Genomic DNA, 72,089 nt, shown 5'->3' with positions numbered 1-72,089 from the left:
CGGGGGCTGAAGACGAATAAGAGGAGTTTTTTTTTTACCCTTTCTTAAAACCGGCTAACGTTCTCGGACCGGCGATAACGTTTTGGTCCAAAAAGTTCAGCCAGTTCATCGTTTAACATGAAGAACACAAGCTGACCCCGTTAGCCGGAGTATCGTTAGCCGGAGTATCCCAATTACTGTGGCGCGATGGCTGCTGCACACAACATGAGGGCATCCCTGTCATCCTGACCCCCCCTCCAATCCCCGTCCTGTTTAATTAACATTACAGCCCTCTGCAGTCAGAAAGCCCGGTTGAACTCGCTTCATAGCTGCAGATTAAACACAAAAAAAAGGTTATGAGTTAACAAGGCGCGTGGTCAGGCGTGCAAAGCAGCACAGGACGCCTGATCAAACACCGTGATTGGCCTCCATCCTCTGATCCATTAACCCCGAACAACGGCGAGATGTCGGCGCCCGCGCAGCTCCGTTTGAATGACGGCTTCGTGGGAAGACATGGGAAACGGCGGAAAAAAAAGCCGAGCGGACTGACAGCCAGAACATACTGAATAATGTACATTCACACCAACGTGAACCTCCAGAGGTGTCGTTTTCATCTGCAGGTGCTACAACATCCTTTTCCAGCGGATAAAAAACCTTTTATGCTTTGGAGAGAGAGACGTCGTCTCATTAATGACCTTCTTCTTTCCGGTACATGTTGTTTGGTTAATAAAAAGCCCTTTGAAGGCTGATGACAATGTATTGAGAGCGAGGCAGCAGGTAGTCAACATCCTTCAATCTGATCATGAATATAATAAAGAATCACAAAGAGCCGGCATTTACAGAAAGTAGTTTCATCCGAGGAGACAGAAAGGACACTGAGTCATGCCCTCATACCGCCGGATCACATGCAGTACATCTGCTGAGTGTGAGCTATTAATGTGTGAAATGTGCTGGGAAAACCAAAATGTAATAACAACACCAGTTACATGTGATTATGGGAAGTTAAATTAGACGAAATCTGTACTTTTATTCGCACATATGTTGAAAATTGGCCATTTTATGATTTTAATATGTTAATGTCGGGAAAACCGTATTTGAGAATAACTCAGTATGGAGTTAGAATATAATTAATATTGGATTTTTATTCATGCAATCACCACAGGGGGTGCAAATTACCCAGACACATCGATGCACGCAGTGTTTGTGTCGGTGTGCAACGCTGCCTTGTGATCTCGGGGTTTTCCCCCACTCAGCTGGAGATCTCTATTAATATATAGATGTGTGGTTTAAAGCACCATGAGCACAAGGTTCAACTCAATGAGTCTTCCAGTGCACTGAATTTGAGCGTGATTATCTCATAATGGTAATTCCAACGTCGGGCGCCGCCACCTGACACTCAGGCGCCGTCCTCCCTGCAGCTGGAGAATGCATCATCCTTAGACACACACAAGTCATAAAATATATCAATAACACATCAGTCTGAATTTGAGCTGCTTGATGTGGCAGAAATTCATCAAAGTCAGCAAACGGGAGAGGACACAGACTGTTTTTCAAATTGCCAAGGATCTGTTCAATGAGCCGTGCTCACACAGTGATTTATTCTCTCGTTTTCTTCGGCAACTTTACATTTCCTGACTCCTGCAACACACTTGGGCTGGAAAAGTCGATCCGACGTGAAGTAACGCCGTAAATAAAGAGGACGGCCAGATGATAATGTGAATTATCGTAGATGAACTACGACTACTACTATTATTAATGAACTAACCTGCAACAGGATGTTTCAACCAATTTTTACGACCGGACAAAAAACAAGACAATTGGCAAGTCAAATAAATGTCTTTGCAAGGACACACTGCATTCATAAAGATACGAGGACATAGTTCTGTCAGGATACTGGCAATGAAAAATCCATGCTCCCAGAGAATATTATGCATTACAAAATAAATATATCCATGTGCAGAAATGATGGTTCACTCAATTATGTGCGAGACACTTGAACACTTTGTTTTATATCCCTCGCATTTCACAAAAAGTGAGATCTGAAGGTTCAGAGATCAGTGGGCTCATGAACAGCTTGACATATATAAAACTGGAAAAGAAACATGCGGAACAATAAACAACTTGGGCTCTCGGATATGAAGGCCATTAAGAACACAAACCGGGCCTTGAATAAGAAGCTAAGTACGTCCCCTGACGGTCGGCTCCCTAATGGGTTTTTCTGCTTTGTGGATCTTTCTGAATTAAAATAAAGATGTCAGCGTTGCACAATGGAAACCTATGCTGTTCTTTGTACGAGTGTGTGTGTGTGTGTGTGTGTGTGTGTGTGTGTGCGCGCGTGTTCGGAGCAGTGCTTTTAATCAGTGTTATGGATAGTTTTAATTTGGCATTGCTTAATATTCCTGCTCCCATTGCACTCAGATAGTGTTTAAGCTGCAGAATTGAATTTTTTTTAAAAATGAATCACTGCGAGTGCACCAGCAACACGGATGATTCAAGTTGAAAAATAACAGGGTTTTCTACACCCCCCCCACCCCTTTTTGCCAAAGGAGGATGATAAGCTGCTGCTGAAAAGAGTTCACACATCACACAGACAACTGTGATTACTGAGAAATATCTCACGTACTATAAAAATAAGCACAATGCTTCATATAGGACATTAATGTTGCTTTTGAGAGTATCACAAAGCGAGCGCTTGTGTTCAGGCCGGCACATAAACACAACACCCACGTACCGGCGACCGAACCGCCCGAGTGCCTGGAATTAGTAACGGGGGCTGATGCAAAGTTAATTTGGTCCGAATGTCAGTTGAAGATCATTTCATTGTGGCGGGTGAAGCAGCGCGTCGGCACCTTTTATCCCTCGGTGGTAAATCAGTAGCATCACGTGTTGCTGTGCATGTTGTACCTGGGCCGTCTGATGTCGTACACGTGACTACGTACCATACTGCTGATGCTGTGTCATTAAGGGACAACGCCTGTAGTCCACATCAACGAGAACGAGTTCACTGAAACCTTTACGTCACATTTAGTTAGAACAAAACAATCCAACAAAACCGCGACACTAAACCACAAAGATAAAGTGCTCAGGCAACAAATAACGTTAGCGTGTTTAAGTGTATGTTTAAGTGACGTGTGTTTAAATAAATAAATGTGAGATGTGAAGGGATGTGCACGATCAGAAGGAACAATAACGACTGTAAAATTTGGGTTTTAGCAGCTTGTTTTTTTTGTTCCTCCATTTGGACCCGTTTAACTAATTTGGGGATTTTTCCGATTGTAAATTCAGCAGCAGTTGCAGAGACATACGGTACAAAATTCACGTGAAATATTGCCGAAGCCTCTTCACGAGCGATCTCGCTGTAAAACTGCGGCTCCCAGCGGGCGAAGATCTGCCGGCGCCCCGAAGAGAAAGCACCGCTGCCGCTTTGCAAAAGTCTCCACCTTGAAGCCGGAGCTCCAACCGGCCGGATTTTACTGCTGGAGTGTGAGCTGAAGGAGATTCTGGCAAAGATGTGAGCCGCGGATCGTTTCACAGGAAACGGAGCAAAAGGCCGGCGTTGAGAGAAGAAATGGAAACTATGAAGAGACATCCTTCTCTCTGGTGGTCTGGTTCACGTACGCAGGTCCTAACGAAGCATCGAGCGTCAGGCCGACGGCAACACGAACCTCACAAACTTTACTTTTCCATGGACTGATTGCTCATTCTGGAATGAGTCACGCAGTAGATGTGGTGGGAAAGAATGTGGAAGAAGCAATATAACACAAGTAATATCTTCATTATGTGCATTTTGAACCTTGCCTCTCTCCGTACTTTCACACCTACCTGTTCAGCGCTCGTGGGTGGCTGCAGCTCTCTGTGTGTGTGCGACACCGTGCACATCCAGTGTGACGCTTGTCATGTCACACATATAATGAACGTCACGTACACATCAGCGACGTCTTATTAAGGAGTTATAATGTTCGTGCCTCCGTGCTTTGGAAGTTGATTTAGCCCGTGAAAATCAACGGGCTCTGATGCAGCCGGCGAAGTGGAAACATCACATGTATGAAGAATGTTCTCAAACCTGGGACTGCACATGCTCGCTGTCACACGGACTAATTGGCCAATTAACTGTCTGCTAAATCAGCAGAAAACACATTTTGCTAACTGATTATTTTTTCTTTTTGCAAAGAAGTTTCTTATTCTTCTCGCTATTCCTTGTTTTAGTCCAGTAGTTTAGACAAAACATACACGACGCCCAGGGGCAACATTCTTTATTCTGCCAGCCACAAGTTTTAAAAGATTGGGTACCTTTTGTACATTTTAAGAGACGTGGTGCAAAAAAATGAAGCTATGTCGACGAGGCTCGTGAAGCTAAAGCAACGTTACAGGGTCGTGCGTTCAATGGCTCCACAAAACGTGGCAATTTTCACTTTTATAAAGCAAAAATAGCAGAAATCTATTAATTGGCATTTCCATTGTGAATGTTTCTGGAGTCATTTATGAAAGTAAACGACGTGTTTCAGGTTTTTTGGATCAAATAATCGGAAAATAATTGTAAAAATAATATGTATATATCCATCTATCCATATTTGTATATATATGGAGGGATGGATATGGATGGATATATATATATATATATATATATATATATATATATATATATATATATATATATATAGTGAGATAGAGAGATAGTTAGAGAGATAGATAGTTAGATAGTCAGAGGGATTGCTAGAGAGATAGACATGTTTAATAAAGGCTGGAGCGCCGCATTGTTTGATATTTCATATTTAATAAGAGTGGCAGCACTCGTCCCGTCCCGGCTGGATATGGATACAGTGAACTTAACGCTTTGAGAGCAGCCTGGTGCCGCATGTGTCGTGTCTCAGTAATTGAACAAATAATTGGAAGGAGTGGGTCTGCAGTGTGCTGACGCGTGGACGGAGGTAAACATCAGCGCCGGGACAACAGCAGCAGCCGGAGTGCTTTGACAAGGATCTGACAGCGGATGGATAAAACATCGCAGCGCTGCAGCCCTTCATTATTAAACCTGTCAGCTGATGCCTTCTCCGCCTGTTATGTATGTTGATAGCCGGCGCGTCCGCGTCCGCGCGCTCGCCTTCTGAAGGAAACGTGTGAAGCGTTCCTCTCTCGGGCGCTAGCTCGCCGCCGTTTAATTAGCGGAGACGCGGCGCCCGCTAACCCATGACTCTCCCCCCGTCCCGACCGGCCGCCGTTTGTAAGAAGAGCAACATGTTACTGTACCGAGCGCAGGACCGCAGCCGCGTGCATCTGCACAGAAACAATGCAGGCCGGCTGGCAAACAGCCAGCGAGCCTCCAGAGCACTTCAGGCAGGAAGCTATTACTCATCCCGCTAGCTAGCGGAGCGCTTTGTGTTATTATACTGTAGCAACACTACGCAGGTAGTCACTTATGCAGGTGTACTTAGAAGGAAAAGCATTTAACCTGTTCCACATGCATCTTTTATGAGCTCCAGTATCGCAGGATGAGAGGAATGTTTACTTATCATACATTTACTTCTACAGTTTTCAAAGCGCCCATCACGCGATCCCCCCCGGAGGACCGGCTGGCGGCATCACCGGTGCGGGTAAACCTCTCTAAACATCTCCGGGTTGATGTCTGGAATAGGTTTTTCATGACAATACCGCTCTCACTTTGGGGGGAGGCGAGTGAAAGGAGGAAGGTCAGGTGGCGGCGCTGCTCTGTTTCCTCCAATAATCTAAACCAGCCTCTGAAAGGCTAATGGATGGCATCTGATTTGCATGTAAATTATGGTGAAGTCTCCGGTGATTCTCGATTCTCCATCTGATTTAGTGGCGATGGAGGGGCAGGGGAGGAGCTGGATATACAGAGTGTGTGTGTGTGTGTGTGTGTGTGTGTGTGTGTGTGAGAAAGATGGAGAAGGGAGAAAACATCAACAAATGGAGATTTTTTTTTCCTCTTTTTTTTCCACTTTGGCGACTAGATAAGCGTTTTAATCGTGTATCAGATTTCTTGGCCTCTCTTCCTCCACTCAGCCTCCCATCCCATCAGGATTCTTTTCATTTTTCTTTCTTTGGCTCGGCAATCTCCCAACAACCAGAATACAATTCGGGTTAGACACAAAAAAAAGAAGATGACCTGCAGCGGCTTTGCAGGAGCGCGACTCAAACATGCACAGGTGTGCTTAGCTTTTAGCGGCGCACACACACACACACACACACACACACACACACACGGACAATGTCATATTTGTCGTGTGTGTCATTTTTGTGTGTCAGGCATCATATTTAACATAAAACAGTAATTATAGTTTTCTGATACATAAATAAAGCAGAGGTTTAATGCACAGCAGTTGAGTAAATGCACGGTTAGTTTTGGCCACTGCATTAGTTACTTCTGCATATAGATTGTTGCCATTTCTTGATATTGATTAATAAGATTGATTTGATACTGATACATTGTATTTTTTTTGGGAGATGTTTCTTCCTGGAGGTTTACTAGGATCCATATATTTTGGAAGATGGTGCAAATACCTGTTGCTGTTGTTGACCCACAAACAAATAATCATAACAATGCAATTTTTGAGATATTCAAAAAAACAACATTTTTTTCCGCTCGTTTCCGCGCAGCTCGTTCGTGGTGTGCATCCTGGTCGCTGTAATAAGAGGCATGATGGAGCCGGTCCGGGGAAAACGATGAGTAAGATTGCATGAATCACGGTGTGCAATTGGAAGCCAGACTGGTTGTAATCAACTGGGAGCTGTTCACTGCTCACTGGGAGCACGGGGAGAAGGAACTGGAAGCTCTTATGCAAATGATCCACTTCTGTTTCCGTGTCGAGGTCCAGTAATTGCAGAACGATTCCTGTTTGGGAAAACATGTTCTGAGTACCTGTGTTCATTTATGCAGCAGAGTATTCACATCCACTTTCACACATATTTCTGATGTGTTGAAGAAGTTTGACGCTGAAGACACCGTCAGCTCGTTCATAGCGATTCCTCATGCACAGACGCTCTGTGGATTTGAGTTTATATATGTCTTGGGCTTATATGTATATATATATTTATATGTATATATGTACTGTATTGTGAAAGGTAAGCATGAAAATAGAGATCGACTGCGTGAACTTTCTTGGTTCTTATTTTTCCGGAGCGTCGCTATTTTGGATCCGTCTGTGATTGGTCGATGCCTTTATGCTGCAAAATATCTGTCGTTTTCTCACAGCAAAATGTTCATGTTCTTTGTTGAAGTACTCATGAAAATATGTAAAAACATTGGCTTCTAAAGATTCATACACACACACACACACGTCCGTATATTTGCTGTAGCACGTTTTCCTTCATGAACGTGTCAGAGAATCAATTAAAGGCCACTTGCATCTCACACATTGTCTTTTCATTCATATATTTCACTGCTTTGGTAACCTAAGACCTTTGGTCAACCAATTTCTAGCGACCACATGAGTAAAGGTTTGTTTTCACAAGAGATATGAAGAATTTCCAAAATTGAGATTCAGCTTTAGGGTCATAATATCACTTGTTGTTCAGGGAAATTATCTAAAATCGAGTCAGCGACGACCTCCTGCAGGTCGTCGTCACATTTCAGCATCACGAATCATCCGTTCGTCCAAAGCGAGAAACAGGGATGAATCTACACGAGGGCGTTATGAAGTTATGAAAGTTTATCATAAATACATGTTACCTTTTGCCTCTTTGACAAATACACAAAAACCCTCAACAATACACTTTGTTCCGCACAGAAATGTAGAATCGAATGGTGAGATATTGAAAGCCTGGCAGCCCTAATGAACATCCGGCCTTGAGAGACGTGACGGAGGCATAAGCCTGAGAATAAAGAACAGAGCAGAGACAGATGGACGGATGGAGAGAAGGGATATTTCATACCGTTGGGGTGCCACAGCACGAGGACACGGGGATAACTTTATGAATGCGCATCGCGTTCTGAGCATAAACATCCATATGGTTAATGCTCTTTCACCGAAAAACCCCGAGTTCTCCTCGTGCAGTTCAGGCATTAAAGCGACGCCTTGCTATCCTTTAATGGTCGGCGGACCCGAGGCGACCTGACACACATCCAAACGATAATGAACAGAGAGGAACATCCATCTCCTGCAGGAGCAGCAGTTACATCTCCAAAAGTGCTGATCGGCTTGTTTTTTCAAATGATGCACGGTTAATGGACGCCACATAATGGCTTTCTTAGCGCGTCCATTCATTCCAGCAAGTAGTTTAATATTTCACCGCGTTCGCCTTCGATTTCCTGTGAGCAGAGCCTCATTTATGTTTATTTAAATATTGAGGATCTTTCACCCAGAGGGGAACGTAAGTGGAGGACGCCGAGAGCTCGCTGGCTTTCATTAACCGACGGGATCAATTATTTTCTATTTTAATCGTCCATGCTGACACGAGTCCGACCGCGACGGCAGAGTGAGTACAAACAATGTTTTCATGAAGAGGACGAAGTTAAATTTAAACACAAATTACAGCCAACAAGTGGTACGTAAACACACTGAACTCAAATGTTTACTATGGCTGATTTGTTGGTTAGCTGCCATTAGCTTGGTCACGTTAGCCGTGTATTAATCCTATAATTAATCGCCGTATTCCTCCACATGCGATGTGCTTTGTGTTAAACAAAAAGTTCCTCTGCTCCCTTGAGAGCCGCGTGAACTAATGTTTTATTTTTGTCCCGTGGACTCTTCAGACCATTGATTTATGCAATTTATTTTCTAATGAGTCAATTAAATTCAGATTACAAAAGGGCTATCTAGTTTAATTAATCTATAATGGATAGTTGTCCCGCGTCATTTGAAACTTTCCCCCTCCTGACTGTCTTGAACGGATTCAGACGTCACGGACGCCTTTCTGTAAATGTGTTTCACCGGGAACAAAAGATCAACGCTGAGGGGAACATTTAACCCAAAAAACATCCAAAGTAACTGAAGCATGTGCTCCACTACTCATTTGATGTCTCAATGGTGACACCAATTAACACGAGACCGAGGTGCCAGCGTAATATATTGTAATATATTTATCTTAAAGGGACAGTACCAGGTTTTTAATGGGAGGGGTTAATGTGAGGTACTTATCCATACTCAGTGGATTTGATAGAGTAGAGGCACACCGTCGGTTAAGGGTTGGGGATGAATAAAGTATCCACCCACCCACCTATCTATCTACACTACCTGAATAGTACATCATGTAACCTTTTCTTTAAGACAGGGCTTTGTGGTTTTGCCCTGCTTATCTAGGGGTCTACACAATAATACACAATACAGAAGACGGCAATCATTGTGAGAAAACGTGACAATAAGCAGCAGAAGCACCACTTGTCCTGATATGCAAAACGAAGGTTTGACAATTCAACACAACTGAACGCCCTCTTCAAGTAAATATTCCTGCAGCGTTGAATGGCTCCTCATTGTTTGCACGGTCAGGCTGCGTGCAGTAATATTCCAGCATGAACCGCAGCCTCACAAGGGGAAGAAGCTGCAGTTTAATTGGCAGAAAAGTCACAATGTTTCGCTTGCTTTTTCTTTTCTTTATCCTTGCTTTTTTCCTTTTCTTCTTGTAAAGTGTCGGCGGTTGTTAATGTGACTGCTAAAGAAAGGAAGTTACTCCATTTTGCTCCAGCTGAACAGTTCAAGGCCGCTTGCTCAGGAGTAAACACAGAAATAAACGTGTTCGCCAAGAAAAACATTGCGCGCATGAACCAAGTCTCGTTGAATAAAACACAAATAAAAGGCAGAGTGAAAACAAGTAGCATCGATTGTGTTCAAATCCATACTTTTTTTCGAGTTGTGTGTATTTGTGAACGTCTTACCTTTTGATTTTACAGTCTTTAACATAACATATTTGTTGGTTGGCAACCAGACACTAACTGCACAACATTTCACAATTAGCTGGGTTGACGTGACCCTGAGCGTCACTTAAAGATTCATAAATTCAACATAACCAGGAGAACCGTGCGCTTCCTGCCAGCTCTCCATTATCTCGCTTTCTAAAAATGGAAATAAGGAGCTGACTGTATTATTTTGGTTTTGACGGATGCCCTTTTAGTTTATTGAAGTATTCCATGACAGGAAACACACGGGGTGGTCAGCAATCACTTCCTCTTTCTTGGGTCAATTCCCTTCTGCATTCAATACTCTGACAGATTGTGGATACGCGCAAGAAATGAGACGAATGCTGTCGTCAATACTCGTGTTCTTTGTTCAGCACGAACTCTCAGCTAGTGCTGTTTTACTAGTACTTTGTACTGATGTATTTATTTATGTATAAATATATTGTTTGATCTGCCCTGCATATGATAAGAAGTGTTTAAGTTAACTGTTATGTGTTTTCATTGTTCAATGCACAAATAGGTGTAGCGCTTTTATTTTGACACCTGTAATGAAGCAGGAAGTGAGAAACAGGAAGTCGGAAGTTAAGAGCTGAAGACTGCAGGGAGCATGGTCATGGCTGTATACATAATATAATAAATAATACATTATATGTATACATAATAAACCTACAGGTTAGAGAAAAAACACATGCATTCTTTTTTTATGGTAAACTATGTAGCGCTTTTATTTTGACACCTGTAATGAAGCAGGAAGTGAGAAACCGGAAGTAGGAAGTTGGGAGCTGTGATCTGCAGGGCGCATGGTCATGGCTGCGTGGAACACCGTGTTCAATCCACAGTCATCCTTCGCCTGTATTCCTCAGAAAGCAATGACGGTAAGTGTGTTATCTTCTTCACGTGTTGTACAATTATTATGAATATATATGTTTGTATATATATGTATTATAAACTTAGAGGTTAGAGGAAAAACACATGAACTGTCTCCTAATATTCCTTCACCTGCTCATCTGATGTAGACGTCATTTTTAAGGCAGTTGCTAATAAGAAAAATTGATATTCCCTCCTGGTTACTGACTGCTTTGTTGGCAAATCAGTTGAGTGAAAGATAATAAAACATCTGAATGAACTCGCTTGTCACTGACAGCGACGCCATGCAGAGTCCCAGGATGTTGCTATCACATGGTGATATATATATATATATATATATATATATATATATATATATATATATATATATAAGATGAACCGAAACCCTCAGCAGACGCAGGATGATTGGCAAGGGCGACGGGAAGAGAAAACCTCCTCATGTAAAATGACCAATCATTCATTATGCATAAACCCTCGACAAGCTATTTTATTTTTAGACACTCCTGAAATCTCTGAAGTGCGACCATTTTACTGTACCGAGCAAACGGCGAGCGCCACGTGGTTTTTATGACGCTCTTAACTCACCAGGATGTGACAACGGAGCCAATAAACTCCTGTGCATTCATTTGTCAGCGGGTCGTTGTGTTGACTTAATGCGGCTGTAATTATATTCTAACTGCAGTGTATCACAGCTGTAAAATATGTCTTGTCAGATTAATACATGAATGGTTATGTATGTATGTTTTTTTTAATGCAATGACAATTTTTTATATATTTGAATGAAAGAAAAGGGAGTTTTCTTTTCCTTTTGCTATTGCAATGCTTCCTGGTTTGTTTTAAAATGTTAAAGCACATATATGTATTAATCGTTAATGACCATCTGTGGAGGTTTTCATGTGAGGAGACATTCTCCAACTGCCTTTTGAAATCATCCATCATCCAATCATTAAGCGGCATTGAACCTCCGTCTTCGCTGACCTCTCGCCGACGGTTATAAATCTGTGCTGCTGCTTGATGATGATGATGATGATGATGATGAGGGCCCACAAAAAGTCAAGGACCCGCAGATCAGAGACCGACAATTAAATCTGCAATAAAGTCAGACGCGCTAGTGCGTGGGCAGTTATTTATATATATGTGTATGTATGTATAACAAATATACACGCTAATATACTATTTCTTGTTTGGATATTCCCCTTCAATGTTGTCTGTATATATTAATGCAATATTATGTCCGATTTCTAACCTAAAAACTTTGGTAAACCAATTTTTATCACCAAAACTGCTCATCCACATGAGTAAAAATGTCCAAAAATCAAGCTTACGTTTCATCTTTAGGGCCATAGCAGCACTTTAATCTTGCGCCTTATGAGAATCGTGCCTTATTATACGGAGAGCTGAGATATTTCTGTCATTTTTGATGTAAAACACAAGTATGTATCTTATATGCAAGTGACTTTAAAAGGTGAATTTAAGAAAGTTATGTCAAATGTATAACATAATTAATATAATAGCTTCCACTTCTTTCAGGTTGTTCAGCAGCAGCTGCTGTGGATTATGTGTTTACATGTATTTATGTATTTATTCCACCAGTGTGCACGGTGCACATGCCAACGTGTTAATCAGACGTAAAACTTGCTTCAACTCCCTGACAAAGTTCTCCAGGATCGCAGCAGACCTTCCCGGCGCCTCTCGCGGGCTGAGATTGGACTCGGTCTGACCGCCCGTCTCCTCGGCCTCTGGAGGCCGGCGGCGGAGAATCCGGGGAGAAGAAGCGCTTTAGTTTCCATTAGTTTGAAATCCCCCTCTGATGATATCACCGGCAGGTAAGTTGAAGGAACGGCTCACAGCTCACCTCGCGCGACATCGACCAGGAAACAGAACCATTCTTTCGTGGAAATTAGTGACGACTGATACGTGGAGATTAAATATACAACACCTGACGGCTGACAATTAAAAAAAAAATAAGTCTAGTTTAGCGGATAATAGCGGAGGAAATAGAATAATCACCTATAAACACATTAGTGCCCCCGTATATTCTCTCACTAACGGGTCCAGGCAGCTTGGATGAGGATAGATACGCCAATCAACCCCGACTGATTCAAGGTGATTGATGACGGTCATTTTTCTTTCCTCGTGGGTAAATCTACCTGCGGGGTCTCGCCACGTCACCGCAGCTCCATCCTCCAGGAGACGAGTCCACAGCATTGCTTCTACTTTCATCATTTTTAGATATTTACTGTGAGATCTCACTAATACACACAGATAAAACACATTGTTGTTCTCCCTCCTCGAGAATGCCAAAGAAAAACATTTATTAAAATGTTCATTTTGTTTTTTCCTGACTAAATATACAAAAAACAAATAGGGCACACAAGGCTGAAGATGATTTATCAGAACTTTTATTTTTAGCCACAGGGTTTGCACAGCAAGCAATCATTAAAAGCTGAATTGTGTTTGCTTTTGTTTGCTAATCAGGGCTTCATATAAAACTTTAAAAATTTGGTAGCAGACATAAATGTGTCTGTAGCTGGAGTTCAGTCAGTTTGTACATCAGCACATTTCTATATTGTTTTCTCATCCAGTTGCCAGTGTTGTAAAAAGCTCTGGTGCAGCCTTAAAATGCATTTTTCATCCCTCGTTGGAGGAAATAAATCAAGGGAAGTATTTGTATTCTATCTTTTACTTTACGTATTGACAACGAGACATGAATCAATACTGTATTGACATTTCATACCTTTCTTGGAATGAGAAAAAACTAAATTATCACAAAGAATAACGACGTCTTCCGCCACCTGCTTTCACGAGGCTGTCCAGCTGAGGAAAACAGGTCGACATCGGCGTTGGATTAAGCCCCTCCCCTCTCCCCATGTCCCTCACCTCCAAAGTGCCATTTCCTGGAATGCATATTAATGAGGCCGAAAATCCATCAGTCAGCGGCGCGACCTGGATTCAATGCACTTGTGCGTGGAGGTTGATGGAGCAGCAGGTATAGTCGACCGCGAGCAGCCACTTCAGATACGTTACAGCTCAATGTCAGCAGAAAGGATGACATTTACAAACGATTTAAGAGGTTTTATTCTTTGTTGGGCAGTTTTCTCTCTGCATACGCGGTCAACGAATCACATCGCACTCAGATTTCATCATTCCGAGCAGATGGAGGAGGAGATGCATCAAACTTTAGCTGATCAAGGTCCATCGGTCTAGAAACAAAGGACGAGGTGGTCGTTGGTGCACACGTCTGTTTCAGAGAATGACACGGTTTTTTTTGGTTTTGGACACGGTCATCTGGACAACTAGGACATCCAAGGGATTTTCTCTTTTTTTCAGCCAAGGTCATGTGTGATAAGCCGTATATGATGGATCACACTAGTTAGAAGAACAACTCCTCTGCAATTCCCCTGCATCAGTAGGCCTGTTCAGAGTCTGCGCTGCGAGGCAGAGCTTATGGGATTACAGTCAGAGTTCAGTGGCAGCTAATCAGAAACAACCAACAGATACTCTTAATATCCCACTGTGCTCGTTAAAGCATTGTTGGGAACTGCCACCGCAAATGCGGATTAAGCCGTGAGTGGGTTCAAAGTTCGGAGACAATGCCTTCAAATAGTTTTTTTCCTTTTTTTCTTTGAATATTTTGACTGTGATCAAACTGACAGAAGGTCCACAATTCTAACATTTATGGAAACGAGCGGAGAGAGAAAAAAGAAGTAATAATAATACTTTTGTGTCACAGTCTTCAAATGAGACTTCCTGTGACCCTCCCTGACAACGACGGCACTGACAAGGAAATAAACCGTCATGCTGTTTGAAACAATGCGGCCCCGGTCCCTTCCTGCCCCCAAACAAAGCACTGATTTGTTTATTTTGCAGCAAACTATGAGCAAAAAAAACAGTGCTTATTGTGTGCAGTGCAGCTCGTGACAGACTGATAATTGCAGGTTGTTGGCCGATGGAGGACAAACATATTCTGATGAATGCATTGCAGAGCCAGGCATTCTTGGCAATTCAACAACCTCCAGTTGCTCCCAAACAGCAATTATTGGATATTTAAAGAAAGAGAAGGTAAAAAAAAAATAAGTGTGCAAAACACAAAAGCGTGTTGTTGCACGAGTCTTGACTCGGTATTACACAACGCAGGGGTTTGACATTGAACTAAACAATGTGCTGAATGCCGAACAAAGCTGTGGGTGTCAGTGGGATCAGCAGGGCGAGCAGCACTTTCACATTAGCGCTCAGAAATTGAGTTGTAGAGGAAGAGAAGTGGAGGGTTCTCCTGCAGTGTGTCGAAACTCTGACTAAACACAGTTAAACCGCAGTCAATAAAGACAGAGTTGTAGTGAGTTCCACCATTTACTGTCACTCCTTTCCCTTCAATCACGCTGATGGAAACTGCAAACGAAGACAGTCCACGTTCCTAAACGTTGCATTTCACAGAATATATTGCATATCTGTTCATTGCCTCTGAGATGCTTCCTGCTGGATGCGAGCGGATCGCTTTCTGGAGTTGAGGTCTTCTGTTGCAAATGTTACTGAACCAGAAGTACTGGAACCAGATTACAGAAATGTCAGAACACCAACAGGAAAATCATATTGCTAATAACTATGTCTTGAAATAAACGACCGTTCATTCAACAAAAATGAAATTGAAAACGCCGTGAAGGCAAAACAAGAACAATTATCTTTTACATTTCAACTTGTAAATCAAAATAGACCTCGCCAGGAGGAAGAAATCTCACGTTCTATTGTCTGAAATGTGCGTTTTAGGAAACAAAAACTAATAATGCGAAGTTTAGGAGTCTTGTCCCGAAAATCACATTATTACTTTCCTATTTTCTAAAGGAGATATGAATCAATTGTTTGAGAAACGACGAAGCGGGGTGTATATGAGTGTTAAAGGCACTTCTTTTGAACTGGACGTTGAAGGATAGAAAAGGAATAGAACCCGCTGCATGCAGCCAACGTGGGATTGAACTCACAACTCAACAATGGTCGCTCTGCTTTCCACCTGTGCTACGTCGCCCACTGAATTTCTTTTTTTTCATAATTATGGATTTTTGATGGTGTAGCAGATTATGTAACGTGACGATAGCGGTTCACTGCTAGCGTCTGAGTACATCACGCGGTCTGTGACTCTCAAAGGGGAGCATATTGTTGATTGATCAGTATATTCACATCTAAATATATCTTTTGAAATGGTTCTGCCCCCTTATTAATCAGCGCACCTAAATATGTTAAGAAGAAGAAAAAAACAAGGATGTGATTGCTTGCAGGTCACTCGACAGCCACATAAATTGTCTCTGCTCTCTTTCCCAAAAGGTCTACAAAAGGTCCACGCTGAATTATTGAAAAGAGCTCTGCGGTCTGCCGGTACTGAACGAAAAGAAATCATTAGTGCTCTCGAATTAGTAATTTGTCCCCTCGATTTAAAAGAAACGCGTGCCCTTGATTTAATAGCATATTGTGTTTGCTGCCGGACCGCCGCCATCGCGCCGCGCCGCTCGCTCCTCGCAGTCCAAACAAAGCCGCGACTCCAAACCCCGTAATGAAAAAATTATACATACAGTCGCCACAGCGTTAGCTACGCGGCGCGCGGGGGGAAAGCGCCCGAAAACGTCCACATTCAAGCTCCGAGACAAAAGCGCCGGCCGGCGAGGCTTCAGCACGCAGACCTCTTCAAACTGCAAAGCGTCATTTCTCGTAGCTTATAAATAAAACAGTTTTTTTTCTAGCGCTACTGAATGAGCGAGGGCCGGCGGATAATAACCCCGGGTTCAACGATATGTTACCTCGCACGATGCGGCCCGATGGCACAATGGATATCCGACTGTTCCGTCCAACACAGTTAGGGTCCGGGTTTGAATGCGCACTAAGAGACGATATTAAAAAACCTTTTGTCTCGACGCCGTGCGCGACCGGCTCGATGTCCAGCTGACGAGACGCGGTCTGATGTCCACTCGGGGATCAGGAACTTTTTGCAAAACTTTCTGAAATAATACAGATTTGTTGTGAAATGACAAATCCTGCCGGCCCCCAAGACCTCGTCCCCGATGAGCACCGACAGGAACCCGAACGATCAGAGCGCCGGCCGGCGGTTTCGCGGATCCCCGAGGGTCCTGGGATCGGCACCTTTTTGATCATCACCCACCTGTACAACAGCAGGCAGCGATGACTGCTGATCTATTGATCGTCTTTCTCCTTCATCCAAACTGATCATTACAAAACTTCAGCGAGAGCTTTCAGTTCAACGTAGGCGTGTTTACCCAGAAGCCTGCAGGCAACCTGAGATAGGAAATAAAAAAACACACACACAGTGGACCTAAGTGGGTCAATATTGTCTTGAAAACACAAGACAGTTCTCAAACTATTTGTCAGCCATTTGTTTCCTTTCTTTTTGCCTCCTTTCCTGGAATAACTTGAAATATGTCTTTCACAGATGTGTAGAAGTCTGATGTGTAGAATAGGACGATGACGGCCAGACTGATTAATCATTTGAACATGTTTTGAGATTCGGTAATGGAAAGTGAAAGAGGCTAAACACCAACATAGGAAATATTGAAATATATATGTATATTCATACAAGATCAAAAAGAGCACCAATTGTTCATTTCTTTGTTTCACAATGAAACATTCTTGGCTCTTTAGCATGAAGCTCAATAAATGATATTACAGAAATACTTTTATCAGGCAACTTGGAGCTTTTGATTAGTGGAAACAGACTTTTCCATGCATTATTATTATTATTATTCATGAACATTTTAATAATTCCCTTAATCAGCAGATGGATTAGTTTATCATTGAAGAAATAACCAGTAAAGCTTAAATGAATTCATAATGAAGGGAAATGAAGTCTCTTAAACATTATCATTTGTCTGAGGAATTGCAAAACGGTTAACAAGACATAAAAAGTAATGAATACAAGTTCCTGCACCTTGGGAGCTGCGTCAGGTGCATGGCCTCTGCGTCTTTGATGTGTTGTGTGTTGTGTGTTGTGTAGAACGTAATTGTTTCTGAGGAGCAGCAGCTATCACCAATGTTCTGCAGCACCGCTGAAACTGCGACAAGTTTTTTCTTTTTTTCTTTGGACCAGAATAACCTCTCATGTATAATGCAAAGTTGTCACTGCAAATGCAAAAGAAAGTTGTATAATTCATCAACTATGCTGAATTAAAATGTGAGTCCCATTTCAAAATCTAGCCAAGTAGTTATTCTCCAACACTGTGAAAACAAAAAAATAGTAATTATTTATCTGCAGAAGTTGTCAGACGTGATGTCGGTCGCTCGGACGCAGTGTGACACAAACTCTGCACAACAAGAGGTTTATATTATTTTTGGGAGATGGAGTTGAAACCTTCACCTTGATGTTTGTTCTGGGCGGTTTATTTTCTTCCAGAACAGTGAGGTGCAATATGCAGTCGGCTATATTGTTCTGTTCTTATGTACAGCAATAAACAGATGGGTTAGTCCAATATAATGCCGTGCATATGCTGCACAACGCAGACATTCTGACGCGAGTGAAGAGCAACGGTGATGAATGCACAAATATAAATGTAAATACCACAGAGGAGGTGAACACTGTGAAGCGTTCCATAAACAGTCTTTTCCACTTGGCTCTGTCATTGTGCAGTAAACATCTCTCAAACTAAAGAACTTGAACTGTGACTTGAGCTCGCCGTCGGTTCTACCAAAGTACTCCAAGCCACGTTGATTTCATAGTTGACTCGACTGCAAAAATGCAAAGAAAAGCCAGCGGCCATCAACGGCCTCAGCGAGTGTCATGTGACACAACGGACAAGTGGCTTGGAGTTTTGTATCACCATGTCCAGACGAATGAAGGTAGATTTCTGTCTACCTTTCAAATTTCTTGTTTGGAAGTAAATTATCTCCAAATCTTTGCTCTCCATCAAAAAACTGCTCTTAAAAAAAAACTTCCTTAAAAATTTTTTCTCTAAAAAAAAAATTGCTGTAAAAAAAAAAAACGCCCCAAAAAAAATGCTGTAAAAAAAAAGCTCTCAAAACTAAAATTTGCTCTAAAAAAAAAAACACTCCAAAAAAAAAACATTTGCTCTCGAAAAAAAAAAAAAATGCTCTCAAAACTAAAATTTACTATCAAAAAACAAATTGGCCCTCAAAAAAAAATTGCTCTCCCAAAAAATTCACCCTCAAAAAAAGAATTGCTCTTAAAACAACAACAAGGCTGTGGCCGTAGTGGGCGGGGCATGCGCTGCTGAATGAGTTCCTATTGGTGGGCTCTGGGCTCACTCACACACCAACAGGTTACTGAGGTAAGACGACGTCATATTGCTCTGTGACTAGAAACTGTTTGTTTTTGTGTTTTTGCCTTCCTGAAGGTAAAAGTATCTTGTTTCCTGATTTTTGATATGATGCTTTTATTTTGAAGGGGAATTGCATTGTGCGCAGATTGACTGTAAAAGGTCGGGATAATACGGTCGTTTGAATGCAAGTAGAGACAGAAAAAGGTTTTGGCACAGTTCATGTTGTAACAAATGTAATAATTATAACAACTATATATTTTAAACAAGAATAAAGCTAACGTGTGCCTTTAGTACACAACTCTTAAGTTGTTTTTGGAACATAGCAACACATGTACACTCACCACTCAAGTGCAGGACCATCTTTTGGAGCGATATGCTCATCAAGTAGCTCAGTGATGTAGAAATGGTCTGGTTGCACAGCCCAGGTGTGACATGGGATGTCCCTGATTGCACTCACTCAGTCTTCCAGTGAGTCATCAGCAGCATTAGATTACAACCCGGCCTGTGTCGTGGGCTTCTTGCTGGCTCACTCTGATTTCTGGCGCTTGCACACAGCAGACAATGGGATCACCACTCAAGCCAACACTCCACATTTGTATCAGCTATTGTGGGAAGTTCACAACATTTCAAAACGTATTTCATCAGCCGGCGCGCCGCATGTTCACACATAACTCAAAAGGTGTGGAGATGGCAATCGGACTTTCTTTTCTCCATCTGGTGCCGCGCTGAGTGAACAACCTGCACCGCGGCTCGGATGAATTCCATCTGCAAGTTCTGCACGTTTTTCTTCAACCAACCAATGCAGCAATTTCCCGCAGGTCGTGCCCCTGGTATGCACCTGCAGCTGCGCGCTCCTCAAGACACGAGTGTTTATTAAACCTCGTCAGCAGGTCCGGTGTAATGAGAGCTTCAAAGCATTAGCATACACTTTATTGTTTGGGGGGCTGAATGTTGTTCTTTTGATTTGAAAGAAAGATAAAATATGTTTTAACGTCCTTTGTTGAAGAATCCATCGTATGTGGTGTTCGGGTCAGAAACTTTAATTGGGTGGAAATGAACGCAGTTGTTTGGAATTGACTTAACGTTGCAAATAAGACGCACCTTTTTCTGAGTAAGTTGGCTGCTGTAGAAAAATAAGTTATTCATCTTCATGTGTATGCAACTGAAAATAGCTCTGCAAATGTTTTCACTTTATGTTGACTTAACTAAGATTTAGGTTTGTATAACTGAAATGACTCAGTGTCACTAAAACAATGAGTTGGTTGAACTTAAAATGTTAAGTTGGAGTGATGAAATGCTCAATCATCCTGATACATCAAGTAGAAGGAACTAAGACACACAACTAAGACACACAACTAAGATGCGTAACAACGTTGTGATGCTGTTGAACCAGCTGGTCGGTAAATGAGCTAAAGTCTGATTTTCACTTAGTGAGGAGGAAAAGTTTCTCCTGCCCAGGAAAGTTTGGTTCTAGTTGCGCAGCTGAATAGCCGCTAACAATTGAGCCACTTTTCTGCATAATTTAACTGTGTATTCATTTTAATCAGTCTTCTACCTGTTGCAGGGATGCATCCTTATTCCCAGCAATGACTTGACTTTCACGTGTGACGTTGGATCAATACAGATTTGTCTGTTTAAGTAAACACTTCTTTTTTTTTCCAACTCAAACATGGCAGTGAACTTTACAGTGTGAGATCATCATCAGCTGATTACTGCTCGTAATCAGAGCGCCGTGCGAGTGAATGTTCTCCTTTTATTACTCATCATTACGTGTGGAAGATATTGAAACGTTAACGTCCCACTTCTCATCTTAATTACGCTCCAGTGTTTCTGTGCATCGGCCGTCTAACGACGTGTTTGTTTTTATCAATTTCTGCTTGATTGTTGGCGGCGTCGCCGTCACTTTCACGCCGGATGGAAATGAACGTCGGTCCTCTGATGTCTGTCGCAGTTCTGCCTTTTGTAATCATCGCGTTCTCAGGGGTTTGTTTTTAACTCCGCGGTACGATGACACAAATACATTTTCGAAAATAACTTCTCCCAGACTGTGCATCATTACGGCGAACCCGCGCTCACGCAGCAGGCGCAATACCGCCAACAGATTTGCCCCCCGAGTATTGGCAGAATAAAAAATCGCAGTCGCGTAACACCGGCTTAAACCCGGCGCCTAAAGAGGATCCTCAGTCCCAATCCCCCTGAGCCAACCAAGCATCTGCTGGAGCGGCGACTTCCTTCCAGCCGGCGCCGTCAGAGCGGGTCCCCGAGGGCCAGAGGGAGCCGCTGATAGACGTCCACACCTTTAGAGCACCTGGATGCTTCTGTCGTTCATCACTAAGTCACCCACAAGTCCCAAACCGAATAACAACACAGTGAAGTAACACAACTGGACTCCAGCATTCTGTGATTTCAGTTGATTACGGTGTGAAACCACGGAGAGGAACAGTATTAATACCCGCGGAGAAAGTACACACTTGAAAAGAAGTACTTCATCTGAACCAATGAGTGGTACAAGAATGTGTTGAGTCACAGCTGTTATGGTTTTCTTTTTAGTTTCTTTTAGTGAAAAGTTTCAGTTCCTAATATCTTGATGACGTCACTAATACAGTACATGATATACTTCTTTAAATCAAACACATCTTTATTTTTAATGCAGTCTCTCCGCCTTGAATGTCCCTGAAAATACTGGAAGATCAGAACCAGACAGATGTCTCTTTTCTCTTTTGTCGGCGTTTGTTTTAAAACTTTATCAGCGGTGGCCATGAATCTAAAAGCAGTGTTGAGGTGTGAATATATTTTTACACACGAGCAGTCACTACAATGATCTTTTTTTCCTCTTCTTCTCTGCTAGATAACAGCCAGCTACCGCAGCAGGTAACAATACACCCAAACTTGTCTCCGGCGTTGTCAGAGCAGCCCACTATATGAGAACAGTGCTGTTCGATACGTCACCATGTGATTTCTCTGAGTATGGCAAGTTTCAAAAGAGAAACACTGAGACAGAAAAGAATGTTGGCAGCCTGCAGCAGAGAAATGTGAAACCTCCTCCTTAATGGGGGAGGAAAGATCGACAGTTACTGTGTCACCACTTGTCAGGAAGAGGAGTGGAGAGATACTGTGGAGCTTGAGTTGCTCTGAAAGTAGTTTTACATGGTACCTTCTGCTCGCTGTCGGAGGAAAGCTTGGGGGGGAAAGAGTGAGTTCAATAAAGGATGCAGACTGTCGGCCACGGCCGCTGATAAAGTGGAGAAATGGAGCTGCAGTGGGTGTCGGGCCAAATTAATTATTTCTCAGCGGGACTTCTTTTTTCTTTTCTTTTTTTCCAACGACAGTACAGATTATGGACCGGAGTCACAACTCCTCACCACCCGAAGGCGGTTGAGGTTTTTTAAGTGAGCGAAATGTAACGAGAGTATCAGGACAGTCAAAGTGACCAAGTCACTATTTGCTACAATGTACTGAAAAGTTGACTTTAAATGTAAAAAACATACAGTGAACAACGTAACAGTGCCGGACGACCCTGCAGAGAAGTACTATTGAAATTCAAATGTATTTGTTGTTATTAGGCCTTCTTTTGGCCCACATGCATATTTCAACCCTCCGTGCTCAGACTGATGTGTTTGCAGCTTGTTAAATAGCCAGAAGAGCAGTTATTGCAGGTTTAACATGCGTCATTATTACTGCCTCACAACGGAAATGCACAACTGGTTAATATCACCACCAGCATCGTTCATACATTTAGGCCACTCTGGATTTGATTGACACAGCAGCAGCTTTTCTCAACACACTTGACAGGAAACGCGACTCACTCACACACACACACACACAACAATCTACTGTGAATGTGGAGGAAAGAGAGGACGCGTGTACAAAGCCACAATAAAATGTCACAGCATGACAATCTGTTCACCGTTCGGTAGCTTTCCTTTAGCTTTGTGTTGAGAAGCAGCCTGACTGTACACATCCGACTGCCTGCAGGAACGAAGCTGTTGAACCTCTAAACGTCCACAAGATGATTGTTGTCGACCAGGAAGCTTCGCTCCTTTTAGCTTCTGAAAGTTTAATAGGTGCTAGTGTTGAGTGAATGCATTGTCCTGTTCATCAACAATACAGTACATTAATAATCCATGTTTAATGTGGGTTTGTATACATCTCCTTTGAGGGATCGGTGTCTTCTCAAAAGACTGTTTTCCACCATCGATGGTTCGCATTGGAAGACGTAACTGTTGGCGTTTGTTTAACGAGGAAACGCGGTGACACACACAGCCTTGTGTTTGGGACACTTGCATTGCTGTCGCACTGTCGTGGTTTATGAGCGATTGTGGTGACGATGGAGTCATCTGTGTGCTTCCTCTGGCAGAGGGCGAGGTTGTCGGGGAAGAAGAAGTGGATGTTTTAAAGAGGTTGGACTGAAGGTCATCGTCATTGAAACGTCTCGCTTTGTGTCCTTCTACAAAAAAGAATTCTTCACAACCCAAATGGTCATTTGTATATCAATGACTCACCCCTGTTACCTTGAAATTCTTAATATTAATACAAAAATTCCCCTCACATGCTTCCACTGTGAGCTCGGAATAAAATACACATTTGTATAAAAAATGCAGGCTCCTCGTCAGGGCAAGTACTTTCATGCAAAAGGGTTTAAATAGTAATAGTAATAGTGAGGTGTCCGTGTTGCTGCATATTTCTGGGATGTATTTAGCATGCGACTGGCTAAAAGAGAGCCTTGGCTTCCTCTGCATGGTGTGTAAATGGACGTCTTCATGCAGCCTCGCTGTTGTTAAAGCTCTTTTACTTCCATTCACTTTCTCCGTCTTTGAATTTCTCCGTTTCCCGTGGAGGCGTGCGTGAAAAAAAAAGAACTCTCCCAAGAATTCGAGGTAACACGAGGCGAGTAATTGATATTCAAATGATCATTTTGTGGGTGAAGTATTCCTTTAAGTAACGGTGGGTTATCAAGGTTTATTCAGTTGAAACGCTGGCGTCCTTCAGGCTCGTGGAGAATGACTTTATTTCGAAAATAATTACTTGTAAAATAGGACTGAGATTTGCACAGTGCAAATAGGTTTTTCCACCTATGAATGGTGTGATTTGTTAAGAGACAAAAACACATCTCCGCGTCAACATTTCAGAAGCAAATGAGTCTCTGCACATTGGCTCCTTTTCTTGGAAAGCCAGGTGGTAGAATAGGATACGCCGTTGCTTCTCTTAACCCGGCGCTTGTCTTTGTTTTCCACAAAATACCACAGGAACAGGCCGCAGAATCCATAATCATTTCATTTCATGTACTGTAACCTCTACAAATTGTGCCATGGCAACACTGTTTCCATGTAATCCTCAAGGGAAAACATGAGCAATGAAATACAGAATGAAAGCAGGTTGGATAGTATACAGTGTCAGACTGTTGCTGTAAAGCCTTTTGGGATGCAGAGGAGCTGAAAGCATCGCACCGCAGCGTGTGTGGTGATTGTGGAGGAATACAGAATTAATTAGAATATTATTAGAACCCGGTGAGGGAACAAAATGTCCGCCGCTCGTCCGTGTGAAGGTCTCTTCAATCCTGGAGTCTTTTTAGATAATTGTTGCTTGGTCAAAACAACAGGAATCGGCTCACAGAGATGCACACCGACTTCTAGAAAAAGAAATAATTGTTCGCTGGAAAAGAAAGCAAATAAGATGAATGGTTTTATTTATAATAGCCGCCCACCACACGCCGCATGCTGCCCGTCCATGTGAACACTTCTGCACAAAGAGAAGTTACGTAAACGCAAGAAATCCACGAGATGAATAATAACAAATCAAATGATATGTGGGTCACCCGATGCAGAGAGGGAAAGAAAGGGGAGAACGCCAGTGTCCTCCACATTATGTATTCATACGCGGACAGGCGCAATAATAGATACGAGCACGACTCCGTTCAGCAGCTCATTTAGGTCGGGTGAGGATATTAGCATCGCTAGTCAACCCTCCAGCTACAGAGACAGATGTCTTGTGTTGATTTATAGAGAAAAGAAGCAAACTAAACTTCGCAGCCTGTTGACGCCGCTGATCCATATTGTACATATGTTGACATTTAAGGTTCACCCTGGGCCTGGAGGAAAGCTGCAATGCGCTAACGCGTATATTTAGTAAGGAAACTCATGCCGAGCCGCCGACTGGGAGTCCAGAGCCAGAACATTTCCTTTGGGCGCTTTCCAAGAAAAGCAGAGTTTCATTCATTTGCATGGACAACGGAAGGTTTCTACAACCGGACGCAGCCGTTGAAGTCCTGGAGAGTTCCCACTCAGCTGCTTAAGTTTCCCTTTTCACATGAAATATTATTCAAGAAGAGGAACGCTTCTGCTCAACCTAACATCTTGAAGTATTTTACTTTGAAGTACTTTTCTAAAAACAAGGAAATGACCAAAGTAGAGATTGTTGTGAAAAAGCCGTGGTTATTAAAGTCAGGTCAGGGAAAGGCAATGAAAATATGCGTCATGGTGGAGTTAACATTAATATTATTCAAGAAATGGAAAGTCATTTTGTCTTCTGCAAAACGATTAAATATTTTGCATTTTTGCATTTTAACAATTACTTTTTCCAAAAACAAGAAAAAAGAGCAAAGATCGTGGTCAAAGGTCAAAGTTCTGTGAAAGCCACAAAACCAACAGTTCTGCTTGAGAGAGATGGTGCTCAAGTTTAATCACTCGTATAGTTGCAGGTTTGTGACGAGATATGATTCCTGTCGACTTTAATAAACTCACATTCGTTACCCGCCGACTGACCGTCTCGCTCCTGTTGCGCCGTCACACTTTGTATGGAGAAGGAAGTCGACTACCAACGTGAGTCAAGACGCGCAGAATCACCCAATATTCATTTAATTCAGCAATTATGTTTAAAACTACTGATGGTAGTGGCCCAACAACAACAACAACAACAACAACAACAACATGCTGTTGATCCGTTCAGTCCGTCCTCTTTCCAGAGCGAATCCAGGACCGAGGCCCTCCTCCTCCTCCTCCTCTTCCTCCTCCTCCTCCTCCTCCTCCTGGTTTACAGTAATGGCCGCCGTGTGAGCTCAGAGCGCTTCACCTCCTCTTCCTCCTCCTCTTCCTCCTCCTCCTCCTCCTCCTGGTTTACAGTAATGGCCGCCGTGTGAGCGCAGAGCGCTTCACCTCCTCTTCCTCCTCCTCTTCCTCCTCCTCCTCCTCCTGGTTTACAGTAATGGCCGCCGTGTGAGCGCAGAGCGCTTCACCTCCTCTTCCTCCTCCTCTTCCTCCTCCTCCTCCCCCTGGTTTACAGTAATGGCCGCCGTGTGAGCGCAGAGCGCTTCACCTCCTCTTCCTCCTCCTCTTCCTCCTCCTCCTCCTGGTTTACAGTAATGGCCGCCGTGTGAGCGCAGAGCGCTTCACCTCCTCTTCCTCCTCCTCTTCTTCCTCCTCCTCCTCCTGGTTTACAGTAATGGCCGCCGTGTGAGCTCAGAGCGCTTCACCTCCTCTTCCTCCTCCTCCTCCTCCTCCTGGTTTACAGTAATGGCCGCCGTGTGAGCGCAGAGCGCTTCACCTCCTCTTCCTCCTCCTCCTCCTCTTCCTCCTCCTCCTCTTCCTCCTGGTTTACAGTAATGGCCGCCGTGTGAGCGCAGAGCGCTTCACCTCCTCCTCCTCCTCTTCCTCCTCCTCCTCTTCCTCCTGGTTTACAGTAATGGCCGCCGTGTGAGCGCAGAGCGCTTCACCTCCTCTTCCTCCTCCTTCTCCTCCTCCTCTTCCTCCTCCTCTTCCTCCTCCTCCTTTTCCTCCTGGTTTACAGTAATGGCCGCCGTGTGAGCGCAGAGCGCTTCACCTCCTCTTCCTCCTCCTCCTCCTCCTCTTCTTCCTCCTCCTTCTCCTCCTCCTCTTCCTCCTCCTCCTCCTCCTCCTGGTTTACAGTAATGGCCGCCGTGTGAGCGCAGAGCGCTTCACCTCCTCTTCCTCCTCCTCCTCCTCCTCCTCTTCCTCCTCCTCCTCTTCCTCCTGGTTTACAGTAATGGCCGCCGTGTGAGCGCAGAGCGCTTCACCTCCTCTTCCCGTCAGACGCTCTGGGTTCGTCCCTGCAGAGAACAGACGCCTGAAAACCAGCTCGACCGATCTCTTCAAAGCGATAGCGATTATGAATTGATTCAGCTCGTTGCCTAAGTAGCTCTAATATTGATTTGTCACAGACTGAATACATGTTGCAGTGAAACTGAGCGTCGGGCTTCAGGCTGCATGGCGGCTTCATGTTGGTGTTGCAGAAACGCTGCACACGAGCTTTTCTCTGTTAGACGCACTTTGTAAAGCTGAAATATGCATGAACTCAAATTCTTTGAGTTTCAAGTGAAAAGAAAACGATTTTGATATTTGTAGAAAGAACCACACATCCCATAATAAAACAAAGATTTCATAACACCTAAAATGGTAATTACAGATTCCCCAAATGCAGATCTATTAGTAAGAAGTTAAACGCTCATAATTCAGCAAACAACTGTATTTATGCAAGTTTCTTGATTAAAAAATACATAATTGAATCAATAATTTGATCAATAATTTGATCCATAAGGGCATTCCTACGTTCTCCTTTGTGTAATTGGTTTTAAACCTTGATGAAGGTTGAAGCCGTGGTGAAAGTTAATTGTATGTAAAGCAGGTTTTTGCACGTATTTCATGGTGATTGTGTAACAGTTGTTTAAATGCAGCGTTTAAAGACGCTCCCATGAGCTCGCAGTGCAAGTCTTCCTATTTCACCACCAACCGATGAGTGGAATCTAAATAAAACTTCAGGGAGACCTGCGGCTCTGCGCTGGGAAAGTTCAGCGTGTCTTTGGTCGTCGGCCTTCAGGGCGACATCACCAGAGTTTAGTGAGTCTGTCTGTCTGGGAGCTGAAATCATCTGATGTGGGAAAAGAGCAGGAACACGTTGGTGTCGGGAGTTTGAGCATTTTCCAGTTGTCATGCGTCCTCACACACGGATTAAATCAACATGGATATTTACAATAAGCTCAGATTATTCTGCTTTATTCCACTTCCCACCTATGTGTCCTGGTTAGAGTTAATATGAAGTTTTATTCAAGAAACGGGAAGTTATTTTGTGTTCTGCAAAACCCGACATCATGTTGAACAAGTATTTTGTGTTTTAACAATTCCGTTTTGTAAAAACAGCTGAAGGTCACGGTTCTGTGAAGGCCACGAAACCAATAGTCCTGGTTGAGAACGATGTGTTCAAGGTTAATCACTCATATAATTGGAGGTTTGTGACGAGATACAATTTGAAAATTGGTCCAAACAAGAAGGAAACTCTTGACAGCAACATTTTCCTTGACCCTTTTCTTCCACTTTTCATTGACATTTTCGAACAAACATCTCAAACAGGTGAATATGAGATGATTTACCAATGAGAACCATTTGCTTTACTTTTCATTCCTCAGTTTTGTGGTTTTGTTTTTGCAAAAGAAACCTGTGTATGTTCAGGTTTCAGTGGCAACCATCAGCCGTTCAGAGCAACCTCATTATCTAAATTGAGTCAGCTTTCCTTCATCGTGGAGCCGAGGTCAAGAGGAGTGTTGGTGTAACAGAGATGGAAACACTGAGGAGGAATGCATCACTCGTGGGCAGTGAAGAGCTCATTACCGACCTCCGCCAGGTGAATCGCCTCTCTAAAAGCAGCAGTTAGAGCTCCGACAATGAGACTGGAGAAAGCAAAACAGCGTCCGTGGTGTAAAACCTCAAGAATGACCAATTTAGTTGAACACATTTCTTTCTTTCTTATTTTTCAACATGGCCGCCGAACCAGCAGATCAATACGACATGAAGCGGGTTGGATCCCAGCAAAGAACTGGAGACGGTGTGACATCTATAGCTGATACGACCGCCTCCGTGAGTCACAATAACTAAATGAAACTAAACCTGCAACCCCGTGATTAACCCTTCACACGCTGCAGGATCTGCTTCATCAGGGTTTGATCAGACTTTAAATAAGTCGCTGTGGGATGGACGCCACACCTTCAAGCTCTTGGACTGATGTATTTTAATTGGGAACTCTTGTCGAGAGCTTCACATGGTGGAACCACACAAACTACACACCAGGGCTGCTTTGATAATTGATTAATCCGACTATTAATAGACAATCAATTGGATGAAAAAAGAGCATAATATTAATTCCAGCAGTTTTATTCAGAAAACCAAACACATTCCTTATCTTTCTTGTACAATGTTCTTTAAGTACAATCAAACAATAATAAGATGCAGAAATGTGTAAAGACTCAAAGGGAACGTGTATATCTGATCAGATATTGCTGTTGCGAGGAAATTAAAGGCGAAGCCTTCAGTCTCTTTGAGATGAAGATGCTTTAAAGCAGCTTCATCAGGAACATTGATCCATCACCAAAAGGAGACACAAAGACAATATTTGGGTGATTATTTCAATACGTCATGTTGTTTTTCTGTACAATCTGAATCTGCATTAGTTCAGAGACGAGGAGGGAAAGTCATTTCCTGCCATTATTGGCGTGACGGAGACGAGGAGCTGCATCGGCGGCTCGCCGCCCCGCATGGCGCCGCTGCAGCGTGCGTCATGCATGATAACACACGCCACACTAAGCAAGGATGAAAGTCATTGGCAGCCATTTTTATAATTCATTTTAATGCCATTGACACAAGTGCAACCCAGTAACCCGCGACATTAAAACTGCAATGTTTCCAACATCGCTAATGATTCTCCTCCTTCACTTTGGTACAGTTCAGACAAATTATTATTATAGAAACACAAGAAATCATATATATATACAATTGATTATTTGTATGATTATTATATATACCATTTATTCTCTCTCTATATATATATATACAGTATTTTATATATGTGTGTTTTAAGAAAATACCCATTATTTGGTGCAAATAATCAAAACTGAAACGTAGCCCTCCATCAGTTCACTTTCTGTCGCTGCAGTACAGAAGAAATGTGTTTTCCAATATAAACTTTAAAGATGACCTTGGAAAAAAACCCTCAGATTTGTGACTTTGAAAGGAAGCCATTCATGACATAGTTGGCGTATAGAAAGGCATGTGACATAAGTGGGAGTTGTTAAGCGTGAGGGCGCTGCAGTGAACCAGTTTCTCACAGTTTCAATGACACGACACACAATACTGGACATATTTCTAGTAATAGCCACGTGAACGCTGTGAGTTCCTTACCAACTATGGGACAACTATGTATTGATTTCTGCTTACCTTTAAGAAAAAACCGAACGCATTAAAACAGAACCTACGCCAACTCAGCTTTATTTTTTCTCCTGGTTAAATAATGAATTATTTCCCTGTTGAGCTACAAAATCTGTAAAATGCGCACGAGGAGGGACCGGACTGTGACACGTTTGTTTATGATAGTGGATATTTAGTCAATAAAACCAGATGTGCCGCATGACGAGCACTTCCATGAGAACGTGTCCGCGGCCCGAGTGAAGTGTCACCACTTTGGGCCGGCGGGACCGGAGCCTCCTCGGGGCTTTGACTCGCGAACCCATCATCGCACCTTTCCTCCCACACGCAGCTCGCTCCACACCGATGTCGCTGTACATTAGTGCGGATTTGTGGCCGCCGGTGATGGAGGTTTGTTCCAAAGTAACGTGACAGATCAATTGTTAGTTTTCACGCCCTCAAATGCACACAGTAGTAGAGAAAAGGTAAAGATGTACTTGTGTGTGGTTTAAGCTAACCCTGGAGACAAAGAAATGTAATATATATAAATATAACCTGGCAAAGCAGCATGTAAATGGAAAATTAATAAATGAATGTGACGCTATTATTGGAAACTGGCACCCAAACAAATTGATATTGTTAAAAATACCCTTTTTTTTAAATAGCAGTGTCTGTGAAGTTGGAGAATACAACTGTTCGTAATGCTAAACCAAAGTTGATTTATTGCATTGGAGCAAAATGAATGTACCTTTTTTTAATTTATTTATCTATCTATCTATCTATCAGAGCCAAGGTGCATCGTGGGTAATGGACCTGTATATTGACTTTCTGGTCTTCAGGCCGCTCAAAGCGCTTTAACGTGACATGTCATCACTCACAGGCTCAGGTGCCACCTGCCCATCAGCAGTATCCAACATTCATACATTCATACACGGAGCCATTTGGGGTTAAGTGTCATGCCCAAGGACACGTGTAGCAGAGCCGGGGATCGAACCGCCTCTCCTCTGATTGAAGGACGAAGTCTTCAATTCAAGCCTCTAAATGATGTCGCCCTGTAACTCAATACTTAGCAGGAAAAACATATAAATGCAATATAAAAACAACAGCAATACTGTAAAAGTCGGGTTACAAGCCGCTCCCTGCTTTATGTGTGTGTGTCCCCACTGTAGGCAGCTAGTACTGCTGCTAGCTCCCTGCTGCTGCTAGCTCCCTGCTGCTGCTGCTAGCTCCCTGCTGCTGCTGCTAGCTCCCTGCTGCTGCTGCTGCTAGCTCCCTGCTGCTGTTCCTGCACGCGCGCTGCCCGAGTCGGGCGTTGAGCCGGGGCTGGCAGAGAGCTAGCAGCAGCATTAGCGGAGAGCTAGCAGGCTGTAGCGGGGAGCTAGCGGAGACACCCACCGAAGGAAGGAGCGGCTTGTAAGCCGACTTTGACGGTAGTCGTAGAGCCCAGTTGGCGGCAGGTGCGTCCCCTGCTTTAGCTAACGTGAGTCCTTAAACCGCCGGAGTCCTCGAGCGAGCGCCCGAACCTTCCCCCCTGATCCCGATCCGCTGGTCTGAGTCAGAGCTGCAGTAAAGCTGTGAAATGTATGTAAATGAAACCAAGTCAATACGGAGCCGACTCGACATTCAGACTCTTCCAACCTTGTGAGTGTAATTATGGAGGATTTCCTTCAGGGAAGTCTTGTACATTGATGTTGACGCTGACACGTTGGGCAACTACTTACAGCTGAAGATCAGATGTGCTTGATTCTTGAATCCAGGCATGAAAGTACTGTTAAATGATGATGAATCTTAAGCGTCTCCCTGGTTCCTTCGTGGGGAACAGGTGAGGGACGGTGTTTACAGGCTTCACAGAGGGAACAGTATAATCACTCAGCGGCCCTCGCCAATCTTCTAGAAACGATGGCGCGCTATCAAACACATCATTATTAATTTACTGATGTGTTTTCTACTCAGGCAGCGGTTTCCTTAAAGTATCCCTGCAGTTTACTACATGGGAGGAATTGAAAATAAATGTTCAAAAAGCAACTAAATAAACTTAAACTTAATAAGACATTCCTGCCTGTTTGCAGATGGTTGACCAATGCTACCTGGGTTTCAGAGAGCAAATGTTATTTGCCCACTTAGTTTTGGCCTTGAAAAAAAAACAACCCACAACCCATTGGTCTGCTGACGGTCAATATTTCAGCTATTCCACATTCACTGCAAACAGTGCAGTCAGAGATGAAGCCAAGCCTCGAAAAACATCTGAATATTTCAGGAAAGGAATACTCGCTCACGCTGGACTGATTCTCTTTTATTCAGCAAATTGAATGACGGACACCTTTCCACCGTGTGATCTCTCCCCGTTGAAGCTGACGCCACTTGGCTCAGACGGGCGAGAGGCAGGTGGATGTTGTGATGGACCGATGTCCAACATGGCCGCTGCCAAACAACCTAATTGATCATCACAGTTTCCTGCTACTCTACGCAGCTCTGTTGGCGTTTTCAAATGTTTTTGTTGGGGAAAGAATTCCAAACATTTGAACACAGGTTTTTTTTAAAGAAGAACATTGTTCAATTTTCACTTTTAACAAATTTACTCTGGGTCAGAGTAGACCGGAATCATTTTATAAATTAAGTTCTAAAAATATATTTGAATTTGGCATATTAGTGCAAATGTCATACTGTCCAAGGTCAATGTACTGGTTGATGAAGGGGATCAGAAATCTATAGTACAAAATGATCTGTTTATGAATGGATATATATATATATATATATATATATATATATATATATATATATATATATATATATATGCTTTTTTATTCTAATAATAATTTTGAATAATTTTAATGCATTTTATTTTACTGAATTTATTGAAAATTTTATATTATTTCATTGAATTTTTACTAGAATTTTCAGAAGGCTATTAAAACTATAAATGTGGCCCTCTTTGAGTCCCTGTGGTTGTTTTGCAGGCGTCTCCTCGTGTCCACTGAACGCAGCAGCTAACGTCTTCTAGCTAACGCGGCTGCGTCATGGCCGCACAGAGACGTATCAATGACCCGTCGGCGGCTGTCGGTGCGACGCCGGCGCTGCACAACAGTGGGGAGACGTCCGCACTTGAGCGATCCTTCTGGGGGGGTCGGCGAGGGAAATCAGGGAGCTAATCAGCGGCAGCCTCGACTGTGGAGGTGAATGCAAGTGCAACGGGGAAGTGATGCTGATGGGAGCTGACACTGGGAATTGGGAGAGGATCAGGAGACACCCTTACTTAAGGAAGCTGTTTCCTCAGCCTGGAAAACTTTGATTTAATGTAATGGAGTCCTCATCAGGCGGGAGAGAGGGAGGAAGGGTAAAAACATGGGAATGTGGATGTTGTTTGCCTGCGAGGCCTGTGAAATTAAGCAGAGAAGATTGGAAATTTTTAGCGGGAGAAAAAAAAAAGCGGTGGAGAACTTTGGCTCTGAAAACACGTTTCTGTATTTCCCGAAAGAGTCGGGTACAATGCTGGTTCTTGTTCTCTTGATGTTTGCACAGAGTTGTTTGTGCTTGCGTAACAACAGCGTTATTAACATCCCGAGGGGCGCAGATAGCAGGTAAATTAATACTAATTCTATGCAGAGATGTACAAATTAGCCTGCTTTTTTACCCGGTGGCTTGTTAGCGGAGCAACAACACACACACACGGAAATACACTCGCAGAGAGACACACATTTGCATCTATCCCCGTACACACTTGGGTATAAGCAAACATGACGAACCTCCCCTCCCCCCTTCAGTCATACAAGCCAACATGTGCACACATGAACACACACACACACACACACACACACACACACCTACTTCTTAATCTCCGAGCACCACAAACACAACGAGGGAGTGAATTATGAAGTGTGAGGACTTGGCGTGGTATCAGAGGGAGGCTACCTCGCCGCTTGTTCGGCTGTTAATTAGTTTGGCCTGTTTGCATTTTTATTTATGTGGCGCAGGGAGCTTGAGCTGATAATCTATTCGCAGCACTGATATCGGGAGATAAAAACTTGAGCTCGGATGAGGTTGGCCGGCGAGGGAAAATGGGTGAGGGAGGGGGTGGAGGGAGGGTGGGGAGGGGGGGGGGGGGGGGGGACCAGTCTTTTTCTTAAATTATTCGCCAGCGCTGCAGCTCTTGAGTGGCATCCCGTGCATTTCAAAGTCGCTTCAACTGGACGTTTATCCGCTCGAAGGTACAAGCCGGGGACGGATATCAGTATCTAATAAACGTGGCGTTCTCCCGTCTCGAACCTCGGCATCAAACCATCAAACACCTTTATGATGCATCAACCCGCCGCCCTCCCCCTCCGCCCCCCTCGCGCTCCGTTCCCTTCATCTGAATGAAAATGCCATATCGCCTTCAATGGGCACAACGGAGACGCTTCCATGTGCAGCCGCCGCGCGGCGGCGTCACAAGAGGCCGTGACGGAGGCTCGGCCCTGCGTGGCGTGCACCTGCAGGGCCGAGGCAGCGGGTCCTGAAAGACCAGGAGATGAAGATGAACTGAGCACCGGGAAAAAATAAATAATAAAAAGATGCCCCCCCTCTTTCCTTCTCCCCTTCTTCCCATAGCCGTGTGGTTGATTTACAAGTTATGGCCTTTTTCTCCTTCATCCCACTGTCATTGAAAGAAGATTAGATGGGGCAGATTACTTTAGACATCAAACATCACACGGTCGATCCGTCATAGCGGTCGCTCTCGGCGCAGCCTCTCATGTGGAGGGCTTTCTGGATGCATTCACAGTGCGAAGAGAGAGAGAGAGAGAGAGAGAGAGAGAGGAAAAGGAAGAAAGAAAAACACTCTGCCTTCCTGGCGTCCAGCCTCTTCTTCAGCCTCTAACCTCCCCTGTTTCTCCATCCCACAGTCAAATGATGCCCCCACCCCCATCCTCTTTTCCCCCTTGCCTTTGCCTTTCTTCCCGTTTGCTCTCCCTCTCTCGCTCTCTCTCTCTCTCTCTCTCTCTCCCTTTTCTTTATCGCTAACTTGTGAATGGCAGCCAATCAGGGGCAGAGTCGCCTCGGCTTCAGCCTCGGTGACATCCACCGCCAGAAGTGATGCACTGCTAGAGAAAGAGAGAGGAGGGGATAGAGAGAGAGAGGGGGGGGGGGGGGGGGGAGATAGAGAGAGAGACAGAGGAGATGATAGAAAGAAAGTGTAGAGGAGGAAAGGGAGAGAAGCCAGTGAGTGGGGAGGAGAAATGGAGCGAGGGAGGGCAGAGAGAATGAGACGAGCATCGAGTGAGGGAGGGAAGAAGGCAGAGGACTCTCTCTCTCTCTCTCTCTGTCTCTCTCTCTCTCTCTCTCTCTCTCTCTCTCTCTCTCTCTCTCTCTCTCTCTCTCTCTCGCTCACACACACTGCCATACACATTCGCAGCAGCTGTGCTGTTGTCAGTCTTGGAATGTAAGCACTGCCGTGAGGAGTCAGGTTCTCAGCGCTAAGCACTGCTGAGGAGCAGAACCGAGCGGCGGCTCAGCGACACACATGGATGCTAAGCTGTAGGGAACCAGAAAGGTAAGGGCTGCTCTCCTCCGTTCACCATTAATGTTTAGGGAGATCTATTCTTATTTGTTCTGGCTCCCAGACTCCAGAGAATGATCCGCAGAGAGCTTCTTCTTCTTCTTCTTCTTTTTCTGCCAGACGAGCGCAGCAGCGTGGAAATCTCACAGAAAGAAGTGTCGCAACTTCAAAGAGGTTGATAACGGTTAAATCCACCCGAACCGGTGGGGGGGGGGGATTTGGATTTGCCTTTTTCTGACACTCTGATCTCGAGATTTTGTCTTTAGAACATATTTATGTGCAAGTGTTGCTTATGAAAATGGACAAAATAAAAATAAACTCTGCATGTGGCAGCGCCGCTGGAGATTAAACATTCAACTTTAAACTTATGTCTGATAAAAAACCACCCTAAACATTAGCACAAGTAAGTCATTTTATTGTGTGTTCATTGCTCATTTAATGACATTAAAGACCATTCATCTCCTGACACCTGTCACTCAGGAGTAGCAGCATATTTCACTTCAGTGGTGTGATGCTTGAGGTCACAGTGTGTTGCTAAAAGATCAGCTTTAACTTTGTCACTCGATCCAAAGTGATTCATTCAGTGAAGTGGTTTTAAGACTCGGCCACATTATGTGGACACGCAGATGCATTTAGTATGTTAGTAACTGTGTGTGTGTGTGTGTGTGTGTGTGTGTGTGCATCTGCTCTTGTGTGTGCACCTGTTCAAGTGTCCATGCCAAGCTCTGTGTGAGTGTGTGTGTGTGTGTGTGTGTGTGTGTGTGTGTGTGTATTCGCCTGTCTGCTGAGATGCACTGAGGGCGAATCATCCTTGTGATGTGCTCCGGGGCAGATTTGATGGAGAGGCGCTGTAGCATTCCTATCTCTGAAGAAAACGCACGGAGGTGTTTATCGGGGTGCCGGAGCGGAGCGAGCCGACGGCGCCGCCGAGCATGTACATGTGCATGTCCTCCGCAACTTAATCCACCCTCTCTCTCCCTCTCTCTCCCTCTCTCTCCCTGGATCCCGCCCACGGTCGTCCTCGGGTGTGTCGCCGGCATCACAATCACCAGAGTGATATATATTAAGGTGTAGCGGTGAGCACCGGGGGTCACCGCGTAACACCATTACTGTTTAGTGCAAATTAGCCGCTAACACGCGCCCTGAATTATTGTCAGATATGGGGTGACCTTTCGGTGTTGAGATGAAAAGTGGTGCAAATCCATTCTCCCACACGAGGCACAGAGGCTCTCCAGAGCCTCCACACAGCTGGTTTTAAAGGATTAAACATGAGTGGAAATCCACCCCCAAAAAACGCTGTGTATGTTCGTGGGGGAAACTGTGAGCGAGAAGAAGGATTGGGCTATTTTCTCTACCAAATAATGGAATTGATACGGACGTTTCCGTCATTTTTAATTAAATTGCAGCATCTTTATATTCGAATAGCATCTTTTGTGTTTCGTGGTTTGGCGATGCTACTCTGGGAAAGACTTCCCTCGACTTGTTGGATCCACACCGAGACAGATGTTTGGGTTAATAGGTTATTATTTCCTTGTTAAATCCAAACACACGACTAAAAAAGCCATCCCAATACAAGCGATGCATTTTTTTTTTAAATAACAGGATTTCATGTTAAAATATCACTGTCAACGCATCCGTTTTTCAAGAAAGAGGCCCTCTCCAGCTTTTTTTTTAAAAGTAGCTTTTCAACAAGGAAGTGTGCACTGTATCACAAAATTGCTTAGAGGATTTCAAAACATGAGTAAAGCTCGCTGAGGTTTGCCAGAGACTGCAGCCGGCGGAGGAAGGAGGCTTGGAAGGTCGAGGGCTCCACCAAGTGGAGGTTTGAACGAGTGCCGGCGTCTCGGTACGTCGCCGCCGCCCCTCGTGTTAGATTTACACTCTGCCTGTGCTCCTCCGTCAATAGCAGAAAGCAATCACTGGAGCTACTCAAACTGCCAATCACAACACGCCGGTTCCTTTGCACTCGGCTCACATGGACGGCGAGCGTTCGCCGCCGCACAACAAGCTGCGTTCAGCGGCCGTAAATCTGGGTTTCCCGGGCCAAATGATCAAGACTAATCATGGCAACCGGTTTTATGACCTTGCAGACCCTTCTTTTGCCCTCTCTCGCTCTCTCTCTGCATCCATCTTTATGTTTTCCTCTGGCTGTGTTTGCTTTTTATACAATATAATCACTTGTTGAGTTCCTCAAGCGAATGACACGACTACGATCAAAATGGGGTTTGGATGCCTTGAATGTGATTGATATTCCTGCTGTATTTGGTGTTTGGTGGTTGATGCTAACTGCAACTCTGCATCTGTGTGTGTGTGTGTGTGTGTGTGTGTGTGTGTGTGTGTGTGTGAGGCTCCTATGATCATGTGGAAAAGCCTATGTGAACATTTCTAAAAGACAACGTCTATCAACATTATTATGACTTAAGTCACTGCCTGCTTGCTCTCTGAGCGAGTGGGGAGCTAACGTAACTCTCTGAGCGAGTGGGGAGCTAACGTAACTCTCTGGGCGAGTGGGGAGCTAACGGAGCTCTCTGAGCGAGTGGGGAGCTAACGGAGCTCCTTGTGCGGCAACATGAAGCACAGATGGTCAGTTTAGGTGTTTATATTCTCCTGCGTATAGAGGATTATATATTTAGTATGCAAGACCTCTTGAAAAAAAGGGGTTTGCAACCAGACTTTCTGCAGCACACAATCGTTGGCCTACTAAAGTCAGAGAAGCCATAAAAGTGCTTAGTTGCACTGCTCGGTTTAATGTTGCCGGGGAGCTTGTGTGTGAATTTTTTTTGGGGATGCACGTGCATCCAAATTTATACAGACTAATGTGCAAGGCTGTGCTTTTCAAGGAAGAATATCCTGATGAACAGCTAGTTTATATCTGATCAAAGATATTCTTATTCAGCAAAACAAGAATGTATAATTTTGTGGATTACAAAAAAAAAAAAAAAAAATGGAGCAGAGCCGGAGCTCCTGCCAGAAAATGTCTTAGCCAAGATTAAGAATAACAGCCTCTCGACAACACTTTAAAAGCATATTTAACTATTTGGTCCCTTCACTTCTCTGGTGTTAATGCCAAGCCATATAAGCTGTCTGCAACTTCATCTAATCATAAACAACTTTTTTAATAAACCTCCACGATTTAATAGGCTGAATGAGTTTAGATTATTCAGGCCGGGTCTATAGGCTCTGGCATTGATTCAGCACGCTCACTCATCCTTTAATGGAGTGTTTGGAAGAATTCTGAAAAGACACACTGGCCCTAATGCTTAATAGGCACACCACATCAAAGATTAATATCCAGAATGCTATTAAAACTCAAGGACAGGCTGGAATGATAATTAGAAAATGCAATCACAAGCATCAGACGAGATTAATTGCAAGGCGGCGTTTCCTGATTTTTTCGGGAACACACTTGTCACACTCGCGCCACGTTATGAGACGCGCGCGGGGAAATAGCCGCGCTAACGCGGCACGTATCAACACCATCTATATTTTATCTGCTATAATTCTGACGAAGGAGAAACATTCGTCAGCTCCGGCGTCAGAGGACAGCGCTGTGATTCATATTTACGTTCTCCAGTTTAACATGTTTATTGTAGATTTGATATAGATTATGGAACGGTTTGGACGGTTTAACCATCAAAAGGTATTCTGAACACTTGAATAGCATCGCTGATTAAATCAAATTGAGTGAAACCGACTGAGAGACTAAGAGACGAGCAATGTTTTCGGTTGCGCTCTCATTAGCTCCCTTATTGGATTTTCTAAAGAATTGCATAATGCCATACTTCACTTCCATCAATGCGCCATAGCACTGATTTCACACACGGGACCTTTTGTCCTTGCGAATGCTTCCACTTGTCAATGCCGTTGTTATTTAGGCGCTCGGAACAAAAAAAGCAGTAAGATTTGCTGAAGTGGCGCGAGCCTCTGCAGCGCCGGCCCTCGAGCGGTGGCCGAAGTAAACGTTTTAGAACGAGGGACAAGATTTATTAGGATTAATTTACAGAAGAGCATGAATTATGCATGCACACCCACATTAGCTATCAGGAAGCGTCTCGGTGGACGAGGACACAGACGAAGTGAAGCATCGGGACAAGACGACCAAAAAAAACACAAAAAACCTGATTTTTGGATCGTCCTCATATGAGGAACCTTTTTGGTTCCTGGTAGAACTTTTTAGAAAAGTTCCACTTACAATGTTTTCAGACAGTTTTATATCAAAACCCAACACAAAGGGTTATTTCTCAACCAACCGCTAATGGTTCCACTCAGAACCCATATGTTGGATCATAGAGAACCTTCTCTTGTATAATGGTTCCACCCAGAACCCATATTATAGCTTATGGAGAACCTTCTCTTGTATAATGGTTCCACCCAGAACCCATACGTTGGATCATAGAGAACCTTCTCTTGTATAATGGTTCCACCCAGAACCCATATGTTGGATCATAGAGAACCTTCTCTCGTATAATGGTTCCACTCAGAACCCATATGTTGGATCATAGAGAACCTTCTATTGTATAATGGTTCCACCCAGAACCCATATTATAGCTTATGGAGAACCTTCTCTTGTATAATGGTTCCACTCAGAACCCATATGTTGGATCATAGAGAACCTTCTCTCGTATAATGGTTCCACTCAGAACCCATATGTTGGATCATAGAGAACCTTCTATTGCATAATGGTTCCACTCAGAACCCATATTATAGCTTATGGAGAACCTTCTCTTGTATAATGGTTCCACCCAGAACCCATATGTTGGATCATAGAGAACCTGAGTGGTATAATGGTTCCACTCAGTTGTGACTGAACGAGCGTAAAGAAAATAAGAAAAGGTTCCAGTCAGAGTGTCGCAGCGGTTCCTTGTTCTCTCTCCAGAAGCGTTCTGCTCTGGGAGAACGTCGGCGTTCTGCTGTTCAAACACACTCGCCGGCCGTGAACGCTGTTTGTGAATCGTCGGCAACGCGCCTCACGAGTGAAGCGCTGCTCAGTGTCTGGATCCTCAAACACCAGGAAGCCGGAGACGAGCGAGGAGGCGGAGCTTCCAGTGACGAAGGCTCCGTGTTGATTGCAGCCGTTAATCCCGCCCCTAGACGTTCATCTCACTACTGGATTAGTTTTGCATTTGGGATTATTTGAACGTGATGGAGAAACACCTGCATGTGTTTTTAAATTGGGGACGAATAGTTTTACGAATGTTGTTCGTCATCTTGTGTCTTTAACTTTGCAAATACTAAAGTTTGATTCCTTTTTTTTTTTTAAAGACGAATTCAATCACTGAATTACGGCGCTTTAGCTCTCCGGCTCTCTCCCACTGCACATTTGCTGATTGCGTAATTATCTGCTGCCCCGGTGAAGCACACATTGAAAGAGAGACTGTGCACACGGAGACTTTGTGTACATAAGTGTTGCCCTATTGTTCCTCGCATGCTGCCTAAGTGGTGCTTCTGCCGTGCTGGGATTCAAGCCCATTGTTAAGGTGATACCAAAGTGCTTCTCCACTAATGTTTGCCTCTTTCCGCAGGGACCAAAAGGACATCAGAGAGAGGAGTACAATGTCTGTTCTGTTGACACGGCCTTCCAGTGTTCATCCTCTCACAAGTTCATTACCATAACTCACAAGTTGTCCAGAAGACGTCGCCCAGCTGATTGGATACCATGCTAGCCAATCGGCTCGCGCTCCTGCTGATGCTCTCGGTCCTGTGGCCCGGCGCCGCCCTGCCTTTCACGCCTGGGAATATTGGGAATCTGTTTGGGATGCCAGAGAGCGACGGCAGGATTCTCCAGCGGTCCAAACGTGGATGGATGTGGAATCAATTCTTTCTGCTGGAGGAGTACGCAGGAAACGACCATCAATATGTCGGCAAGGTAACGTGCCCGAACGCCTCGCGTGCAGACTAATTACAGGAGGTTTGGCTGGTTGGAGTTGTGTTTGATGTAATGGGCTGAAGACGGATGGGCTGCCAGAGCGCTGGCTGTTACAGGCCCAGTTAACGGGAGCTATCAGAAACACAGCGAGCACACAAAACGCTCCCTTTCCCTCCTTCCCTCCTTCCCTCCTTCCCTTGTTCCCTCCTTCCCTCTTTTCGCTCTTCAGGCCTTTTGTTCACTGCTTTCCTTCATCACGCGGTCGGCTCAGAGAAAAACAAACTCAACAGAATCAGAATCCTTTAGTGCGTTGCACACGCAAGGAACTTGTGAAAGATATAGAATAAATATCAAAGATACTAATAGATAGATACATAAAAATATATTGAAAACAATAAACATAATAAACCAATCATCACATCAATTTATTGTTTTGTAGAGGCCATTAATGTTAATATATATATATATATATATATATATATATATATATATATATATATATATATATATATATAAACAGTCTCGTTTGTCCGACAAGCGTCATAATCACCGTCAATAATACAAAAAGGTACACGAGCCGATTGAGCCGACGTCCTGTTGGCGTTCTCATCCAACACTCCTCATATGAATCAGACGTTTCTTCTCACTGGCATCGGGTGAAGCACACAGCAAAGCAATATGTGGCGACATTTAAAAGTGTGTTTTCGACAACAACATTTAAATATCACTCATCCAAATTTGGAGTGACCGCTTTCTACGTTTTGCGACACCTATTGTTTTGTAGTTAAAAACTGTGCAAGTCAAGTTTATTAGTGTAGCACATTTCAACAACAAGGCAACTCAAGATAAAAAGAAAATAAAAAATATTCATTCAAACATTGAAAAAAGCTAAAAAACAAACAAACAAACAACCAAACAGAATAAAAGTTGCAGTACGGTTTAATAAATGGAATGCAGTATTGAAATGCAGACATTGATTAATATCCTTGTAATTAAAGACAACAGTAAAAAAGTGTGCCATAATTAGTCCCCAAATTCCTCAGAACGTTTGCCAATAACTAACCAAATGCCAATAACTATTGATCATGTGGAGCGTTGAGGAGCAGGAAACACCTTCTGCTCCTTTGAGAGCAAACTGCTGTCATCACGTTTCATAACACCACACAATAAAGAATGAACAGTTAAATTATTCACAGCCAGTCGAAGTTCGACAGACTTCAAATTCAGGATAATTTCAGAAACACAGACATCAGTTGAAGGTTTTGATAGTAAATATCACTTTAAGGGCCATAAAAGTCCAATTTTGAAACGTGCAACAAGACTGAAGCAGTCCCAGAAAGCTGTGAAGTGCTTTGAGACGACGTTTTAAAACTGCAGCTCTCACAAGACATGTTTCTCCTTAAAAAACCCACAAAAGGAGAGTTTGGGGACAATGCCCCCCCCTCCTCCCCTCCCCCACCCGCCCAGATCAGAGAGGTTCTTGTCAGCTCACCCGTGCTCGCGCCATGAAGACAGGTGTGATGGGGAACGCTCCAGTTATCAACCCCAGGGAGGGAAACGAGGTGACTTGTCGACAGCCAATTTTCTCAGAGGAAGCTGGCTTTCATCACACACCTCATTCTCCGGAGTAAACAAGTGTCTTGTGCAAGGTTGAGTAGGGGGATATGACAACTTCCTTTGCAGAAACCATCATTCTGATGCGGGGAAGAGAAAGGAACAGCGAAATTTAATGGAATATGGAGAAAAAGGAGGAGGAAGAAGAAAACATATCAATCAGCGAGGCCAATGAAATTCACCTGGTGGTGTGATGTGACGAAGCAGCAAAGCAATTGCTAACTATAAATGGGGCCATCCATTGATATGTCAGCGACTGCTGCAACGTGGCTTTCTTCTCCACTCTTTGATGCTCTCTGGCACCCAACTTCTGTGGCATGACAGCAATCACATGCAGCCGCTCGCTGCTCCTCCCGCGTCCAATATCATTCACCATTAAACTGTCAGAGGAACACCAGGCTGTAATAAATTACGCGGGGCGGACAGAAGGAGGGCAGGCGTACGGACCGCCGCTCGACTCCACGACGACGCGGCGGCGATCCGTATCACTAATTCAATCAGTTTAACTTCTGCGTTCTGGAGATATGAAGGCAGACAGCGGCGGAGACACGGACGTACAGAAGGAAACGCGTCCTGGGAGAGACGGATGGAGAGAGAGGTTATTTGGGGGAAGACAAAAATGAGCAAAACTGCAAAGAACGTTTATCAAGCAACGTCACCGGGGAGTCGTTTCAGGCCAAGACGCCAAGCCTTTGTGGTTTTTTTCGCCATAGAAGGTTTTTTAGTGATTTGACCTTCTGAAACAAGAACATTTAAAACATTATCGAGGGCTCTTGGAAACTGCTTTTCCCTGTTTATTAAATTAATCAAGAAAAAAGGGGGCGGATCAATCAATAGTGAAAATAGCCATTAGTTGCAGACCTCCTTAAAAAACAAGCAATCAGATGAACGGACGGAGAAAAACAAGGTGATGGATCGATATCGGAGATGCAACGATAAGTCACGTCATCAATAAATCCATCAGCGGAAACTAATCTCCAGGTTGACAACTGATTAATAGTTTGGGTCATTTTCAAAGTAAAAAAAGACCAAACTTCCATCTGAAAGATATGCTGCCTTCAGTTTATGTCCTTGTTACCTCAGTGTCTGTGGGCTGGTGTGTGTTGCTTGGAAGGAAGGAATATATATATATATATATATATATATATATATATATATATATATATATATATATATATATATTTCAACTATAGGTTTATTATTTTGTATTAGTTGCAACTATAACAGAACGAGAGAGAGAGAGAAGAGAGATAGAACCAACACCACATGCGTGAACACTTTCATGTCCAGCACAAAGCCTTCAGAGCCGTCATGGCCGTTCCTCTACAGATAACTCAATGGCCTTTTGCAATGCACTGTGGGAGATCTTGTTTATTTCACACCCAAATCAAACCTCTCCAATCAACCCTCACACTCACAAACTGTCACTTGAGGTTGATTTCCTGATTATCACAATCAAGTCGGATGTAAAGACACGGCGCTGCTACAGCTCGCCTTTTCATTTATCGCCCGTGAAAAAATAAAAAAAGAGGAAGCCACTGCGACGGCGGCGTATAATAATAATAATAATAATAATAATAATAAATGCAGCTCATATTGCTTATCAAGGTGCTCTAAAAGACACGCCGCTTTGAAGCTCAGTCAGCGAGATGCTGACGGGCTCCTGCAGACGGATAAGAAAGGAAAAAATAACGGCGTTCGTTAAAAGTGCACTTTTTTGAGCACTTACTCAGCAGGTATTGTCAACACAGAGAGAGAGAGAGAGAGAGAGAGAGAGAGAGAGAGAGAGAGAGAGAGAGAGAGAGAGAGAGAGAGAGAGAGAGAGAGAGAGAGAGAGAGAGAGAGAGAGAGAGAGAGAGAGAGAGAGAGAGAGAGAGAGAGAGAGAGAGAGAGAGAGAGAGAGGAGAGAGAGAGAGAGGGAGAGAGAGGGAGAGAGACTACTTCAGGACTGTAAACACGGCGTGCGGTGGCCGTGTGCACGAATCCGGCGCCGGGACGTCAGGTTCCTCGGCGGGGGCATTAATGAGCGCTCGCTGCGTGCCGCTCGGTGCCCTACTTCTGGAGCCGAGGCCTGTGAAGTGTGAAACACTCGCAATGCTGAGCAATACGGCCGCAAACTTTGGATTCTGCAGCATCGGAGTGGCGCGTTTGAAGTGAACTAAATCCCATTAAGCTCCTCGCTACACCGCATTGTCTCGTCGCCTCGTGAAGAAAACGTGCGCCGCTCTGAAATTAGAATAATGCAAGTTAGCATCACTTTGTTGTGTTCACATTTTTTGCCAAATGAGGATCCGCGAGGCTTCTTCTCTGCGAGGCCTCGTCCGACATGCATCGCGTGGATTTTTGCAGAATTTGCTCTCGAAAATTAGCTTAAACTTTCACCTGCGTGATGAACATTAGAGTACAGTGTGTCACTATTATGGAATGCTTGTCTATGTCTTAAGAGACGGGGGAAGAGGGAGGAAGACTAATTCTGAATCCATCCTGCTCTCTGTTTTGCTATCTCCCCTCTGCAGCAGCCAGCGACGCTTCGCGGGGGCCTGAACAGAATTGCCAATGATTTCGCCGCTTTACTGACAATTCCTCAGTGTTTGTGTGAGGCGATTTAACTCATCAAGGCTCTCTTCTGTGCTTGTGTTGTAAGGCCTTGAAAAGGCTGTGTTTGTGCCGCGCGGCCTTGAAAGGAGAGACACTAAATCTTTGCAAATATAGTGAGCTGGAGTGAACATTTGATTCTGTTAAGGCTGCGTGAAAAACACTTTGTGCCACAATCTGTCACGAGTATCAATGCTAGTTTGTGTTTTCTTTTTCTGGATGTACGAGATGTAATAGATTTACAGCACATGTTGGATTTTCTGAGTATCCTGCTGGTGTATTTCAGGGTAAAACATGTAGATGTGATTACACGACGAGATCCTTCACTGACGGGGAAACATCAGGCCTTTTTCCAGATTTCACAGCATTTCTTAAATTCACCTTTTAAAGACATTTGCATATGAGATACATACTCATGTGTTCCCTCAAACGTAGCAGAACAATCTCAGCTCTCTACAGTAAGCGTATATTTTCTTGTTTTCATAACCGTTGGAAGCCCAAAAACATATTGGAAGTTGGATTAATGGCACAGAGCCCATTCTTTCATTTCCATTTCTCAGGCTGAACCCTGAAATAATCAAAGTATAAACCTCCATGTTGCTGACTTTGGACATCTGCGATGTTGCTATAGTGTCTCTTAATAACTAGCGCGGGATTTCTTCCTCCCTCTCCCAAAAGCATCCTTATTTGCACTACAGCTCAGTAATGACTAGATATGCTCTGTGTCGACGCTCTGTTTACCCATATGATGAGGACGCTGACTTTATGCTGACATCCAATAATTAGCCAAAGCACAGAGATAAGGGTTTGCATCTCCCTCACGCAGACGAAGGGAAGTATGCAAAATCCATACCGACGAGTTTCTGCAAACACCGTAAAGATTCCCATTATCATTTAGGCGGCTGGGCTCCTTTGATGGCTCCTTGTTTGTTGTTTTTCGCTGCTCAGGTTCCTTTTTTTTTTTTTTAACAACCAAGCCCAGAGATACAGTTATAATCAGATGAAACCTACAGAAGAATACGATCAAACGATTCGGAGAAAAGAGAAGGCAATTCCTGTGGTCTGAAATTGTAATGGTCTAATTATCACGCTGGGCGCAGGGAGGTGTGTGTGAACGCTACCGACTCTGAGAATCAGTAATGATGCGTGTTCCTGCGCCGCCTGGCGAGCGCGCTCCTCTGCTGCCTCCAGCCGGGACGCATGACTTTCAAAGTAGACAAAAGGTGACTGCAACACTATTCAAGATGCTTGATTTTGATTTGTAAATGTGCGTAAGGAACAGATATGAAGCCACTTCCAATGCAACAGAAATCCTTCACTGCCCACTGAACATTAGCAGCATCTATCATAGTCAATAGTAGCAGCCTACACACACACACACACACACACACACACACACACACACACACACACGCTGTCGAGCCTCGGCTCATCCTTGGGTTCAGCTCGGGAGTGAATTCATATTCACAAACAATGAACAGACCGTCCCAGAACACAAATATATGGAGAAAATTCAAGCTGAGTGAAATTCCTTTTTTAATAGACGTTGGATAATAATGGAGTTCACCGGCAAGAGAATATTTTCAAACGCGGCGCCGATGCTGTGCGCATTGTTAATTTGAACTTGACAGCGTCTTGTTTTCATATGCGTCCCAATTTTTTTATTTATTGAGAATAGCTGGCAAATACATCTCCAGATTTTCCATCCAAAGTTGTAGCTGTTGACATCAGTCTTCCAACTGCGGGAAGAGAAATAATTAGTTCCCTCACAGCGTGCAGACATTAATATTAATACGCGGCTGGCGTACTTTCTGTGTGTCCCTAACTACTCGTCATTTCAAATGTGAACCCGTGAGATCGCACTCTAAATATATCTGCCGACAGATCCAGCGCCGTAATGAGCTCGACTCCAGCGTCCGTCACAGCGAGCCGCCTCCAGGTGACGGGTCGGTCACAGGTGACTCATTTCAGCAAATTTTGCTTTTCATCATTTTTCACACAATTTGAAGACGACTTTGAACTGGACTCACGCGAGTGCGTCACTTTGGTGAGTCTCCACTTTGAGGAAGCAAAATGTTCCAACACGGGAACAAAATGCTCCAACTTGTTGAGACTCCTGCATCGTGCTTTTTATTAATAGATTAAAGAAAATATAAATCTATTTCAAGTAAAGCAGATCGCTCCATCTGACAAAAACTAATAACATGTGCAATCACTTTGTTAAAACAATGCAAATAAAGTTATATATGTGCAAAAAAATTATGCAGGAGTAAAAATTATTGTTTTAATGTATTTAAAATGAGAATCTATTAAATATATATATATATATATATATATATATATATATATATATATATATATATATATATATATACATTCAATACAATGTAAGTTCATCAGTGTAATTGTATATATTGTATATTAGATGTAAAGTGAGACACCGTCGGCACAGCGCTGTGTATTATATATAATATTCAACCAAAATTGCTTTGCACTGGTCAGAGTTTATTCATGTTCAATGTTTTCACTCCTAAGGAAGCGTTTGCAGCTTGTGCTGTTTATGGAAATGAACTTCAGGGGAATGTAGAGAACAAACTTCACTGTAGTTAGGAAGTGTTGAGACTTAGCTGGAAGGAGGAAATAAAGAAAAAGTACAGTAAAAAATTGCAAAACTGGCCAAACTTAGAGGTGTGTGTGTGTGTGTGTGTGTGTGTGTGTGTGTGTGTGTGTGTGTGTGTGTGTGTGTGTGTGTGTGTGAGCAGACGGGGGAGTTAGACGTTCACGAATGTTACCTGAAACTGATGCCTGCGATGTAAAACATATTTTAATTAAAAAAGAGAGAAGAGGGGAGAGTTGGCGACGAGGGCATGAAGCCTAATTTGGAGATATGCAGAGAAAGCACATTTCTTTCTCAGTATTTCTATTTTTTTAATTTAATTTAATTGACTTTTATGTATGCACGTTCACATCTTAGACCACCGTCATAGAACAGCACGCGGTATCGCTCAGACGTGAACGGCGCCGCTGCTCGACACCACGTGGAGACGCCTTCAGGGCCGACGCTCAGGGTCAATATCGTTGTTTTTTGCAGCTGCACTCCAACATGGACCGAGGCGAAGGCAACGTGAAGTACGTCCTGACCGGCGACGGGGCGGGCAGCCTGTTCCTGATCGACGAGAAGTCCGGCGACATCCACGCCACCAAGCGGCTGGACCGGGAGGAGAAGGCCATGTACACGCTGAACGCCAAGGTGCTGGACCGCCGGACCAACACGCAGCTGGAGCCCGACACCGAGTTCAACATCAAAATCCACGACATCAACGACAACGAGCCAAAGTTCGCCAAGGACATCTACTTCGCCAGCGTGCCCGAAATGTCTGAAGTCGGTGAGTTAATGTCTGATGTTATTATATCACATACAAATATTATATTTGACTTTCCTCCCGTTTTTTGCTCCAGTTGTTGGCGTTTCCCTTTAAGCCCTCACCCAACCCTCTAATCCTATTTATTGTTTGAGTTGTGTTTAGAGGTTGTACGTGCGGATTACATATTATTGTAACCCTGATTTTTATGTTTAATTTGATGCCGAACATGTTTTTGTGTTTTCTTTGGATTAATATCATGTTTTTTTCTTGATTTGTACCTTGTGACGTGATATAAAAGGCTCCCCGAGGGCTCGACAGGTTTTAAAGAAGTAAGCGAGAAAATAATAAGAGTATAAACCTACAAATTGTTAGATTAATTCAAACGCATACATCTAATAAATAGTACGCTGGAAGGCAATTAAGGGAAAGCAGCTCAGTGAACACGGGCGTCCATCAGCCGATGGACCGGCCCGTGGTGACGCTGCATTCACTCCTCACAGTAATTTGCTGTTTTTTGTGTGTTGTTGCTCGTTTGTTGGGCCGGGCTCATTGGGCATTCATAACAAGCAATGCCATTTGCTGCTTTTTTAATAGGCAGTAGAAATATTGAAAGTTTAGATTGTCAGCCTTTCCAATTAAGGATTTGCTTCATCGCGCTTCGCTTCATTCCATTCAAGTCATATAAATAAACCAATCGGCGTGAGTATAAACAAAAGCTTTATGAAAATAATGCGCGCGGCATGAAATCAATCCTCCATCACGCAACCAGAAATTAATACGCAGGAGCAATCAGAGGGTATATCAAAAAACAATTGTCTATATGAGGCACAACAACGACCCTCATTTGTAATTCACAACGCACCGTCTTTCTCTGCTGCTCCGGCGTCTGGCTACAATGCGGGTCAGAGGTCACCGTCGCTCGTCGGCGGGCCGGCCCGGACGGGTTCAGACCCGAACAAACCGGTTCATAAAACCAGCCGGCCGTGAAAAAGCAGCAGCTCCCTTTTATGCCATCAGTGCTGCTACTAAGTGGGACAGATGTTCAAGGGCTCATCAGTATGCAGGGAGGCGGCGGGGACCCGAAACAGGACGCGGCGGCAGAGGTCTCCTGAATGCCAAGGACGCCGTCTGCGGCGCCGCCGCATTGAAACGCTCGGCTGGATGGTGCAGGACTTCACGGGAAGAGACCCCATGACACTCTGCCGAGAGGAGCGCAGCTCTTTGTGCGCTGCGCGTCCATGGATCTGCAAAATGATCCGGGCAGAGTGCAGAAAAGCTTTTTGTATTTAATGTATTTTCTATTATGTTTAAAATAGCGTTCTGCAAGAAAACAACACGTTTTTTTTTATTCACACAAAAATGTGTTTTTTCGCTCTTCGGCCATCAATATATTTATATATATATTTATCTTATATATTTATCTTATATATTTTTGTTATTTAGCACACAGATGGCACATAACCGAGCACCTGGCTGTGGTTGTGTGTATTGTGTGTGTTGTGTGTGTTGTGTGTGTTGTGTGTGGTTGGGTTTTAGTGGCAGTGATACTCCGTTTCATATTGCCCAATAACGCTTCCAGGGTGTAAAGGCAGCGTCCCTGAGCTCAGTGATTATATTCCAGCTCCTCGGTGGAAGCTTGTCAGTACGTATTTAATGCTGCCACGCCGGTGACAACAGAGGTCAACGCATCAGTAACACGACCTCCACGAGCTAAAAGCAGCTAGCATTGCATGCAAAGTCAGCGATTACTCATTCTTTTATTTATTTTTATGACCACTTGAACAGGATTCTGCGAAGATGGATAATGTACCTTCCAGGTTGAACTCTCACGAGTACATTTACTATAAAAAGGGTTAAAAGTACAACAACATAGTGTTTTTATAACTTGCTCGCAACACGTGTGATATAGTTTTCTAAAAGCTGTGGTGGAAAAAAAGATGTTGACTCATCAGCTGTCGGGTGCATCCCAACACTCACAGGTCGGATCTGAGGAAATCTTTCCATTAGTAGTTTTAATTATGCATAATAAGCTGCTTAGAGCGAGTGGTGGGAAGTTAACCAGCTTATAATTCCCTCAATTTTTATATTGCTGTGAAAACATCTCCAACTGCTCCTTCAAGTTTCTCTCCAAAAACTACATCTCACCAGATTTCATTCAAACACATGATGATGATGATGATGATGATGATGTTGGAATGGACTTAATGGAGCTGGAACGCGTCGTAACGTAACTCAACGTCATCTCTGCACATTAGCTGTCAGCGCCGGTGCTACTGCGTCATATATTAACCTCTGAGAGAGAGAGAGAGAGAGAGAGAGAGAGAGAGAGAGAGAGAGAGAGAGGGAGAGAGGGAGAGAGAGAGGGAGAGAGGGAGAGAGGGAGAGAGGGAGAGAGAGAGAGAGAGAGAGACCTTCAACTCCACTCTGCATGACGTAGAGACGTTCAGTCTGGATGACATTTCGGGGCTCCGTCCTGGAGGACAAGGGGGATTAATCAAAGCAATCACTTTCATTGAGGTGAGGGAAGAGACGTCGCTGTCGTCTGCCAGCTTATCACCATTGATCCTCAGTCCCACCGGCTAACGGAACTAGCTTGTTGCTTCTTTAGAAAGGGAAGAAGTCAGTCTCTTCCTTCAGCAAAGTAATTAGATTTCCTCCAGAGCTCAGTTATTTGACGTGGAATTAAAGATTAGTCGGTTTATTGCTCTGCTCAAAAGGGTTTTCATGGGGTGTTTACAGCTCTGTCACGTGAACACAGAGAGATGAAGCTCACGTTGAGTCACGTGCTTTCGGTCACGTGAATAGCCGCCTCGGCGTTAGTGCTGACTCCGCATGTTCTCCTTTGCAGGTACATCTGTTGCCACTGTGACCGCCAACGACGCCGACGATGAAACGTACGGGAACAGCGCCAAGCTGGTCTACAGTATCCTGCAGGGACAGCCGTACTTCTCTGTGGATTCTGAGAACGGTGAGCCCAAAGCCAGCAGCATCTCTGGACGCCTTTCCTCACGTCCTGCACGTCTGAGAACGGATCTCCTGCTCTGCAAAAAAGAGTTTCTGAGACTTCAGCACACAGGATGTATTTGTATTTACTAGCTCATCCTGTTTGAGTCAAGATCTGAACCCACAGAGTAAATCCCAGAGTAACCGTGTGCATGACGTGCATCATGGGAACGAGCCGGTTTCAAACTACTAAACCAGTTCACCAGCGTCTCCAATCAGAAAGCATTAAATAACATCAACAAGGAAGTCAACCGCAGCGCCAAGTTTCAGCAAAAGATTCCTCGTAGTGTTCGAAAACATGTTTAAAAAGTAAAAAAATGACTGAGAATTACTCTTAAAGGTAAGTGTTATCAAGCTGTGCTTAAAAGTGGTAAAGATTCATAGATATATCTATTGATTTAATTGTTACATTGTTTGTGGCGAATACATCGTATTCGCCACAAAATGCTACAAACTAGACTTGTAGGCTCTTTTTTACATTCACTGTTTTCAGCAGGTAATTATTTTTAAAGTGAGTGTTTACTTGGACGAGCGAGTCAGTTCCAACACGACGTTGTTGGAGCTGCAAAAGGAAACATGGACTCATATTTCCATCCCAGCAACTAAAACCTAAACACACAGCATGTGTTTATTCTCCATCGACACAACAGAGAGAACAGACTTGTTTCCCTGCAGCTGCACACACTGAAGTCATCTTTCACCAACGCGCCTTTGTAGTTCACGAGTCCTGCGCGCGGTCCGGGTCCAGGTTCTGATCTCTGCAGCGAGCCGGACCGCCTCCTGCGCCGCGACGTCTGCACATAAACGTGTCGCTTCTGACGGCGTTGCCAGGGAACAGAATCCAGGCGGCGATTACATTTCCACCTTTAAAACGTAATTGGCGAACCGAATTAGTGGCATAGAGATGCAATTTGCTCGGAGACGTGGTCGAGCACAGGGATGAAATGATCTTAATCTCATTTTCAGAAAGGTAGATTTACAAAATTAAGTTTCCCATTAAAGTGGCGAGAGACGTGGGAATGATGCTGTTGTCCCTCCTCCTCCTCCTCTTCCTCCTCTTCCTCTTCCTCCCCCCCCCCCCTCACAGGAACCATCAAGACGGCGCTGCCCGGCATGGACCGAGAAGTCAAAGAAAACTACCAGGTGGTGATCCAGGCCAAAGACATGGCGGGGCAGATGGGCGGGCTCTCCGGCACCACCACGGTCAGCATCACGCTCTCCGACGTCAACGACAGCCCGCCGCGCTTTGCTAACCGTAAGAGTCCAGCACGCCGCCGCGCACGCTAACGCGAGTCCACGAGTCCACTTGTAGAACGACTGTTTAGGTTTAGAAAGAAATATCCCCACTTGGTTATGGTTAGAAAAAGAGAACGTAACAATGTGCTTACATCAGGGTTCATGGAAAACCTGGAAAAAAATCAAGGCCTGGAAAAGTCCTTGAAGAAAAGTGGTGTAAAAGTGTTATATTCATGTGTTCATGACTTCATTTAGTTATGAATAATGAATCTGCTTTTAAAAGAAAGAGGCTCAACACATCAGCAGCATACATACAGGCATCTATATAAATGTTTATTCTTTTAATCAAACTAGTGTCTCTCATTCATTTGAGTCATTTAAGGTTTACTGTATGCTTTGAATCCTCATTGTTAGTTTAAATACTACATTTTATCACTTTTTACTGTTTACACACACATTTCACACAATGTTTGCTCATGGACATTTAGTTTAAAGTCATGGAAATTAGGTTTAAAAGATGGAAATCCATAGAGCAGACATACTGATAAATGACAAGAGTAAATTAAATGTTTGATGTGGGAAAAGGAGTGAGGTCTCCTTGGTGAAGGTCCTGTGTTTGTTTCGCCCCTCCAGGACGGTCTTCCTTGTTAAACTTCCTGTTACATCATTTGTGATGACGGCCGCTCTCGCTCGCTCCGACTAAAACACATGAAATGTTGGTTCCATGTGTTATTTGTCGACAAGCTTGATTTGATGAGTACCGGCTGAACTGGCGTTTGTCAACGTCTTCTGGCACATGAAATAAATCTGCCACTGAGCTCCAACTACATGATAGAAATGTGTGTAAGGAAAAGAGTTTGTCCTTGTTGTGTAGCTGCGGCGTCTCGTGTGACACGAAACATCTTCAAATCTAACTGATGATGCGTCCGCCTCCGACACCGTTGTGCTCAGACGAGTCCGTAACCGTTTCCCTTCCCTTCACGTCGCTCAGATTCCTTCCGCGTGACGGCCGTGGAGTCGACGGAGATCGGCGGCGCCATCGGCCGCGTCAAGGCCGACGATCCGGACGTCGGCCGCAACGCGGAGATGGAGTACAGCATCGTGGGCGGTCACGACACGTTCAACATCATCACGGACCAAACCACACAGGAGGGCGTGATCGTCATCAAAAAGGTGATTTTGCTCCCGTCGTCGCCTGCAGCTGCTCGCAGCGCGTCACGTGACTGCGACTTGATTGATAACGGCTGTGCAATCAGACAAAACACTTCTGACAAGTGACATGTTTTCACACAGCTGCACAGAGCGGCGTTCAATACGCGGTGAAAGGCTGCACAGAAAGCCTTTACATGAATTTCAACTAATGCATCAAATAACCCGCAAAATATGCCTTTTACCATCATTTTTTTGGTTTAATTATTGAGTTTCTCTCCATGCTTTTAGTTTATGTATCTAAATTCGAGCTGTCCTGTTATCTCGTCTCAATGTATACTCCAATGGAAGGACAGCGTGGCACCGTTCCAGATAACAAAAAGCCCCCGTAACGTTTAATCGTGTAAGAACGACATGTGACGGGATATATTTTTGAACTGTAGTGTAAAATCAGATACGCTAAGCCTGTGAAATGAATAATACAAAGCAGTCTTTTGCTAGAAACTGCTTTTAGATTCCTCCTGAGATGCGCAAGATATTCCTCGCACGGATTTGTAACTCAGAATTGAGAGTGTGAATAAGATAAAGGCAGACAAAGTGGAATGTAATGAATTGCCTATCAAAAAAAAAATCCTGGAGGCGTCAGAATTTTGAGGGAAAAGAGTCCACAGCTTTGACTCCCGGTGCTCTTTCATCTCCAGGCACTGGATTACGAAAGCAAGAGGGACTTTGAGTTCAGGGTGGAGGTGAAAAACACCTACTTAGACGCCAGGTTCATCCACGGCCTGCAATTCAAGGACTTCGCCACGGTCAAGGTGACGGTGGAGGACGTGGACGAGCCGCCGGGCTTCACCAGGAACCCGTACATCATCGAGGTGCACGAGGACACGGCCTCCGGCAGCTTCGTCGGCGTGGTGTCGGCCAGGGACCCCGACGCCGACAACAAGCCGGTCAAGTACGTGCTCAGACCTGCCGAACTCGTCTGTTGAGGGGCATTAAAATACCAGCAGGACAACGCATGCATAACCACAATATTCCTCTGTTTGCATCGTGTGTGAAGGCTTTTGGATGATAAACTCTATTTTAAGGTTTTTCTGTTAAACTAGAAACATAAATTCAGACATCAGCTCTGCAGTTTATCTATGTTAGCATCTTTATTTGACCGTGGCTCAGTGGTTAGCCAGCCCCCCTTTTGATCAGAGGGTCAAGGGTTCGAGCCCCGACTCCAGCAGTTTACAATTTTTATTTTTTCTTCTGTAATTTTAACAGTTATCCATTTGAACAGACCCCCGGAGGACAAATTAATTCTCCTCGGTGGGATGAAGGTCTCGCTATTTAGCGAACTTCAAAAAATGAATCAATGACCCGTTAAGCAAAGATTTCCCCACCAAGCCAACCGCCGTATTGTAGTAATGTGATTGTTTTAAAACTCATTGTCCCCAGCTTTAATTATACTGCTATAAGAATCAATAAGAGAATAAGCAGCTTGTGCTGGAAATACAAAGTCTCCTCTTATCAGTCTTTTTAGCTGGGATATGAAAATGTGCCGACTTGGCTTTATCTAATCCATCAGCCTCACCTCCTGTCAGGGTGTGTGAGTGTGTGTGTGTGTGTGTGTGTGTGGAGATATTATCCAACCCTCCTGGTTGTTTCCCAGTGGAAGATGGAAGATGGCGGCGGCTCTGACGTGAACACAGACGCTGTGTTTCCTCACAGTTATGTGAGCCCTCCGCGGCTCAAAGTGAAAGAAGCCTAATTTGCTGTATCGATTCACGCCGCTCTGCACATGTGGCGCCCGTCTCCGGCTCAAGGAGCCCACTCCCCCCCCCCCCCCCACGCCCCCACCGCCACATGGCGCATTGTGTTGCAAATTCAAAATTTCAGCAAAATGCAAAAATTGACGCTGACAAATGAGCCGGCTCGAGGAACGATGCATCACGCCTTCACGACCGTGAGCGTGGAATATATTGTCCCGTCTGGGCGGCGAGTGATGCGACTGTGCAGAACACGGTCCTGTGAAGGGAAGCGGCGCTCCGGTGTGTGTTTGCTTTGTGGGTCTTACGTCGTGTGAGCGAGGTTCTAGTACAGAGGAGGCAGGATGTGGATTACATCTGGTCCTGTGTGGTTTCTTCCAGATACTCCATCGACCGGCACACGGACCTGGAGAGGCTGTTCAACATCGACTCTGTGAACGGCACCATCACCACGCTGAAGGCGCTGGACAGAGAAATGTCCAAATGGCACAACATCTCCGTGGTGGCCACTGAAATAAGTAAGAACGCGTCGTGCAGAAAGAGTTCTGTATTTACCGAATAAAAAAGAAATGATTCTGGTTCTTTAAAAACACATGTTCATTTTTCCCGCTTGTTGTTGCAGATAACCCGCGGCAGACGACCCGCGTGCCCGTGTTCATCAAGGTGCTGGACGTCAACGACAACGCCCCCGAGTTCGCCATGTCCTACGACACGTTCGTCTGCGAGAACGTGAAAGTGGGACAGGTGAACGATGAGATCCTCTGTATGAGTGACGGGTGTGACGTCTGCTTCTTCCTCTTCAAGTTTGAGCCAACACAATAAAGAGACTACTTCATAAGATGAATACACACATTAATGTGAACATTTGCAGGAGGAGCCGTTACTCCATGTGTCAGAGAAACATCCGTTCACACGACAGCCACACGCGTGTTTGAGGGTTTCAAGAGTCTGCAAATCCTTTAATTATCCAAAGCACTCCTCGCTAATTACAGATTTATCTACAACGCATCTGATTGGCCCCATTTTACTCTCAAGTTGTTTTTTGTTTTTTTACAATTGTGAACATGCAAATAGAAATAGAAAAAAGTCTTTTCTCTGCATGGTGTGTTTACGATGAGTGTTTGGTGAGTGTGTAACTCGTGTGTTTGGATCGGATTCTTCTCCAAACACACGAGTTACAAGCTTCCACGTGTTTCCTCTCTCGCTTTCAGCTGATTCAGACGATAAGCGCCGTCGACACGGACGAGCCGCTCGTCGGACACAAGTTCGTCTTCAGCATAAGTGCAACTAACCCCAACTTCACCATCGTGGACAGGGAAGGTAAGAAAATACACTTTTTTTGGGGTATTTTTACTGAAGAAAAGCTCAAATGTAAAATCCTCTGGATGTCACATCGAGAACATATTCTTCAATCTTGTTTGCTGGAGTTTGATGCGAGGACCCTATTTTTAAAAATGTGGCCATTTTTTAAATTCTGAGCACATGATTGCCTCCACACGGCTCTCAACATGGCGACGTCTGAGCCGTCGGCTAGCAGCCAAAGGCGCTAACAGCGCTAACAGTTCAAACAACGAAATTTTCCGCTGTGTTAATGCTCTGAATATCAAATAGAAAACCTTCCAATATGCTGAAGACAACCATGAATTATAATACAAACCGTATATTGCAAAAGAAAGAAGCTTTTAGCTTTTTTTCGCTCTCTAGTTAGCATAACTGCTCTCATTATACTAAGTCTGGCATCGAATGGCGGTAAATATGAACTGAGGCTCCTCAGCACTGTCCTGGACGGTCAGATGCATTATGGTCGGTTCCAAAGAGGCAACGATGTCGCTCTGCGTGTCTAAGCGAGGCTTCTGGTCCACAGACAACACCGCCAACATCCTGACGCGGCGCGGCGGCTTCAGCCGGCGCGAGATGAGCCTGTACTTCCTGCCCGTGGTGATCTCGGACAACGACTACCCGATCCAGAGCAGCACCAGCACGCTGGTGGTGCGCGTGTGCGCCTGCGACAGCCGCGGCAACATGCAGACCTGCAACCCCGAGGTGCTGCCCTTCTCCGACGGCCTCACCACCGGAGCGCTGGTGGCCATCTTGCTCTGCGTCGTCATCCTCCTCAGTGAGTGTGTGTGTGTGTGAGTGTGTGTGTGTGTATTTCAACGCTCTTGTCTGTCTTTTGCGATGTTGTTACTTCTTTTTTTTTTTCAAAGCTAATGTTGCAAATTGCTGCTCGTGGCAACAAACTCAAGTCAATTTAATTTATATAAATCGCCCAGAAACCCCCCAAAAAAATCACAAATTGGCCTCAAAAGGCTTTGCCGCGTACTAAATCACTTCCTCCTCCCCGATGCTCCTTTACTTCATCCTTCCTCTTCTTAGTTAGTATTGCTACGCATGGCTAGCTTTCATTTTGGCATCGCACACATGCAATGTGCAGCGATCGCAGAGGCCGGTCTTTGACATGTGAAGCTGTTTTTTCTCACGATGGGTCTGTGAATTCTGACAGACGTTCACTAAAGCAGGCGTGTCATCTCCAGACAGCAGCCTCAAACGACAGCTGCCTCTTTCTTTTCTTTTTTACACAAGACCTTGTAAAACTGTGTGAAGAGCCCACTTGACTCGTGGAGACGTCGCGTCCCCGAGGCCAGAGAGTCACCAGCTGATGTGTTGTGATGCTGTGTGACTCTGTTAGGGAGAGAAACGCTGTCAACGAACTCCGTTTGGACGATAACAGTTTGCAATAAGGAGGTTAGAGGAATCTGCACCAATGAGAAAGAAGCAAACAAATGTTTAAGGGTGAAAGGCCAAGAAAACATTGTCTCTGTGCTCTGCGTGTGTTTCATTTAAGTGATGAGCAGACGGTGGTCACCTCCTCTGTCATGCAAAATGAGCCTCATGGTCTGAATTACAAAGGCCAGCGTGGAGGAACCCAGAGTCCAGATCCCTCGATGCAACCCGATGCAAAAGAGAGCAAACTGCAGGCGGCTGCTGAACGTGACGTCTGAGTTCGATGGCGAGTCGTTCACGCTTCAAGGCGCCATCAGCTGATCCGCAACCTCGTCGTCTGCAAGTTCACCCATTGGGGAGAAGAATGAGAAGAGAAACGGTCGATTCTATCGGCTCCTAAGATGTCGCCGGGTGTCAAACACGTCACTTTCATATCACCGAGCGGACGTGTTCCTGACCTTAAACTCGCATTAACGTCAACATCATGTCGACAAGCGTGCATCCATCAAACTCCTCACACACATCTGTTGCCGCCATCACTTTTCTTTCATTACTCCTGAGCTCTCGATAGGACGAAGCATCTTTAATGACCTTGACGGCCGCACAGAGTTTCTTAATGTCGGCGTCCTCTGGTCGCCGGCATCGACGTGGCGTGCAGAGAGCGACGCTGCGGGCGCTCGTATGATTCATGCTGCAGCCGCGTCTCCAGGTGCTGAAGTCGATAACTTAGCGCAGAGCGAGTTGCTTTGCTGGAGCGCTGCTGCTGAGTGAAGGGGGGGCTGCTGCAACAGCTCCCATCACTACAAACTGGACATCGATTGAAAGCTTTCCCAACTCACTGCGATCAATACGATGCTACTGAAAATATGCATTTCTGCCATCGGTCCCGTCGCTCTGGCACCAGCTCCCAATCTCAGAAGTATTAAACCTCCGCGGCGACATTTAATACTTACGACGGGTGAAGCGGCGAGGCGCTGCCTGGTGAATAGAGCTATGATAAAGAATAAAGTATTTCATGAGTCCAGGCGGCGTCACAACATCGTGGAGGTCAAAGTCAGAAGTTTTCCTTCTAAAACAACCTGCGTGGCCAAAAGATTGATAGAAGTGAATCTTAATCATGCTTCAAGGAAACTGGATCTACTTTTTCTTGCAGTCTGTGAGCGACCGTCTGGAAGTCGATGAGTCCAATCATATGAACACGACCGGTCACGCAGACACAAGTTCAGTTTCTCCTCAAGTTCTTCACATGAAACTGACCATTGTGAGAGTTTATGAAGCCACAATGTGAAGCTCCAGATCCTCAACCAGCTCAAAGGAAGAACAGTTTTACAGCTTCTCTCACCAGCAGAGCTGTTTTCAGCTGAGTGACATCACTTTTCAAGGGTTTTCAAGGGTTTTCTATCCTTCATTAGTCTTCAGAACACTGCTAGCTGCTGGAAATGGGCCTCTATACACGATGTAGATATTTCATTAAGAAGCAGACGTTTCACCTAGAATAGTCTTTTACCACATGAACAATGTAGAGAGAGTATTTATGAGTCATTTCATGTTATCTTAATTTAAAAGCAGTGCTTTTCTTTGAAAAGTAAGGACATTTGTAAGTGACCCGGTAGTGGAGATGACCTTCTGTTCAGAGAAATTAATAAAACAAATCCTGAACTGGTTGGTTGTAGCTGAACACTGACGACAAAGCAAATACAAAACACTAGTCAAAACCAATTATGTACACATGTACACGTCAAAGGTTCCCCCGTCCGCCTCCACGCTGCACTCATTACGCTCGTCTCCTTTCGCTCGGTGTATTTTTCCCGGCAGCTCGCGTGTTAATTTCTGGCATGAGGAGAAAAAAAAAAGAGCTAAAAAGCATCACTTCAGCCTCGTGATGTGACGCGCTGTGTAACGGCACACGGGCCTCAACAGCAGAGGAGCCGATCATTTTACCAGCGAAAAGCAGAAAGAGCGTAGTGCTTACAGTCAAGGGCGTATCAATAAGTAATGGGATTCAACTGTCATTGAGCTTCAGCTCGCTCGGCCGGGCGCGCTGCTCGATACCAGCGTTCATGACTGACTAGACATTGTGAGTGTGGAGACGCTCTCACTGCCTCGTGGGCCTGCAAACGCTTTTCAGAGGGTTGACTTTGAACCCACCTTTCAGGTTTTCCTCCACCTGCTCGTGTCTTTTTACCTCCAAATGTGAAATCCTGTGTCAGGATGGCCTCCGTCGAAGGTTGAACTCCTCGCTCTCTCTCCGACCGAGCAAAAATATCACGACATCTGCTCATCACCTGACACTTTTTCTTTTTCGCGCTTCGACCGCCCGACAGGCCGTCGCATTCTCCTCCGCTTGACTCCGCTGACCCGGCGCTGAGGTGGGACGCCCCCCGTCCTCGCAGCCCTCGGCGCTGTGGAAAGTCGCGGCTCCGCTTGGTCACAAATGTCCATAAAGAAGCTTTCTAAACAGACGCCTCCGCCACGTCGAAGGTGTTGTAATTAACACCCAGGTGGGAGGCAGGGAGATAACTTTAGTACCTGCTGGTGGAGAAGAAGGAGTAGAGGTGAAGCAGGATTTGCGCTCGTCCTAAATGAGATATCGCTTCCTCTTTCTCTCTTTTTTCTGAAAAATTATGGGTTTATTTAGAGTTTGCGAACGCACATTGCCGCTCTCTGGAAATGTGCTCACGCTGCAATCTCCGATTGTCTTTCACCGCTGAAAGAGAATGAAGGAGATGAGATACGAGCGCTCTGCAGAGAGAGAGAGAGAGAGAGAGAGAGAAGGATCATCTAACCGCCGTCATTTCATACGGTGAATGTGCCGTTCAAGGGGGAAAAGAAAGGGAAAGCTTTTTCACTGAATCTTTAATAATAGGAGGTGAACGCCTGAGGCCGTGTTGGGGATTCATCACTGGTAGCAAATGTGTCTTCCCTCTGCGCCGCTGCTCCCCTGTGCTCTTTAATGCATGACACATGTTAGCAGGCACGCATCTTATGCTGAGCTTTCCCTCTCTGCCTCTCCCACGTCTTCTTTCTGTGCGCAGTGATCGTGGTGCTGTTCGCTGCCCTGAGGAGGCAGAGGAAGAAGGAGCCTCTGATCATCTCCAAAGAGGATGTCAGAGACAACGTCGTCAGCTACAACGATGAAGGGGGCGGAGAGGAGGACACGCAGGCCTTTGATATCGGCACGCTGCGCAACCCGGAGGTGATGGACGCTAACAAGCTGCGGCGGGACATCATCCCCGAGATGCTGTTCCCCTTTCGGAGGACGTCGCCCATAAAGGACAACGCCGACGTCAGAGACTTCATTCACGGGCGGCTGCAGGAGAACGACGCGGATCCCACGGCGCCGCCCTACGACTCCCTGGCCACGTACGCGTACGAGGGCAGCGGCTCGCTGGCGGAGTCCCTCAGCTCGCTGGAGTCCGCCGCCACCGAGGGCGACCACGACTACGATTACCTCGGCAACTGGGGGCCGCAGTTCAAGAAGCTGGCCGAGATGTACATAGGAAAGAGCCCCGACAGGGAGACCTAGACGGAGCTGCTTCTTTTTTCTTTTCCAAGCCCATATTTTACGTCTGTTCATGTAGCTAGCTAGCTAGCCAGACAGCCGTTTTGTCTCGTTAGCTAGCTCGTTAGCTAGTCGACCGTCCGTTCATCTATCTATCCAGCTATCTATCTGTTTATCTGTCTAGTTTGCTAGCTAGCGCGCTAGTTGACTAGTCGTCTCTTTGATTCACTCACATCAACGTCGCTGCAGTCCACTCGTGGAAAAGCGGAAATGGAAATCAAAGACTTGGACTGAGTGGAATTTTTCTCAATAATGGAGATGCAGTATAAATTCTCAAAAAGTCGTACTGTTTTTTGATCATAATCAGTAAAGATGCCTTTGAATTTTAGGATTCTTTGTGAGCAATGTGTTTTGTAATTGACCTGAGGGATAGTAGTCTCGTTTGCTATCGATGTTTATCGGCACTGGACTGGTTTTGGGGTAGAGAAGGAGTCGAGTGGTTTTTCCAGCCACCTCCATTAAATACTGTAAATGTACAAAGTGTTTTTATGATGGACATCCTATATACTATTTGCTATCTTTGTTTTGACGAGCAATGTTCATGTGGGTGGTTGGTGCAGTTTATTTGTCAAACTGTGAATTCATTTCATCATTTAGGTGTAACATGTAATGGAAAGTGTATGTTGTAGGAAAGCTGTCATACACTGGCAATTCATGCTGTTGCTGCTGAATGCTGAGTCATACTGTTTTATATTTATATTTTTATACTTATTTTTTTAATAAAATGATGTAAAAAAAAGAAGCGAATGCAGTTTCAGTCCATTGCCTGATGTCGGCTCACTGAGAGGATGTTGCTCTTATTTTGTAGGGTAACATTTTCTGTTTTTTTTTCTCATCAGTGGTGCAACGGATCGGATCACAGATCAGGTTATTGATGATCCATAAGGACATACACACTGACACTATCCTGAAGAAATGTCCACATGTCCTGCAGTTTGTATGCTGGGAATATTATTACCCCAACTTTAGATGCCAATAGAAAAGTAAAGCTTTAAAACATTCAAACTAAGCAACAGGGAGAGAAACGAGCCTTTTGAGATGAATTCAGAGTATTTTCAGTTATTTACCATTAACGTCAGCTAGTATTATTACAAATTAAAACAACACAAAGGAATTACATTGATAAAGTCAACACAAAAAAAATATGCCGAAAAAAATAAAACAAGATTGTCATGTTTAAAAACCGACATTCGTTTTTGGCGGGAAAACTCAGTATTGGTAATATTCTTCATATTAAACAAAACTGATACTACATCTAGGAAATGCAGTTTCTATGCTGGGAATATTATTACCTAAACTTTAGTTGTCAATAGAAAAGTAAAGCTTTAAAACGTACTTTGAAGAGCACTCGTTTTTTGGCGGGAAAACGCAGTATTGGCAATAATGTTCATATTGAAGAAAAGTACCAACCAGAAGATAATAATTAAGTTCCCAAACTTCCAGTCCAGTGAAGTCCACTTGTCAGCAATTATTCCTGTTTTGTTCCTCCCCAGAACGCTGTCGTCTTCTCCGTCTGTGGAGACGACGACACCTCCGATCGCTTCCCGCCTCGTCGCCGTCGCGCTTCGGTTTTCAAACGTTTCAAACAGCTGCCGGCTCGCCGCCACACGGCTGTTTGGTTTGTGACGTCCGATTCCTGAAGAAGTTCCACCGTGTGCGCCTGAACCAGAGGAATTAAATCATTGTTCTGTTGTTAAATGTACATCTGTCTACTCCGACGTTTGTGATGTTTATTTACCGACTGCCTGAAAGCTTCTGAAGCTGTTCGGATGGTTTTGTTTATGTATTGGATCATTAATTGCTCCGATAGTTACATAAAGTAGAAAAACAGAAATGAGCGTCTCGGAGCTGCTGAATAAAAAGCTGAAACACGATGTTAAAAACTTTAAAACTGAACCGTTTGATTTTATTGTTTATATTTTATTTATGAAGTAACCATATGGCATAATTTACGGTTGTTAAATAAGCAAATATATAAATAGCCAAATGGTAAAGCAGGTTTTTGAATACTTCTCCATTTATAACATTACATTTTTAAGTTAAATTATGATGAAAGAAATGAGAGAATATGCTTATATGCATCCGCAAAAATACAGAGCTACACATAACTCCATATATGATTTTATCTCAATATGATTACATTGCGAAAAATGAAATAATCTATTGCCACTCTGCTCTGCAGTAACACCCAAGCAATACATGTTTTGCAATGTGAACAAAACAGTCTAAATGAGTCCATACGTTCCTCTGGCGTGTTTGCAGACGCTCCGGCTCTCAGCTCTTTGCAGGTTTGTGCCGCACGCTGTTTCCCAGGTGTGCAGCAGCCATCTTTGTTGTGTATTTAACGTGCGGGCCGAGGCCGGCGCCCGACACCGGGGAGCAGCGCCGCCGGCCACACTGGTGATTATTCTGGAAGTGAGAGCCGTCAGAAAAGAAATGCTGGATATCGACTGTCCTGCTCTCCGTCACCTGCCGGCTGGCGGTCCTCAGAGCGAACCTGCAGAGCACCAGGGAAACCATATTGATCATCCCTCTGCTGCTAATGATGATGTATGTTCCCAAAATACTTCAGCGTGATGCTGTCTCACGGCCAAACAGCTCTGTAGTGAATACACCTGATAAAGAACGTTCTGCTGGAGGATGGAGGATTAAAGAGAAGACTCTTTGTGAGCAAGTTTTGTCGTTTCTTTTTCTCCACATCAGGTCTGTTGTCTAGCAACAGCATCCTCTTACAAATCTATATTAAAAGTGTACATACTATGCTCCTTTGTAGATACATGTATTTTTAGTTTCTATTAGAACATGTTGACATGCGCTAACGTACAATAAACACATCATTATCGTCCTACTGTCTGTCTGAATATTCCGCCTTTTTAAGACCCGCCTCTTTAAGGCCCGCCTCCATAAGGCCCGCCTCCTAAAGGCCCGCCTCCTAAAAGCCCACCTCCGTAAGACCCGCCTCTTTAAGGTCGCCTGTCTGAATGAACCCTCAAGCTTTGATGTTTGATTTCAATAGAAACATGAATAGATTTTTTACTGTGAATATGAGGAGAACTTCTCAACGTTGTGACCATCAGACGACAACACGGACACGTGGAGTTTTACCAGAACATGTGGATGAGTAATTTGTTTTGCAAAAACAATATGACAATGGTATATTACATAAAAGTGCGGTAGGGTCATGTGTATTGATCGTTTACCCACGAGCGTGGAACACTAATGGGACTTTTCTTTTCTGTCCAGTGGGACGAATCAAAGGAAACGTGTTTTTTAATCTGACCCGCCGTGCAGGGACACAAAGGCCCAGCGAGAGGCGATTATTATTCCATCAGTTCATTAATGGCGTCTCTCCCATTACGTTTCATGTCTTGCCACTAATTTGACCTCCGCGGCCTGCGTGGAGCCTCTGTTCTCGCTGCAGCTCTCCGAGCAGAAAAAAAAGAGAGCAACCTCTTCGCGCCGCTGCGGTCCAGCTTCAACAGAACGAAGCGTGTTTGATGGGAAGGAAAGTCATTTGCATGCAACATGGAATAAAACATGATGGACGACTTCCTGATGGGAACCCGACTCTGTGGATTTATTTAGTGCGCTTCATAAAAGAGGGAAGAAGGGAACTGCTGATGAATTGGTCTGATGGATAAACAGCAGGATGTGACTGAAGCTGCGATTACTGATTGTAGATTTCTTTCCTTGATATTTCCCTTTGATGAAGAATGTTAAGTCTAAAGCTGAGACGGCGCTCTAGTTCAGTTCTGCTGCAACTTCCAACCGTCTTCATCCCGCATTGTTTACGGCGACGTGATCACAGACGGAGGCTTCAGTCGGCAGGTTGTTCCATGACTTCAACTTTCATTTTTTGTTGTTTTCTTTTGTTGTTTTTTTTAAGGGTGTTTGTGTGCCCCCTGCCAGGCCCGTGAGAAACAGGCTTCTTGTCGGGATTCATAATGCACGACGTTCTGTACGGTCCACCGTGGCGGAAAAAAAGACTAACAGATGCCGAAGCCGCCGCGATCAATAATGCAGGTGAGATATCGGAGTGCAGACGAGATGCGACAGCCGAGCGACCGCCTCGAAAATAAATAAATAAATAAGAAAATTAGAACCAAAAATAAAAAAATTAGAGACGAAAAAAAAAATTAGGACCCCCCCACGCAAAAAATGTTTTAATTTTTTTCTTTTCGTTGATGAAAATAATAAAAAAAAAACAATATAAATAAAAAGCAATATGTTATTTTTTAGCACTTTGGTTTTACAATACCTTCATTTAAATGTAAATATGTATTGTTCATACAACAACTTGAATTTTTTTCTTTTTTTTGTTACCTTTTTTTTAAGCCAACGAAAAAAAAACAACAAAAAAAAAAGTTGATTTTTTTTTTTGTCCAGAAAAAAAATTATTATTATTATTATTTTTTTAGCCCTTTTTTTGTCCTATTTTTTTTGGGGTGGGAGGGTCCTAATTCTTTTGTCCTATTTTTTAAATTTTTAAAATATATATATATTTTCTTCTTTTTTTGGTCCTAATTGTTTTTGGGGGTCCTAATTTTTTTATTTTTTTGGTCCTAATTTTTTTTTAATTTTTTAATTTTTTTGGTCCTTTTTTTTTGGTCCTAATATAATTCTTTTTTTGTCCTTTAAAAAAAAATTTTGGTCCTAACTTTTTTTTTTGGTCCTAATTTTTTCTTTATTTATTTTTTTGGTCCTTTTTTTCCTAATTTTTTTGGGGGGGGTCCTACTTTTTATTTATTTTGGTCCTATTTTTGGGGGGGAGGGGTTCCTAATTTTTTTTGTCCTATATTTTTAATTTTAAAAAAAAAGAAAAATTTTTTGGTCCTTTTTTTTGTTGGTGTTTCGGGAATGGGCTTCCATACTGTTTTATATTCAAGTTCTCTTGTTATTTACCAAAAGATAGCTCTACTAAAAAGTCGATTATTCTTTTTGTCCTAATTTGTTTTTGGGGAGAAGGGTCCTAACTTTGTTTTTTGTTTTTTTGTCCTTTTAAAAAAAATTTTGGTCCTAACTTTTTTTTTTTTTTTGGTCCTAATTTTTTTGGGGGGGTCCTAATTTTTTTTGAATATATTTTTTTGGTCCTTTTTTTTTTGGTTCTAATTTTTTTTGGGTGGCTCCTAATTTTTTTTTGTCCTTGTTTTAAAAAAATTTTTTTAAAAATATTTTCTTTTTTGGTCCTTTTTTTTGGTTGGTGTCGCGGGAATGGGCTTCCATACTGTTTTATATTCAAGTTCTCTTGTTATTTACCAAAAGATAGCTCTACTAAAAAGTCGATTATTCTTTATGTCCTAATTTGTTTTTGGGGAGGAGGGTCCTAACTTTGTTTTTTGTTTTTTTGTCCTTTTAAAAAAAATTTGGTCCTAACTTTTTTTTTTTTTTTTGGTCCTAATTTTTTTTGGGGGTCCTAATTTAAAAAAAAAAAAAAAAAAATTTGGTCCTTTTTTTGGGCGGGGGCCTAATTTTGTTCATTTTTTTGTCCTTTTAAAAAAAAAAATTGGTTCTTTTTTTTTTTGGGTCCCAATTTTTTTTGGGGGGTCCTCATTTTTTATTTTTTTGGTCCTTTTTTTTTGGTCCTAATTTTTTGGGGGGTCCTAACTTTTTATTTATTCATTTTTTTGGTCCTTTTTTTTGGTCCTATTTTTTTTGGAGGGGGAGGTCCTAATATAGTTCTTTTTTTGTCCTTTAAAAAAAAATTTTGGTCCTAACTTTTTTTTTTGGTCCTAATTTTTTCTTTATTTATTTTTTTGGTCCTTTTTTTTCCTAATTTTTTGGGGGGTCCTACTTTTTTATTTATTCATTGTTTTGGTCCTATTTTTGGGGGGGAGTAGTTCCTAATTTTTTTTGTCCTATATTTTTAATTTAAAAAAAAAATCTTTTTTGGTCCTTTTTTTTGTTGGTGTTTCGGGAATGGGCTTCCATACCGTTTTATATTCAAGTTCTCTTGTTAGTTACCAAAAGATAGCTCTACTAAAAAGTTGATTATTTTTTTTGTCCTAATTTGTTTTTGGGGAGAAGGGTCCTAACTTTGTTTTTTGTTTTTTGTCCTTTTAAAAAAAATTTTGGTCCTAACTTTTTTTTTTTTTGGTCCTAATTTTTTTTGGGGGTCCTAATTTTTTTTACATTTTTTTTTTGGTCCTTTTTTTTTGGTTCTAATTTTTTTTGGGTGGCTCCTAATTTTTTTTTGTCCTTGTTTTAAAAATTAAATTTTTTTTTCTTTTTCTTTTTTGGTCCTTTTTTTTGGTTGATGTTGCGGGAATGGGCTTCCATACTGTTTTATATTCAAGTTCTCTTGTTATTTACCAAAAGATAGCTCTACTAAAAAGTCGATTATTCTTTTTGTCCTAATTTGTTTTTGGGGAGGAGGGTCCTAACTTTGTTTTTGTTTTTTTTGTCCTTTTAAAAAAAAATTTGGTCCTAACTTTTTTTTTTTTTTGGTCCTAATTTTTTGGGGGGGTCCTAATTTAAAAAAAAAAAAAAATTTGGTCCTTTTTTTTGGGGAGGGGGGGCCTAATTTTGTTCTTTTTTTTTGTCCTTTTAAAAAAAAAATTTGGTCCTAACTTTTTTTTTTTGGGTCCCAATTTTTTTTGGGGGTCCTCATTTTTTATTTTTTTGGTCCTTTTTTTTTGGTCCTAATTTTTTTGGGGGTCCTAACTTTTTATTTATTTATTTTTTTGGTCCTATTTTTTTGGATGGGTCCTACTTTTTTTTCTCCTTTTTAAAAATTTTTTTTTTTCCAACATTTTCTTTTTTGGTGCTTTTTTTTGTTGGTGTTGCGGGAATGGGCTTCCATACTATTTTATATTGAAGTTCTCTTGTTGTTTACCAAAAGATAGCTCGACTAAAAAGTCGATTATTTATTTTGTCCTAATTTTTTTGGCGGGAGGGGTGGGGGGGTCCTAATTTTGTTCATTTTTTGTCCTTTTTTTTGGTCCTAATTTTTTTTGGGGTCCTAATTTTTTATTTATTTATTTTTTGGTCCTTTTTTTTTTGGTCCTAATTTTTTTTGAGGTTCTAATTTTTTATTTATTTATTTTTTTGGTCCTTTTTTTGGTCTTATTTTTTTTGGAGGGGGGGGGGGTCCTAATTTTGTTATTTTTTTGTCCTTTTAAAAAAAATTGGTCCTAACTTTTTTTTTGTCCTAATTTTTTATTTATTTATTTTTTTGGTCCTAATTTTTTTGGGGGTCCTAATTTTTTATTTATTTATTTTTTTGGTCTGATTTTTTTGGGGGGGGATGGGTCCTAATTTTATTTTGTCCTATTTTTTAAATTTAAAAAAAAATAATCTTTTTTGGTCCTTTTTTTGTTGGTGTTGCGGGAATGGGCTTCAATACTGTTTTATATTCAAGTTCTCTTGTTATTTACCAAAAGATAGCTCTATTAAAAAGTCGATTATTTTTTTTGTCCTAATTTTTTGGGGGAGAGTGGGGTCCTAATTTTGTTCTTTTTTTGTCCTTTAAAAAAAATGTTGGTCCTAATTTTTTTTTTTTTTTGGTCCTAATTTTTTTTGGGGTCCTAATTTTTTATTTATTTATTTTTTTGGTCCTTTTTTTTTGGTCCTAATTTTTTTTTTTGGTGTGGCGGGAATGGGCTTCCACAGAAATGGGCTTCCATACTGTTTTATATTTAAGTGCTCTTGTTATTTACCAAAAGATCGCTTGACTAAAAAGTTGATTTTTTTTTTTGTCCAAATTTCTTTTCGTTTTTTTCGGTCTCATTTTTTTTTTTTTTTTGAGCGGGGGGTCCTAATTTTCTTTTTCTTTTTTGGGCCTTTTTTAAAAATTTGGAGGGTCCTCTGCAGCGACAATGGGCTTCCATAATAATTTGGGCTTCCATACTGTTTTATGTTCAAGTTCTCTTGTTATTTACCAAAAGATAGCTTGACTAAAACGTTGATTTTTTTGGATCTTTTTTTTTTTTTGGTCCTAATTTTTTTAATAAAAAAAATCATTTTTAATAAATAAAAAATTATATATATACACACACACACACACACACACACACACACACACACACACACACACACCCCTTTTCCTGGATCTAATTGCAGATAAGAGATTTTTGCACTTCGGCCACCAACATAGTTCCTGTTTAGGTCTGACAGTGTGTGTTGTGTTGTGTGTTGTGTGTGGTGCGTTGTGTGTTGCGTGTGTTGCGTGTGGTGTGTGTGGTGTGTTGTGTGTTGCATGTGTTGTGTGTTGCGTGTGGTGCGTTGTGTGTTGCATGTGTGGTGTGTTGCGTGTGGTGTGTTGCGTTGTGTGTTGCGTGTGTGGTGTGTTGCGTGTGTGGTGTGTTGTGTGTGGTGTGTGGTGTGTTGCGTGTGGTGTGTTGTGTGTTGCGTGTGGTGTGTTGTGGTCGGTCTCAGCTCACCTGAGGAGAGACGTCACCTGTTTGTGAGCCAGACGGGTCGCAGCATGGCGGCTTCCTGCAGACTCATTGGAAACAAAAAACACAAACATGTTACACAACAAAGTACTTTTCCCTTGAAGTCTCAGAGAAACTTATATTTAGATTCATCTGGTTTCAAATCGTTGATTTATTTCTAAACATGTTGACGATGTATGAAGTTATTAATTACTTTGTCTGTCTTGTGGATAACTGTAAAAAAACACGGTTCCCACCAAAATAAAGCAATTGTTGAGCAATAAGTTGCCCTGTATGAACTGATAACAGCGTTGCAATAATGTTGTTACTTCATTTTTGAATTCTTTTGATACAATATTTTATTGAAAGCACAACAAAAAAAATGTGGTTCTAATTTTTGTATTTTCTTTTTGTCCTCATTTTTTTTGGGGGGAACCAGTTAAAGCAACGTTTCCTTCAACGAGCGTTTCAATCTCTTCTGTGATGGAAGCAGTTCCAGCGAATCCTTCACCTAAAAGACATTCCACTTTTCTCACAATGATTACACTTCATTTGCGACAGCAATCAGGACACCGCAGGGAAGCTCATGGCAAAAACAAAACCTCGCTTTCACACATTTTTTGTGTGTGTTTTTGTGTGTTAGCGGTCCCAATTTGGGAACAACTCTTCCAGGTTTGAAGCGGTTTCAGTTCTCTGCTGGCGAGTAGTTATGGATGTGGGCTGAACATTAAAACACACACACACACACACACACACACACACACACACACACACACACACACACACACCAGGCAGCTTTCCCCCTCAGGAAAGGAGAATGACTTGTGCGCACAAAGGGAACGCATCAGCGGCGTGGCGTGCTGCCTAGTTTGTTATAATTACAAGCAGAAGCAGTTCTGAATAGGCGTCTTAATGACCAAACAAATTGTTGCATATTTCAAACCCATCTGGATAATTTTCTTAGGGGAAATGTAATTGCTCTTCAGACGCGGTGAATGCTATCTTTGTTGTGGCGACGGCGTGCTCACACAAAGAGCACCTGAGAAGATGCAGAACGCCACTTTTCCTTTTTCGCCGCCGGCACATTGTCGTCCCGTCGCTTTTATGTCACGCGAGTCCGTCAATTAGACCCAACGGCCTGTTGGCGCCCGAGAGGGGGTTTCACTT

The 72,089-nt window shown here is 43.4% G+C and overlaps 1 protein-coding gene across 1 annotated transcript; it reads left to right on the top strand.

Moving 5' to 3' along the window:
- Positions 1-35,567: 35,567 nt before the first annotated feature.
- LOC137788590 (cadherin-10-like) lies at positions 35,568-63,292 on the top strand. The gene is made up of 12 exons (XM_068581476.1): positions 35,568-35,676; positions 41,205-41,548; positions 48,849-49,143; positions 51,971-52,090; positions 53,213-53,380; positions 54,353-54,534; positions 55,212-55,465; positions 56,646-56,782; positions 56,887-57,008; positions 57,476-57,584; positions 58,129-58,380; positions 62,024-63,292. Exons 2-12 carry the CDS (start codon positions 41,339-41,341, stop codon positions 62,512-62,514), a joined length of 2,340 nt encoding a protein of 779 aa, XP_068437577.1. The 5' UTR covers positions 35,568-35,676; positions 41,205-41,338; the 3' UTR covers positions 62,515-63,292.
- Positions 63,293-72,089: the final 8,797 nt, after the last annotated feature.

This window comes from Clinocottus analis, unplaced genomic scaffold (assembly GCF_023055335.1).
Source record: "Clinocottus analis isolate CAN_PGR_092001 unplaced genomic scaffold, fCliAna1.0.p SCAF_18, whole genome shotgun sequence".
NCBI lineage: Eukaryota > Metazoa > Chordata > Actinopteri > Perciformes > Cottidae > Clinocottus > Clinocottus analis.
Note: the sequence above shows the minus strand (reverse complement) of the source record. Positions and strands in the feature narration are given on the sequence as shown.

Coding starts and splice junctions, on each gene's coding strand:
- LOC137788590 (XM_068581476.1), top strand. CDS start 41,339: ATGCTAGCCAATCGGCTCGCGCTCCTGCTGATGCTCTCGGTCCTGTGG. Junction 56,783..56,886: donor CGTGGTGGCCACTGAAATAA/GTAAGAACGCGT, acceptor TTGTTGTTGCAG/ATAACCCGCGGCAGACGACC. Junction 58,381..62,023: donor CTGCGTCGTCATCCTCCTCA/GTGAGTGTGTGT, acceptor TTCTGTGCGCAG/TGATCGTGGTGCTGTTCGCT.